Source organism: Aphidius gifuensis, unplaced genomic scaffold (assembly GCF_014905175.1).
Source record: "Aphidius gifuensis isolate YNYX2018 unplaced genomic scaffold, ASM1490517v1 Contig1, whole genome shotgun sequence".
NCBI classification, from domain to species: domain Eukaryota; kingdom Metazoa; phylum Arthropoda; class Insecta; order Hymenoptera; family Braconidae; genus Aphidius; species Aphidius gifuensis.
This window is the reverse complement of record NW_025220573.1, coordinates 5,138-77,226: the sequence shown is the minus strand read 5'-3', so window position 1 is coordinate 77,226 and position 72,089 is coordinate 5,138. Positions and strand designations below refer to the sequence as shown.

The following is a 72,089-nucleotide window of genomic DNA, read 5'->3' as shown; positions in this document are numbered from 1 at the left end:
CTTTTATACAAAAAAAAATTTAACTTACCAAATTTGCACATGTAAATTTAAAGTCATGAATTTCTTGATGTTTGTAATTAATATGACAATCACCTAAATATGTCAATTCAATTTTGTTTGTAGTGTTTTTTGGAATAATATCTTTCAAGTGTTTCAATGTATTCTTAGTATTTACAGCAATCAAAATTTTAACATTAAAATTCCCATTTTGTATTATTTTTTTATGTTGTTTTAATAATTTTTTCGAGTGGTCTTCGAATGCCTCTCGAGGTAAAATTACATTATAAACTGGTAAGTTCTTTTTTCTTTGGCATAAATTTTTATATTTCAAAAAATTAACATTTTTCAAAATATGACAAAAAAATAAAAAATTTATTGTTTTTTGATGGTTAAATAATGTATTATTTACATAAAACTCAGATTGAGATAAGTGATATTTGAAAAATTTTAAATCATTCCAAACATTATTTTCGATTATAAATTTCCATTGTTTACAAACACATGGAATGGCTGGTAATCGATTTTCAACACCCAAATAACCAAATATTTTTAACCAAATTTCATCCGGTAATATTTGTGTTTGATAAGTTTCAAGTTCACACACAGACTTCTTATGTGATCTAATATTTACTATTTTTTGAGTTTTTTTCCGACTTAAAAGTGCAGACTTACGTTTTTTTAAAATTTTTCGTTTTTGAATAAATTTTCCTTTTTTTTTAAAAAAAGAATTTATTTTTGATTTAGTAGCAAGAGCTGTTTTTCGTTTGATGATAATTTTCATGTTTTTTTTTATTTTTTAATAGTAATACTTTAGATGTATCGTAGTGGATTGATATTTTTCAACTGATCTGTGAATAGATACACCCTTTCTTATATACTATGTCAAACAAGCAAATATGTTTATTTTATTTTTATTTAATTGAGTGTCATGATTCTATGAATTAGTTTATCTTTATTTGTGTCAAACAAGGAAATATGTTTATCTTATCATTATTATATCGAGTGTTATGATTCTATAAACTAGTTTATCTTTCAAGTGTCAGACAATGAGAATAATGTTATCAATACTGTTATCGTATTTATCTTATCATTTTTTATTTATAATGCAATGATTCTACGAATTAATTTATCTTTCAAGTGTCAATTAACAAGAATAATGTTATCAATATTGTTATGGTATTTATCTTATCATTTTTTATCTATAATGCAATGATTCTACGATTTAGTTTATCTTTCAAGTCTCAAACAACGAAAAAAATGTTATCAGTATTGTTATTGTATTTATATTATCATTTTTTATCTATAATGCAATAATTCTACGAATTAGTTTATCTGTAAAGTGTCAAATAACGAAGAACAATGTTATCAGTATTGTTATTTTTTTTGTTTTTTTTTATCATTTACAAAAAATACACAACAAACAAATGTTATATTGAGTAGGGATGAACATTTTTATTTTTTATAGATTTTTGGATGTAACAATTCTGAAACTCAATTAATGATAAATATTAAATTTTTAACTGTATATAAAAAATGCAATGCTTGTTTAAACAGAGATTTAATAAATTATAATATAAAATTAAATAATTATATTTGTAAAAATCTTGTTATGAAAAATTTAAAAATAATATATATATATATATATATATATATATATATATATATATATATATATATATATATATATATATATATATATAAAATTTATAGATATTTTTATGATTAAATTTTTTCTTTTTCAACAAATACTTATTATTAAGCGTGATAAATCTATTCAAGTGTTCCAATAATGTCTTCTGATTTATGTGCTGTTCATAATAATACATTTGAAATGATTTCCCTTTTCAAAAAATTACCCATTAACATTAAAAAACAACTTTATAATTATACAAAAAGGGTAATACCCAACAATCACCTTTTTTTACTTTTGATGAAAGAAAATTTAATTGTCAAAATAAAAAATGTAAATACAAGAGATACCTTTAAATTACTTGAATCAAAATCAGTAAAAAGTATTCAAAATATATATTCAAATTATTGTAAAATTATAGCCGATGGGGATTTTGAACATCAATGTGTTTTATTAAATAATAGTCATATTATTTCGTCTATATGTACTGCAAATATATACCCAAACAAAAAAATTGCAGAAATCTCTAACAATTTATTTAATTATCAAAAAACTACAAATTTTTTGATTTTCAAATTTACGACAAATATGGAACAGCAAGAATATCCATTCGCAGTTGAAAAAAATGTATCTGTAAATTTTATTAATAATTTTAATATTCCTGACTTTTCATTAGATGATTTTAATGAAAAAATTGATAAAAAATTCAAATTACCTTTTCAAGAAATAAAGGATTATATTCAATATTTGGGTAAATACAGATTTATAAAGTTACTCGATTACACCTTTTCAGACATAACAATTGTCTGGGATTTTATAAATATGATATCCGAAAAATCTTTCCAAATTTATGAAAAAAATGGAAATTTTCCGATTTCCAAATCACTTTATGATATTTTCTTTTTAGAATTTGAGGACAATACTTTTGTTTTTTCACCTTTTGGTTTTCTTTTCTGTGGTAATTTTATAACATTTACAAATGATTTTATAAAACTATTGTCTATGATATTTTTAACCTGTTGTTATAAAATGTCTAATAATATAAAGGGTGTCACGTCAAAGTTAAGAGCCCATGTTGAAAAACATGATTGTAAATTTCCACGTTTAAGTGCCAGTGTTTATTATCTTTTGTTTTTGAGTAGTCGGCGTGGTCATTCTTTAATTTGTTGTGGTGAAATTTCTACTTTTAAAAATGCTTTAAAATGGTGGAAAAATTTTACACTCTTGCGTGATCATGTTTGTTCTAATATACATGTTTCATATACCTCAAAAATCAACCAAATATTAAACGACTTGATAGAGGATAATAGTAGCAATTTAATTAGGAATGATGACAGTGATACAGATTTTTCTAATAATTCAAATGAAAATTCGGATTGTGATGAAACTATTGATGATAACGATTGTGATGCTAAAAATATAGATTTTAAAAATGGCGAAGAGGATGATGACAATGATAATGATAATTTGATGGTTATTTAATTAATGAATTTCTGTTTCTATATTTTTATAGAAAAAAAATATTTTTTTTTATTTCTTGATATTTATTTCTTGTTTATTAACATTATTACTAAAAGAATGAGTATTTTATTTGGAATTTTTATTTTTTTACCATTTTTTTCATTTTTTTCTTTGCTTTTATTTTTTTCATTTTTTTTATTTTTATCAAAAGCCATGAATAAAAAATGTTTATCGTGCATAGGTTTTTCATACAATTCTTCTTCTTTGCTATATATTTTTTTTGTCATATTTTCATTATTATTTAAAGAGAAATCTTTATTATCATAATTAATCAAAAGAAAGTCTTTTTTTAATAAATATATACCTGCTATATCTTCAATATTATTATTATTATTATTATTATTATTATTATTATTATTATTATTATTATTATTATTATTATTATTATTATTATTATTATTATTATTATTATTATTATTATTATTATTATTATTTCTATTATTATTACTATTATTATTATTATTATTATCTTCTTTTTTTATATCTAAACAGTTTATATTTAAATCACTCATTTTTGGAAAATTTATACAATAAAATTTATCAATATTAAACAAAATCATAAGAAACAAAAGTTTCATCTTAATATAGTTTTTTGCTCTTTTTTATTCATTATTATAAGATGAGTTCATCGATTTTTTCATACTCACATATTTACTATGACATACTTACGCGCTCTAACTTTAATCTAGTAGATGGAAAGGTTTATTATGAAGGAATATCAAATGTGTTATATCTCATTGGAATAAATGTTGATTCACCAACTGGCCAGGACCCAGACAATTCAAACAGTGATAATACTTGTTTGTTTTTATACAATAAAAATATATACCATCCATTTAAATTTAGATTTTTAACTTTCCCAACTAAAACTATTTCTTTATCAAAAGATGCAACTATTGGCCCAAATCCATACTATATAGCCAAGATGGATTCATATTATCCGATTCTCGAAGAATCTACTCCACAACCAATTCCAAAAATCAGCGCATTACCCGATAATTTCTCTTTTAATGAAGAAAATAATTTAACAAATAATGTTAGTATATCGGCTGATTATAAAAATATTTCAATACCAAATAAAGAAATTGAGACTGAAATATGTAAAGGAAGAAAAATTATTCCTGTTTATTATATGCCTGAAGATGGAGATGATATACCGGACCAATCATCTACACAAAGTCGTCTCCAATTACTTGACAAAAATAGAAAGTTAAGAAAAATTAAACAACCCGTTACTAATCTCAAAGAAACGGCATATTTAACTGACATTATGGATTATACAAATGAATCTTTTGATACTTTTGCGAATAATATTGTAAATACAGCACTACGAAAAAGAAAAATGTTATCTGAAAATAAATCAAATGACAATCCTAAAAAAATAAAAACGACAGATATACAACAAAATCAAGAAAATCAACAAAATCAACAAAATCAACAAAATCAACAAAATCAACAAAATCAACAAAATCAACGACAACAACAACCCTTGATTTCTAATATAGATTCAGGTTTTCCACAATCAAGATCTACACCTATGATGGTAGACGACACAACTGCCGACAGTTTTTTAACACCCCCACCATCTGAAAATTCTACTAGTTTTATAGAAACCAATCCAATTGGTGAACCCTCACTCAGTATTTTTCAAAGATTATTTAATAGTTCTTAGAAGCTAAGTTAATTATTTTTTACGTAATTTAAATAATCAAAAAAAAAATTTTTTTTATATAAACTTCTTTTTTGATTATACATATTTTAAGTCAAGACATAAATTTATAATTTCGTATATAGAAAGTTTTTTATTTTTGAATTTTTCAGTCAAATCAATATTAATTTTATTGATTGCATTACTAAACGATGATATTAAATTATCAAAAGTGTAGGGTAAACATTTAAATTTTAATTTTTTTTGTGTATTCAAATCATTTATTTCAGAGTTTTCATTTCGTTCTAATTCCAATTTAATTGAGTTTGTTGTGTTATCTTCACAACCACCACCTTTATTTGAAATAAAATAAAATTGGATACCATTTGTTGTATATATCATCCAATTTATCGGTTGTACAACAATAAGTCTTTCACCATAATTTGGATTTACAATGGAATCTTTATGATATATTGTTGCTGTGCAAGCTGATAAATTTTCATATACCAAATCTTTAATTTTTTTATTAAATTTATTGATTTCATATGAATATATACATGTTTTATAAATAAATATAAAAATAAAGACAATAAATAAGATTATAAATAAAGTTTTTATTATTTCTTTCCAAAAAAAATACATATTATGTAAAGCTTATATATTTTTTTTTTATTTTTTTGATTTCTCTAATTTTTTTGTTTATTTTTTCTTTTTTAGTTTTTTGATTTCTCTTATTTTTCTTATTTTCAATTTTTAAAAAAAAAATAAAATATATAATTTATGGTTAGGATTATTCAAACGAAAAAACATTTATAACATTTTTTTTTTATTATATTTTATTATATTTATTACATTTATATATTTATTTTATATATTTATTATATTTATTATATTTATTATATTTATTACATTTAAAATATTTACTATTTTGCTATATCTATGATATCATGTTCATTAATCCAAAACATGAATCTTTAGAAATAATAAGTGCGGTATATGCAGCAGATATTAATAATGTAATACCCAATAAAATTGTTATACTTTTATGCCATCCCAAAAATACAGCAGCAAATAACAACACTGACACAATTAATATTATATATGTTGTTACTCTTGAATTTTTAATTACTAATCTACAATCACTCCAAGAATCATCCACTTTATCACTAATTTTAGCAACATTTTGACGTATTCGTTGTGTAAAATTTTCGAATCTCGATGGGGTAACATTATTCATATCTGCCATCTTCTTAATATACTTTTTTTTGGCTTAAGCAAATGATAATAGTATATCTTTAGAGTTTAATACAATTTATATTATACAACAATGATAATATATATAAAGTATATAATATATTTATAATATTATTATTATACGTATTGATACATTACTCTATTATTGACGTTCAAAATTGATAATGGTATCGTCATGTATTTAAATAAAAATTTAAATTTTCGATCAATTAACAAAATTGTTGGTATAGTTGTGTTAATTTTTTGAACAAAATTTTCAACTCTCAAATTTTCTGTTATCCACATGTAATTTACAATAATAAAAATTATTAAGTGTGTAGTATATATTCTTCTGAAAAATTCAGATTTTATACCATGATTAAATTTAAATTTACAATTTTTTGTAAATGAAAAATCAACTCCTTTAATTGGTCCACATTTTAAATCAAATTCATTAAATAAATCACCATCATCGTCTGAATTTGTTGTTTCTAATTCATGAAATAAAATTCTACCCACATCAATTGTGCAATGATTCAGTGATTTCATAAAATCATCAACAATAGTTTTTTTTGATTTCCAGTCACAAATTATCACAAAATTAGGTACAAAAAAATTGTTTGTCGTTATAATGCTGTCGTCACATTTAGATTGAATAAATTTAAATATTTGTTTGGCATGTGAAAAAGAAACTATTTCTTTATTTTTCAATTTTTTTGATAAAAACGCTTCAATTTTTTTAAAATCCATATAACAATTTTGTTTTGTATAGTTATTTAATGTGTCATGATAGTATGAAAACCTTCCATTTTTTGAATTTTGATTATTCGTATTTGTTTCAAAGAAATCAAAGAGTTTTATAAAATTATTTTGTTCATTATCTTGTCCAAACGATGGAAATTGTATTTTTCTATCGTCAATTGTTTGAAAAACATTCATATATGAATGCAAAGATATGCAAAGTATTTTTTTTTGAATAATTTCTATTTTTTTTATTTTTTTTGTTTTTTCATTTTTTTTATTTTCCAATTTTCTTTTATTAGCGAGCTGTTTTAATTTTGAAGCAATATTTACTTTTCCAACCATTTTGTGTTTTTGATATTAATACTATATTTTTCTTTATGAAAATTTCACTATTAAATAATATGAATAAATAAATGTAACATTCACAAGAAAATTTTCTATAATGGATAAGATTTTGAATTGTTTTCTATATTTATGCTATTGTGAATTTATTTTTATTCAATTGTTATGGCTATCAATTTTTTAACGACATCAATATTAACGATTAATTTTATCTTTTTTATCGTATCAAATAATAAGATTAAAATTTAAACAATATGAAGAAATAAGCCGTTTGATAAGATATTAAATGAAATAAATAAAATAAATAATGTCTTATCAAAATAACAATATAATAGAGATGATAATTATCTTATCATGCGCTTCATGTCGGAAGCCTGATAAGATATGCATCTGAAAAAAATAAATTATATTTATAGATGGATAACACTGACCTATATTTGTTTTATTTTTATTTTTTTTTGTTTATTTTAAATAAATATACAACATTTTTAAATGAAACAATATAAAAAAAATATAACAAGTAAGTAAACACTATTATGGTTTCATCAGATATATTGTTGAAATCGATTCTTCGAGTAAACAAAACTCTCGATCAAAGTAAAAAAATTAGTTATCCACAAAATGTAAATAATGACAATATTGATGATGTCAATATGGAAAAAAACAGTAATAAAACAAAGGAATTGGATATTTTTAAAAAAAAGGAAAACAATAAAACACAACCTTCATTTTTTATCATTATTTTATTAATATTAAATATTTTTATTACAATTGTGACATTTTTTATGAGAATTATTGATGGTTGTTTATTTAAGTTTCTTCAAGGTTTCTCATTTATATCAAATATTATTATATTATTATCATTTTTAAATTTTACAATTTTACAACCACAGAATAAATAAAAAAATTATTATTATTATTATTATTATTATTATTATTATTATTATTATTATTATTATTATTATTATTATTATTATTATTATTATTATTATTATTATTATTATTATTATTATTATTATTATTATTATTACCCCAACATTTTTTTGTATTTTTTCAACGAAACATCTATACCCCAAGACTGCAAAGTATAATAATTTTTTATTTGCGTTCTTTCACGTTTATTTTTTAAATTTTCAAATTCAATCTCTCTATTAAAATAATTATAAACAGATAAAATTTTTTGAATATTAAAAGGAACACCATTTAGTGGGTTATTTTGATAATTTTCATGATCAGATACTCTCAAAAAAATTGATGACGATAAACCTGAAGCAACACATGCCTGATACGTCAAAGTACAAACTCTTACTGGATTATTACCAAAATTTTTTGATGCAATTAAAAAACTTTCATGAGGTGAATCACAACTAAAAAAATATTCTCCGTATCCACCATAACCAACAATTTTTTTTGTATTTTTATCATAAACTTTTATAAAATTATTAAACTTTTCCGAATATGGTAAATTTTGTTGTTCTAAAAATTGCGATATTGGAACTCTACTATGAATTCCATAAATAGACGAAATGACATGAACATCCGTACCATGCTCAGTAATCAGATTATCTAAATTTCTTGCTGTTGGTATTCCTTTTTGACCATTATTCGTTTGAAATTTATGAATTTGTTTTACTTTTTTCATTGTTATTGTAAATTTAATATGTCTCAAGGTTACCGAAACTTCTTTATTTAATAGACCTGATTCAGAATCTGTATTAGCTTTATATAATAAAGAAATATCAGAATTATCATTTTTATTTGTTAATGCGTCATTTAAAATTGCTCTAAATTCTGGAATTAAATTATATTTTTCCAAGTTTAATTCTTCAAATTTATTACATGTAATTTTTTTTTTTGTAAATTTTATATTTTGAAATGTTTCATTTTTTGTATTAATAAAAGATGAATAATTAGTATAATAAAACTCATAAGTATATTTATTATTTTTTATATATTCTGTTATATGAACAATTGAACTAACAAAACTCAATTTGATATTAGAAACAATTTTTCCCAAATAAAAACAACAACCACCATATGGATATATTATAATTTTTGTTTCATCATAAAATGTGTAATTACCCAATTTTAAATTTGTATTATTTCCTTTATTCAAATTTATTTTCAATTGACATACTAAATCTGAAAATGGTATATATCTTTCATTTACAACATATGCATCTTCACAATTTAATCCCAAAAAATCACCAAACATAAAAAAACCAATAAAAGTATTTCGATCAGTAATTGAAATCGGAACTTTTGGGTTTTGTTGTAATTTTTTTATAGTTGGTATATTTAACCACGGTTCTAAATCATCTCGAATTATACTTCGTGTATTTTGATCCATTAAAATTTCTATACTAGCATATTTATCAATTTTTTGTAAAGATGTAAAATTACGTATTTTTCTCTTGTGTGCATTTATAGCAACAAGACTTTTACTAATTTCTACATTGTTTATAAATTTACCAATCGTAAAAACGCCAAAACAACCAATTTCATACCAAAAATAATTTGGTAATTTTTTTATTAATAAATATTTTTGAATGTATTGTAATTCATTTGATGATACCCAAATATGATTATAACAATTATTTATACCACCGTCATTGATAATAGCTGAAGTGCTTTGATATCCACATTTTACATCTTCTCCTGTATTTTGCATTGTTATTTTATGATAATTCATTAAAAAATTGTCATTTATATCGTATAAATTTGATGAATAATTATTTGATATTGATGAAAAAATTTGACATTGAGAACACCAAAAAAAAAGATTTTTATTTTTTTTTTCATTATACGTCGAATTTTGCTTTTTATGGTTTTCAATTATACTTGAATTTTTTAAAGTCAAAGGAATCATAATTATACCACTTGCAATTGTTATTGATATTATATTTGACGATTTCCGAAAAAATTGTACTGCGGGAAAGTATATTTTTGATAAAAAAAATATATCTTTTTCGTAAAAAATATCTATACAAAAAACAGATGTTGAAATTGGTATTTCATTTATAATTATACAACAAAAACATTTAGCACAGTTTTCTTTATGATGCTCAATGCAAATATTTTTTTTTGTACAATCATCATAATTGTTTTTGACAACAGTGTTATATAATTTTTGAATTTGTTTTAAATATGTAATACCAATTATCGTATACTCATTAAAGAATAACGTTAGTTTTGATCTTTGTACCATATTCATTGATCTTCCCGCTGCAGATATATTACCAATGTTATAAAAACTCAAAAATCGCTCAAAATTTCTGGGTATTAATAGGCATTTAATAGCATTTAAATTTTCAACTTTAAGTCTTTTTAACTGTTCAAAAGTGTATTCTAATTCTGTATATTTTACAGATGGTATATTCATTAGTAAATGTGATTTCATTCCATATGTTAGTGCCTGTGTTACATTTATATTTTTTTTAGAGTAGGCAATAGATAATTTATTGTCAAAAATTCCAATTTCTAAATCAGTATTTATTTTTTTTGATTTTAATACAAAATCGTAATTATTATTTGAAAAATTTTCACCCATATCATTGATTGTTATTTCTTTATTTAATGATTCTAAAAATGTTTTTTTATTTTTATTTTTTTTTAACTCTATATTTGTATATTTTTTTGATTCACATGAATTATCGTGTTTGGCACTATTAATAGTATTATCAATATTATTATTATTATTATTATTATTATTATTATTATTATTATTATTATTATTATTATTATTATTATTATTATTATTATTATTATTATTATTATTATTATTATTATTATTATTATTATTATTATTATTATTATTATTATTATTATTATTATTATTATTATTATTATTATTATTATTATCAACATTCATTTGATAATTATTTGTATCATTATAATTATCTTGTGATTGATCAAAGTCATTAGTGTTATTAGATTGTGGATTTAATTCATCTATATAATTTGTTGTTAAATTATATCCAGTTTTTTGATTTATATAAACATCAAAATTATTTTTTATTCCAAATTTTTTTTCATGTTTAATATTTGTTTTTAATGTTCTCTTCATATTGTTTGTAATGTCGACTCGAATATTTGTTTTTTTTGACACCAACATTGATAAATTTGCCGTATGTGATATCGATCTAAATTTTTGTACCAAATGAAAAGTATTAATGTTGGTCATTATATTTTCATTTTCATTCATATCTTTTATTTTTTTAACAAATTGTTGAAACAATAAACTATATAAATGTGGTCCATCAAATACACATTTATTTCCGAGATTATCAATATCATCATCACGAAATAAAATTTCACGCATGTAAATAAACATTTCAAATAAACAATTTTTAAAATCATGATTTTCAACAATAACCCATGGAAAACATGATTGGACAAGATTTTCAAAGTTATCAATATCATTAATAATTATATTTTCTTTTTTTTCAATATATTCTTGAAAAATTTCAGAATTTGTACAAAAACATTGAGTTAATTTTTTTTGTGTATTTATATTTAATAATTTTTGATTGTTTTTACATTTATTACAAATTCTTGTCATTAAGATAAATTCTTGAGCACTACAATTTCTTAATATTATTTTTTCATAAATGTCATTATTATCATCCTTTGTTTGTTTAAAATAAACCATATTCCCACGAAATAATGAGTCGTAATAATATGTTCTAGATTGAATGTTCTTTGTTTTTGTATTTGCACGATATACATGACATACTTTAGAATTTGTATTTAAAAATGCAGTAAAATGGTAATAATTTTTATTTAAAATAAACAAGCCAGTTTTTACAATTTCATCTTTAGTTGTGTCGTCATTATTTAACCAAACTTTCCAACGCAATTTTTTATCCAAGTCACTGCCAATTATTATTGGTATAATGTCACAAAAATGAATTTTTTTAATTTTATCATTGACTGTGTAATCAATGTTTATACATGCTGTGTATCTTTCGATTAAACACAATGAATTTGAGTCGAGTTTTTCTAATTCTCCAATTTTTTTTATAAATTTATTTTTTCTGTAATCACAAATTTCAGCATCTAAATTATTATATAAATGTTGCCATCGCCATAATAAATTTTTTTTATGATTCGTATTTTTTATAAAAAAATCTAAAACTTGTTCATTTGAATAATATTCACAATTATTAAAAAACATTTTTTTTAAAAAAATGAATACAATATTTATTTTTTAGATTACGTTATTTTTATTTTTATTTTTATTTTTTTTTCAATTCGTTTTTAATTTGTTTTTAATTTGTTCTTTTCACATAGACAATTACGTTTATACTAATTATGATATTATATAGTATATATGTTTTCTTCAAAATTTACATAAATTATTGTCAAGCTTTATCTTTATTTTTATCTTTGCGGTTTCCATAGTAATCCAAAGTCTAAAAAAAATTTAAATATTGAACCACGCATCCTAATTTCTATACAAAATGAGACAAAGTTATAATATTTTAGTTATATGAAATCGTATTTTTTAAATAGAATATAATCCCATTTGTCTGGTGTAATGTGTATCCCAAAGTTCATCTAAATCTAAATAATCATTTTTAACAAAAATATCAAAAATTTGAAGCAATTCATTTTTTTTTTCTTTTATCTTAAATATGTTTCTGTTTTTTGAAAATAACGACACCGTGAACTCTACATCTGTAAACGTTTCTTTATTAGCGGTGATAAAAATTTCGAAATTATCGCGATTAAAAATTTTTTTTTCAAAAAAAATTTGAAAAAAGTAATAACTTGTATATGCCCCGATATCCATTGATTCTAATGGAAAAATGTCATTATTTATTATGTGATTTAATAGGTTTGCAGACTTTTGAGTCAAAGTATAAACAAACATGTATTTTAAAAATTCAAATGTAGAACAAAACGGTTTTTTAAGTATTAGTAATTCTAAAAAAAGATTAAAAATTTTTTTTTGTTGTTCAATGGTAGTTATGTTGTCAAAAATCTTTTCCAAATTTTTCAAACAATACATTGTTTCGTGTTCGAGTAAATAATGTATACATTTGAAATCATTGTTTTCAAATGGTAAGTGGATTTGAGATTTTATCGAATTATTCATTACATAAAGACAACATTCCTTGAGATCAAATATTTTTAAAAAATAATTACGATCTTCTTTTGTTATTTTCTCCCAATTCATATTTTTTAAAGCACACATGAATAACGATTTGCGTTCAAAAAATTTTTCAGAATCTAAAAAAAATAAAAATTTTATATTTTTTATTTAAAAAAATAAAGATATTAATTTATAAATTAAAATATATAAAATTTATAAATATAATTTCAATTACCTTTTATTTTTTTTTCAAGTGTCAATATAGTATTTTCATTTAAAGACATTTTTTATATTTATGTTTTATTTATAATCAATAAAATTTTAGCTTCAACACCCGTAGTTAATGACTGGTAGTTTTACCCTTGCTTAAATACAGAAATATAATCTTATCTATTAAAAAAATAAAAAAGAAACGTTGCGCAAAAAAAAAATAAAAGTAATTTATAAATAATTAAAGATAAGATTAAATTTTTTATATACATTTTAACAAAGATAAGATAATAAATTAATTATAAAAACTACGCTGTAACAAAAAATATTACGATTTATAAACCAGTCATTAACTGGTTAACATAAGTCACTTGAAAAATTATTAAATCATAAAAATGTCTTTAAAAAAAAATACATTATTAAAAGGTAAAGTATTAAATAAAATTATACATTTATGCTTTACATTTACTTTTTTGATAATAAAAAAAAATAAAATTGATATAATTTTTTATATTTATAGATGTTGATAAATTTTTCAAAGAAAAAACATTATTCATGTCTGCTTTGAAAAATATGAATTGGGAAAACATACCAAAAGAAAATCTTGATCATTTTTTAAAAATATTCAATCTTAATGAATGTTGTTTATATATAATTAATAATTCGATAAAATCTGACAACAATATACATTTACCGTTTGAAAATATAGATACTAAATGTATAAATTTTGTAATTGAACATGAAACTATAACTTTTTTCACAAACTTGAGAAAAATTTTCAACTCAATATCTACTATTGAAAAACAAAAGAAAAGTTTTGATATTACTGCACAATCAATAATTATAAATGAAAATAGTTTTTTAAAATTATATTTTTTTAAACACATGTTTATATATGTTCTAAATCAAGAGTCTGAAGAATTATTAACTCACGTTTTAACGAGTGACATTTGTCCGTTTGGTTTTGCAGAGATTAAATCGTATACATGTACCTATTTATCACAACTTTTTTTTTCAAAAAAAAACTTTAAACGGAATAATTTTGAAATTTTAGTTAAATTTAAAAAGATGTATTTCAGAATACCGCAATATGTAGAATCAATATTTCATCAAACTATCACTATATTTAACATAAAGAAGAAAACAGATGTATTGTTTCAAATTTTTGATATTTTTATTGAAAATAATTGCTTGGATTTATGTATACTTTTTGAAAATACTTGTAGACGTTCAAGTACGGTGTATATAATACCATATCTTAGATTTCAATTGGAATATATAAAACAAAAATATTTAGATACTGATATTTTTGCCCTTTTATCTGAAAAATTTCGTTATCGAAGTTTTAAAAAATACAATTTCATCGAACCAAAATATTTTAAATTAGTATCATTTTGTTTAGATACCCGTATAGATTGTGAAATATTTAAAATTTTTGTGGATTTTGGGTTACCATGGAAACCGGAATATTTTATACTTGATAAATTATTTCAATGATGAAAAATAAAGATAAAACTTGAGGACAACAACGATATATGTTTGTAACAAAAAATAATACGAAAATAATACGATATAAATATAATATATATGTAAATCTAATAAATTTTAAAAATAAAAAAAATATGAAATAAAATATAAATAAAATTCAATTTGAAATTGCGACACATGATGACCTCACCTTTTTATGTTGATACAGTGACCCACCGCTATCATTTTACTGAATTTGCACACGAGAGTAGTAGAACAATTATTACTCAATGTATTTATAATTATATATGAAGTAATAGATAAAATTATCTTTTTTTTATTTTTTTATTGTTTTCCCACTCAAATGACACAGATAAAAAGTATAAATAGCGAGGTAGAATCAACAACATAGAACACTGTTTGAATACGAGCAATAAAGTGTAGACTTCCTGGTGATCACTAAAAATATGTAAGTGAATAATAATAATAATAATAATAATAATAATAATAATAATAATAATAATAATAATAATAATAATAATAATAATAATAATAATAATAATAATAATAATTTATTTTTTTTCATCAACTAGAAATTAATAATGAATCTTAACAACGTACGTCCATTTGTTCATATTGGTATTATATCTCCAAATGCAACTTTTCCGTCACGTGCAACTTTTGGAGCAGCAGGTTTCGATCTATCCTCTAGTGAAAATTATACTATTCCAAGTAAATGTCGTGAATTAATATCGACTGGAATAAAAATGTCTATTCCAGAAGGTTGGTATGGACGCATTGCTGGTCGTTCTGGACTGGCAATAAAATATGGTATTGATGTAATGGGTGGTGTAGTCGATGCTGATTACAAGTAAGTTTTTTCCTATAAATATTTTTTTAAAATTACCATTTTTTAAAACTTATTATTTTTTATAAAATAGCGGTGAGATTTTTGTTATTTTGATAAATCATGGAAATGATGTATTCCAAGTGAAGAAAGGTGCAAGAGTTGCACAAATTATTTTTACTAAATGTATGACTGATATTGGTGTTTTGTGTGGACCAGAATTCATTTATTCTGGTTATATTCAAAAAGTTGAACCATCAAGAATTAATAGTTGTGAGCCTCAAGATTATTCCACTCGTGTCCGTACAAATAATTTAATGATGATTCAAGAAAATTCTGCTAATAGCACAAGCGATAATAATGGCGTTATGTTTGGTGCGTCATCTTCTGACGTAACTAACAATAATATTAATAACGACAATATTAATAATCAGAATATTAATAATCAGAATATTAATAATAACAATAATAATAATTACGATAATAACAATAATAATAATTACGATAATAATAATAATTACGATAATAATAATAATAATAATAATAATAATAATAATAATAATAATAATAATAATAATAATAATAATAATAATAATAATAATAATAATAATGATTGCGATAATAATAATGATTGCGATAATAATAATGATTGCGTTAATAATAATGATTGCGTTAATAATGTTGACAACAATCATGACAATAACAGTAATGATTTAATGAATCATAATCATATAAATTATACTCCAACAAATTTCTCGTCAATGGGAGAGCATCTTGTTAATTTTGTGAGTGGTTTTGATGAAGTAGATAATAATAAAATTGATATTCTAAATCCTTGCAGATATCATTGTCGAAACAATAATGGTTTTGGTAGTAGTGGTATTTATGAAAATGTGTATAGTATTAAATATGACCGGAAAATTATTGATAATGTTTCTGATAGCTGTACTGAGAGTTGCGACGAACATTGTTTTGATCATCTCGATTATGATGATCACGACTTTGAAAAATCAAACGAACTCCAAACTGAAAAAAAAGAGAAAATTTATGTATAAATGTAAAATTGCTAAAAAATAACATTTGTTTTTAAAAAATAACATTTGTTTTTAAAAAATAATATGTGGTAAAAATATATGTAGTAAAAATATATGTAGTAAAAATATATGTAGTAAAAATATATGTAGTAAAAATATATGTAGTAAAAATATGTGTAGTAAAATATATGTAGTAAAAATATATGTAGTAAAAATATATGTAGTAAAAAATATTTGTAATTTTTTATTTAATTATGTAATAGATTATTACTAATAAAATCAGAATTTAATAAAATATTTTTATGATTTTTACTTAAAAATAATAAATTTTCTTTATTGTTTTCTATTTTCATTTTAAACAAAAACTTAAACAATTCAACACCACCAATACAAATATCTCTTTTTTTTTCTATATCCAAAATTTCATATTTTGGGGTATTTTGAATTTCTACAATACAAATTTTTACAAAAGCAATATAATCTTGTACTAGACCTAATTTTGCAGCACTAGTTAATTCTAATTGTTTATTATTTGAAGCATTGATAGAATCATGTGTTTCAATCATTTCATAATCAGGATTAAACATTTTAACATCTTGCGCGTGTTCATTAAAATATGTAGTAATTAAAGTTTCAATTGGCATATTTACATCATATGGATTTTGAACAATAATATTTGAATCATCAACCACAAAAAATTCCTTATACATTTTCCATTTTTTATATGATTTTTTTAACCAATGATTTTGACACATACCACATTGTATAAAATACTGAATATTATCTATAAAATATAGTAAATAATTTAATTTTTGATTATCAAAAATTTTTGTAATGGCACAAATAGTGTGTATAAAAATCCATAAAACCGCGGATTGTTGCCCTTGCCAAGGATAGGTTAAATCTTCATCTGTAAAAAATAATATTGGTTTTATTTTTATTTTATTGTTATTATAAATTTTTTGCAAATTTTTTTCTATTTTTTGACGTAAAATTTCCACACTTTTAATGTGTGACGGTGCTTCGCCAATTCTTTTTATATTTTTTAATTTGTTTATATCTGTAATTATATCTGAATCTTGCTTAATTAATATTTTGTAATTTTTTAAGTGGTTTAAAAAATCATTATATTTTGTAGAATTTTTAAAATCATCATCTATTTTTATGTTTTTATCTTCATTAAAAATTTTTTTTTGCAATTCGTGATTTTCAATTAAATCATTTTCTGTACAGATAGGAATTTTTCTTGTTTTTACATCTAAAATTGTTGATAACAATTCATGTAAAATTAATGTTGGTGACCATAATATATAAAATATATCTTTAAAAAATTCTTTTTTTGTATTATCAAGTTGTGTTGGATCTTTTATGGGTGGTAAAAATTTATTTTCATTTTCAAATTTATTAAAGTAACGCATAGAAATTGAAAATGCAATTGAATAAATTGCAGATATTGGTTCCTCTTCTAACCAATTAAAAATATTTGATAAATAATTTTTTCCAGCAGTTGCAATAATTTTATCATCTATAAAATTATGATACTCTCTTGATTGACGAAATAAATTCATATTCTAAGTAATACACTTAATATGAAGAATCATTTTGTAATTTCCTCATGTTTCGTTATGTTTGTTTTATTAGCTGTCGACATAGCCGATATTGTTGATTCAAAAAAAACAATTAAAAAAGAAATTTTAAAAAAAAATGACACATCAAAAAAGTCGTCTCAATATGATTATGTTGATGTGCTTGCAGAATTAAAATTATCAAAAAATAATTCTGCACAATTAGTGCCAATGTCAGTGTTTGCTGAGTATGTGAAGGTTAATTCGAAAAGTGCAAATAATATGTTTGATGAATTGAAACAACTGTTTGAATTATCATTAAATTTAACAAGAATGAAATATGCTATTTCTACTAGAACAAAGTAAAAAAATTTAATATTCTTAATTTTGTTTTACACTTGTTGTTATTTTTTTTAATTTTTATTTTAATTTTTAAAAATTTTTCGATATATAAGATTAAAATTTTAAAATCTTTTAGATGTCTTTGATTTACGAAAAATTTATTTTTAATGAAAACATTTCATTTGATTGTTATATTTTTATTATAATGGAAAAAGGTGGTTATCAATCTGTCTTTTTATTATCTGGTTTAAATAATAATAATAATAATAAAAATAAAAATAAAAATAAAAATAAAAATAAAAATAATAATAAAAATAAAAATAATAATAATATAGTAATGATAATATTTACAATTCCATTGGTAAATATAATAGACCTTCGTGATTATACTCGGTTAAAATAAAATCATCATTTTTAAAATCATCAATATTCAAATAGTCTCTTTCACGTAAAAATAATTTTGGTAAATTATGTGTTTTTCGTAATTTTTGTTGCATCAATTTTTCATTATGACTAACATATATATGACAGTCACCAATTGAAATTTTTACCTGTTTTGGTTTTAAATTGGCTAAACGAGCCAGCATAATAGTCAATAATGAATAGGATGCAACGTTATATGGTAAACCAAGACCGACATCTGCACTTCGTTGATAAACATTGCAATACAAAAAATCATTAGCATCAACGTGAAATTGTACAAAGCAATGACATGGTGGTAAATTTTGCAATGCAATATCATTTGGATTCCAAGCAGATATAATAATACGTCTATTATAACGATCATGCTTTAATTGTTCAACAACTGATGCTAACTGATCGAAACCAAGCCCAGTATAGTCTGTGTTGCAATCAATATACTTTGCACCAAAATGACGCCATTGAAATCCATAAATTGGTCCAAGATCCTTATTGGTTGTACCATCAAAATTTTCTTTTTTTGAATTTAAAATTTCTGAATTTGTACCGACAGTTGAGGCATTTGCACTCCATATATTTATACCTTGATTTTCCAAAATTCTAACATCTGTAGATCCACTAATAAACCACAATAATTCACCAAGTATATTTTTAAACGACATTTTTTTCGATGTTAATAGTGGAAAGGAATTTTCAGTTAAATCAGCAGTGATTGAACCATCGAATATTGCAAGTGTCAAAATATTTGATCTACCAATTCTCAATGCACCATTCGATAAAATTTTTTCAATAATTTCAAAATATTGAGTTTCATATTGAGATTTTTTCTTGCCATTTTTTTCCATTGGATTGTATGTTGATGTTGTAGCAACTGTTGATAGAGAATTTATTGAATTTGTTGTTATAGTAGTTATTACTGGTGGTAATATTGTTTTATTAGGTTTTGATATTTCAAATGAGTCCATTTTTATTTTTTTTTTAAAAATAATTTAAAAAATAATTTAGTTTTTTTTTAGAAAAAAATAGTCTTTACTTTATTAGAGTGTTTGGATAACTGATAGTAAGTAATACGATACGGGCTCTATATATATTTGATATTTTAAAAAAAAAATATAATGAGACGTCATTATAAATAAATAAAGATTGCAAAATTTTAAAAAATAAACATAAATAAAACTTTTTATCACAAGTGTCAAGTGGGTCACTTGAGATAACATTTCTTGGTATATTATTTTTATTTATTTGTACGGCAAAGTTATGTTATCATTAGTGTAGATATCGAGTAATATTATTATTATTATTATTATTATTATTATTATTATTATTATTATTATTATTATTATTATTATTATTATTATTATTATTATTATTATTATTATTATTATTATTATTATTATTATTATTATTATTATTATTATTATTATTATTATTATTATTATTATTATTATTATTATTATTATTATTATTATTATTATTATTATTATTATTATTATTATTATTATTATTATTATTATTATTATTATTATTATTATTAGGTTAACAAAAAAGATAAGCGCGCTTCTTTCATGAAGCGCTAATAATCATACTACTACTCGTAATTAGAATTTTTTATTTATCCTGTGTCAAATTCATTCTATATTAAATTTTTTAAAGTTTAAAATAATCCATGTGTGAGTGGATTTTTTTATTTTATTTTCTTCAAAAAATAAAAAAAATCATTCAATACATTATAAAAAAATTTATTATTTTTTCTAAAAACTAATAAAAATTTTCATAGTCTGAATCGAAAAAATCTTGATTTACAACATTTGGCTCTTTATCAATTTTCGGTCGTTTTTTCGGTGTAAAATTTTTATTTTTTTTCTCGTAATTATTTTCATCAATATCGAGTTCTGAACTGTCATCACGTGTTATTTCATCGTTTGTAGTTTCATCACGTGTTATTACATCATCTGTATTTTCATCATCCATATTTTCATCATCTGTATTTTCATCATCCGTATTTTCATCATCTGTATTTTCATCATCTTTATTTTCATCATCAGTATTTTCATCATTATCTATTTTTTTAGAATTATAATCTTTACCATTATTGATTTTTACACAATCATCATTATTATAATCATTATAATCATTATAATCATTATTATCACTAATGTCATCGTTAAAATCATTTGTAATTTCTGGATTTTGGAATTTTTTTCTTAAAATTGTTAATTCTGTATGTAGATTTTGAATGTGTTTTAATTCTGTAAATTGATCCAACCAAAATGACATTTTATGTACATATTTTTCTAATAATTCATTTTGTTTTTTGAACGTAATACAATCACGTGAAAGAAATGAAATTTTATCTTGCAAAAAATTATAATGTTCTGGTGTTGATATTTGAAGTATTTTCTCATCAACAGGTAAATTATAATTTTTAATTTGGTTTATTATATAAAAAAACCATAATTCAAAATCTGGTTTCCTATCAAAATACATTTTTGATAATATATTTACAATTTGTGTTGTTTCTATAAATAATTCTGTGTTTTTCAATGGTTTATAAATAAGATTATGTTCATTTTTTTCTATAAAATGTAAATCTTCATATTTAAAACATGATTTTTTTTTAAATAGTGATTTTCTTATTTCTTTAGTTAAAATCAAATCATTTACATTCACCCATATTAATTCTAATTCATCTATTAAAAATCTTATCGGAATTTCATAAAAGTAATGAATAAAAATCAATGATGTTGAATTTTCAATTTTATCAAAATTAAAATTATTCATATTCATAGATGATAATCTTATTATAAAAAATAATGAAATATTTTCTTCTCTTTTAATTTATTGGTACATTTGAATTAGTAAATTTAAATTAGTAGATTTAAATTAGTAGATTTTGATTAATATATTTAAATTAGTATATTAAACAAATAAATAAAAAATCATAAAGAAAAAAATATATTAGCACAAAAAGATAAAGTAAAAGGTCAATTGAAAGGATAACATTATACATGATTCAATGATTCATTTACAATAAATATGAGAGAGATAACAAAAGATAACGTTACGAGTAAATTGCATACACATTAACAATTTATACTTATAAATTCTCGTTTTGCTTTTATTTATATCAGTTTAAAGATGTTTGTCAAGTAATCAAAATCTCAAAATTGATACATTTTTTATTTTCTAATTTTTTTTTTATTTTTTTTTATTTTTTGTTATTTTTTTGTGATTTTTCCAATATTTTTTGTGATTTTTTCAATATTTTTTGTGATTTTTTCAATATTTTTTGTGATTTTTTCAATATTTTTTGTGATTTTTTTTGATTTTTTATAATTTTTTGATTTCTTTATAATTTTTTTATATTTGTTTATTATGACAAATCACATTGTGTATCCGTTTTCAACTGAATTTACACCACAAAATCATCTTAAAATTGATGGTTATACTATGCGTTCAATTGCACTCGGTGATTTAATAATATCAAATAACAATTTCAAAAAAAGATTACAACAACAACAAGAAAAAGAGAAAGAAAATCACGAAGAAGAAGAAAAAGAAAAAAAAGAAAACCAGAAACACCAACAAATAATTTTATCAAAAGAAACTTTTATCATTGAAAAATGGCCACAACATCTTTACATTCTTATTAACCAAACAACACAATACCACATTGAGTTTATTAAAAATTTTTTACTCATAACTTTAATGAAAAACTTTCCTAATGAAATTTATAAATTTAAAAATTTTCACTACGAAGAAGTTTTTCAAAATATCAAATCACATAATATTACCGTTGCTGATTTTTTTAAAGTTCCATCAAATTATTATAAATTTGAAAAAAATGTGATTTATAAAAATGAAAATAATTTTACATTTACTGGGAATTTATTTCGTTTTGTATTTACTGAAAAAAAATTTGTAAAATTTTGTTATGATTTTTTACGTGAAAATTCTACTCATTATAATCACATTTATAGTATACCCGGACACATTGATGATTTATTAACATTATATTTGGATATTTTTATTGCTAATGTTTCATTGGAATCAAAACTACGTCTTCGTGAAAATACCGCAAATTTAACTAGTTATATGAGAAATCAAATGTTTAAACAATCTGTTAGTTGTGAAAAATTAAATGAAAAAATTGATTTGGCTAAATATTTTCAATTGTGTTCATGGTGTAGAATAAATACACAAACAAAATCAATTAAAAAAATTGAAGATCAAGAATTTGCAATTAATTTTCGTCATTTATTTGATTCTGAGCAAGATTTTTTACGCATGTACACTGATCCTTTAAAGTATTTACCATTAATTACTTGGGATATTGAAACTATTGCCATTAATAAAAATTCAATTCCACGTGGTTGTCAAAAAGATGAAAAAATTTCTTCTATTTGTATCATTATATCACAAGAAGATTATGTAAAAAAAACATTTTTGTATGTTCTAGTGCCTAATTTGATTGATTTAAAAAAATTCATAAATGAATACGAGAAAAAAATTATTGATTTAGAATATTGTGACTCACCAGTTATATTTTATTTTCATGACGATGAAACTTTATTATGTACATTTCTAGACCATATGTTTACAAATTTTTTACTGTTAACTTATTTTTATGGTATTCAACCCGAAAAAAATAAAATTTATAAAAATTCTGGTTCAATTCTTGTGGGTTATAATTCAAATTCTTATGATTATCAATTTTTATTTGATCGATTAATTTTTTTTGGAAAAGATGAATATTGTGAACAACTTATTACATTGACAAATAATAAATGTGAATTATTATCACATTCATTTAGTACTTATCAAATTAATGTTGATTTATTAATATTTATGAAACAAAAATATCCATTTCTGGCATCTCATAATTTAAAATTTATTACAAAATATTTCAAATGTGATATTGAAAAAATTGATTTTAATGCAGTTGAAATTAGAGAAATATATTATCCAAAGGAATATGGTTTCAAAAATTTTACACCGACTTTGACTACTGATGTACCACCAAGTGATGGTTGTCGTAGTAAATCCAAAGATAAACTATATGTTGATGTTTATTTAAAATTGGTTGAAATTTTACGCTATAATATTTATGATTGCTTGAGTCTTGATTCTTTATTTAAAAAAATTAATTTTATTAATTTTGCAACAACAATGACAAAATTTTTTTCCGGAGATTTAAATCGATCAATATACCGAAAAAATACAATAAATTTATCTTCAATTGTTATGGTAAAAATTTTTTTACTTCAACGTGCCATGTATCCATATTTAAAATGTGATGAAAAGGTTAATGTTGTTTCATTATATCGAGCCTCTGCACTTTTTTTTGATAAAAATCAAAAATGGATGGATGATAGAAAAATTGATTTAGTATTAAAAATTGCGGATGGTGATGTACAACAATCAATAAACACAATGTCATTTTTAAATGAAATTTACGAATATACACGTGAATTAAAATTGGAAACAAAAAATAAAAAAAAATCTTACGTAGAAACTGTCATTAATGATGAAATTGATGATTTGATTATGCAGATTGATGAAGATGCAATCATAGGTGAATTGCCACAAAGTGAAACAATAACAACAACAACCACAACTACACCAAAAGAAACTAAAAATGCTGTGTCGTTAATTTTACCACCAATAGCCATTTATCCTTGCTCAAAAGAATTGGAGATCGTACGTGTTGCAGAAAGATATTTCATTGGTGGTTTTAATTATGCAGAGTCTGGTCATTATAAATTTCCAATTTGTATGGATTTTAAATCTTTTTATCCATCTATTATATGTGCATTTAATTTGTCACGAGAAAATACACGTGTTATCCGTTTGATTGACATTTTTACGTGTTGTGAATTGGAAAAATTTTCTCAGGCTTTAGAATTTGGGGTATTTAGAATATTTGAATATGAACCAACAGAAGATGTTGATGATTACGTTTACAAAGATTACTTTAAAACTAAATACAAGAATGGTTGGTATCCTGGAATGGAAATTTTTTCCGTTGAAGACGCAATTAAATCATCAAAAACTCTTGAAAGACGTTTTTTATTTTTATTATCAAATCATACGGATGGCCCAACAAAAACAATTGTTCGTTTTTTTATGAATAAACGTGATGAAGTTAAAGCTGAATTAAAAAAGGATCCAGATAATAAAACTCTTGATTCAATTCAACTCTCATGTAAAATTGGTGCAAATTCAACATATGGTAATTTAGCAAATGAAAGATCATTAATTTATACAAAATCTGTAGCTGCAGCTGTAACTCTATTGTGTCGTAAAGTTTTTTACGAGACTATAAATTTTGTCGAAAATGATTTAATTAAATACACATGTTTAGATGAAAAAAAAATGAAATTTAAAATTTGCTATGGTGACACAGATGGTTGTATATTTTATTTGTGTGAAAAAAACAAACCAAATCAATCAACAACACATGAAGAATTTAATATTAATAAAAAAAAAGGAAGAACAAAGAATTATGATATTATCATCAATCATAAATATCAAATTTTTTCGGACATTTCAAAGGATAATTTTAAAGCTGCATACGCAAGAATTCGTGATATTATTAATAAATTTTTAGATAATCCAGATATAACAATTGAGGATGAACATCAAACAGCATCATCAATATCTGTCTTTGGACCAAAAAAATATATTTTAATTGAAAATTATCCAAAAAAAAAATTGTATGAGTGTACTTTGTCAAAGGGATTTGAATCAGCAGCACCAAAACCTATAAAAACATTATTTTCAATTTTAATTTGTAATATAAATCGTTTAATGCATTTATATAATTTTATTGATTATAGTTCATTTCGACTTAAAATAATTAATCATAGATTATTTTTATTTGCAATTTTTGACAAATTGGACGAATATTTTGTAAAGGATTACCAGGATTTCTTTTTTCAAGTACTCTTAAATCCCCGTGATTCAGATGGCGTAAGATCACGATTTATTGATAATATTTTGACTACTGCTGGTTATAATCAAGGTGAACGTGTTAAAGCTACATTTACTGTTGCTAAAATAAAATTTAAAGATGATAATAATAACCAAAATAATAATGACCAAAATAATAATGACCAAAATAATAATGACCAAAATAATAACCAAAATAATAACCAAAATAATAACCAAAATAATAACCAAAATAATAACCAAAATAATAACCAAAATAATAACCAAAATAATAATAACCAAAATAATTGTGATGATAACAACGGTGATGATAACAACGGTGATGATAACAACGGTGATGATAGAGATGGTAGCGATAATGTTAATGACGGTGAAACAAAAGTATTTAGTTCTTTTACCGAAGAATATACGCTAGACGTAGATTTATTTACATCGAATGACAAGTATATAAATTATCAACGTTTTGCAAAAACATATTTGCGCTATATGTATCAGACTGTTGAAGCACAAAAAACTCTGCGGACAAATAATGAACAAATTCCAATTGATAATCTTGTTTTAAAAAATTTTGATAACATATGTAGTTATAGTTTTGCTAGTTGGTTTTTATTACGAAAAGAGAATGTTAAATCAATTTTTTGGAAAAAAGATAATCTATTGAAACGGGATAATTTAAAAAACTTAGAAGATAATGATTTTTATATGATTAAAAATGCAAATCCATTTTATTCATTGTTTTCAGAAGGTGAAGTTTTTTCATTTTCAGATTGGAAAAGTAAAAAAAAATTAATTTCACCTACTAAAAATAATAAAACATTTATTCAAATTATCTACAATGATTAAAAATTTAAAAGTTATTGGTAATGGTTATAAATAATATATATACTTTTTTTTTTATTTTTTTTTCAATTTATTTCAGTAGTTTTATTTGAGTAGTTTTATTTGAGTAGTTTTATTTGAGTAGTTTTATTTGAGTAGTTTTATTTGAGTAGTTTTATTTCTGATTTTTTATATATTCATAAAATTTCTTTCTTATATTTCTTTTCGGGTAATTATGAAAATATTATAATATAATTTATTTATCTATTTTTTAGATTCTTTTTCATGGTCACGTTGACTAGAATCTTTGACATGATAAATTAAATTATAATTTTTTCATAATTAAATTAATTGTTTGCTAATTTGTTATTTCAATATAGGTGTGGACTACCAGAATTAAATTAACAAAATATCAACCCATTAATATGATAAATTAATTATTAGTTTTTTTAGTGTTTATATTTTGCAAAATATTACACAAAATCAAATATCGTATTTAATTTTTTAATTAAAAGAAAAACATCTACAAATCAATACAAAATATTTACAGAAAGAATATTATAATAATAAAAAAATATTATACCATATGTTATAAAGTTAAAATGTATCTTAATAAAATGATGAAAAATATTAAATTTTATGTTTTTATTATTTCCATTATATTCCAAAATATTATATTAATTTTTTATTTGTTTTTGTGAAAAGTAATCAGCTACAATTAAATTTTCTTTTGTTGGTTTTTGTAAAAAATTAAAAATTTCTTCTCTAGTTAATCCTTCAACAATCAATATCCATTATTTATAATTATTTATGATAAATATTATCCAATATTTCAATTAAAAATTTACAATTATTATTTATTATATGTTAATATTTTTCACGTTAAAAAATAACTACATTTCACAGTAAATGTGGTCACCTTGTCGAAACTCAATTGGCACATCTGCCATAGTTATTTCATTTTTAAATTCATAGATTGAATCTTCCAAGATTTGAATAAATTTTTCATTCTCCGTACCAAATGAAAATAGACATTTTTCAACTGCATCATTTTCATCATTAAAATTTAATTTTTCAAAAATTTTATTTTTTTGTAAAATTTTTTTTGGTGTCTCAAAATCATCACATTCATTTTTTATTTCTTTATATTTATTAAACACTAATAAATCTAGTTGATATTTTTCTCGAATTTCTTCTTCATTTAAAAATTCAATTTCAGTATTAGAGTTATTGACAAATTTCAAACCATACAATTTACATGGATATGAAAATTTAATTTTATTCCATAATAAAGTTGGATTGGCGCATTTTATTTGAAAAAATTTATTTGCAAATCGTAACCAATTAAATGTGCATTTTTCACCAAATTTTATCTTTCTTTTTTTTGTATATAAATTTTGTCGATAACGATCAATCATTTTATCACGCAATTCAATTTCTTTATTTTGACAACGTGTTATTCGAATTCTTTTTTTATTATTATAAATATATTCATAGCAAGTAATGTAGTGTTCTTTATCGGGTTGATTTTCCATACTAGGTGTGACACGATCCGAAACATTTTCCAGAGTTTTACGAAATTGTAAATTTTGTTCTATAGTTTTTTTGGCCAACAATCCCGTTATTGTATTTTCAATAAATGACTTTTCAGCCGCATATGTTAAATCCTTAATTTTTGACTTGTACATATTATCACTTTCCATTTTAATAATTTTTTCATTCGACAATTGTAATTGATATTTTTTTTCAATTTCCGATATTTGTAATTGTGTTTGTAAATTTTTCATTTTTTCTTCTTGAAATGCGATTATTGTGTCTTTATACGTCATCTCATTAACTTCCGATGATGATGATGATGTTGATGATTCACCGATAGAGTATTTACCAGTTTTTCGTAAAGATGGTAAAACTTCTTCATACACCCATTTGGAGAATTTTTTAGCTTCTGGTTTTTTACTTTTCATTACTAAAGAATATAAACCAGGTTCAGAAATAAAAATTGCATGTGGTTGCCAATTTTTTGGTGTTTCAAAAATTTTTTGTTCACTTTGTTGAGTTGATGATTCTTCACAATTGTTAGAAACAGACATTTCTTGTGATTTCATTTTTTCTTGTATTTCCATAGGTATAATTTTTTTAGGGTACCCCTCATTCAACAAATTTTCCCATTTTTTTTTAAATTCATCGTCGACATGATCAACAATTGCATTACTTGGTTTTTTGTATTGTAAAAATTTAGCAATATCGTTACCTTTAAACCAAAATTCTTCAGAACCATCAGCTCTTTGTGAAATAAAAATATAACATTGAAAAGAAATATTCTCACTAACAATAAAATCTTTTTGTATTAAAGACATTTTTTTTTTTCAAAAATACTAAATATTTATTAAAAAAATAAAAAAAATCGTTAATTTAAAAAAAAATTATTTTGACTTTAATAATTTTAAAAAAAAATATTTTAAACTTTTTTTTTATTTTTTTTTTATTTTCATGTATATGACATCAATAAATCAACTAAGGCGATAGCCATAGCTTCATTGTCAAAAAGGAAAAAATCCTTTTGGTCGTGATATTTAAAAAATTTTTTTCGTATAATATTTTCAACTAAACCACAATCTTCAGTTGGCCATAAACGCAAATAAGAAAAACCATCTGTGTATAATCGTCCATTATTTAAATTTATCAATCGTTCATCGGGATTTGATGTAACACCAATAGCATAGAGATTTTGTTTTTTATAATTTTTCGTTGTTGCTAAATAAACATAACCACATAAATTTGTCAAAGCAATACTATTCAATTCACAAATATCTCTCATTTTTCCAGATATATAATACGATGTATGATCGTACATTTTTTGTAAAGATGGTAAAACTTTACCATATATCCACAATAAAAATTGATCGGCATTTTGTTTTTTACTTTTTGAAATTAATTCATGTAGACCAAGTATTGATATAAAAATTTGATCAGATTCCCAACTATATGGTTCAATATCAAGTCTCAATTCCCGCCATTCTTTTTTCCAGGCTTTATCAAGAAATTCATGCAGTGCCCATGAGGGTGATTTATACTTTAAATATTTCGCAATTTCAAATCCTTTAAACCAAAATTCTTGTTGATTGTGGGAATTTAATGCAATGTATATCCAACATTTTAAAGAATCCTTTTTATTTGGATTAAAAATTTTACAAATTAAAGGCATCTTATGTTACATATAATTTATTTTTTTTTATATTCAGTAAACAGCTTGTTTATAAATAGTTATCAAATAATATCTTAGCGATAGATTAAAATTTTTATCTCGCTTCATACATGAAGCGATTGATAACAGATTATTTGATAATAATATTTGCATTGATAACATTTTTTTATTATCTAAATTATTTATAAAAATTTTTATCTTTTTAGCGATAAGTAATTACTGATGATCATATTTTTATTGTTAAAAATTTTTATCTTTTTATCTCGCTTCATACATGAAGCGACTGATAACAGATTATTTGCGTTAATATCATCAAATAATCATTAATTCATTATTAAATAATCAAATTTTATTTGTTTGGTGGTACACATTTTTGTAGTTGGTTGTCAAAAATATTATCATCAAAACAATTGGCAAGTGAAAATTCATCAAATTTACATACCCAGTACATTTCTTGTACTATGGAATCTACATCGTTTATTGATAATTTTTGACGATCATTTAGATAGTATTTGTAATAGTCGGTTTTCCAAACTGGAAATAAACCAGTCTCTTCACTACATGGTGTTGTGTATTTTTCTGGATTATCACCAATCATTTTTCGCCTTGTTATTATTGTATTTTTTTTTATTTTTGTAAAATCTAAATCATAAAAATCTAAATCTTCGTTATCTACATCAATGTAACGGAAATTATCAAAAATGTATTCTTTAGAGTATGTTTTTTTTAGATTGAAGAATGTGATTTTTAAAATACAATCTTTGATTGATATTTTGAAATTTAAATCAGTTAAAATGTAATTTATTTTTTTATCCCTGAAAAAATTAGTATTTACATATTCCTGCAACGTTTCTTTATTTCTATCTTCTTCATTTATACAAACACTTATCTTTTCATTTAAAACTAAATCTTTATATTTGTAAATATTTGTCAATGGTTCTTCATTTATGATTTTTCCATCTTTCGAAAATTCTAATATACTTGGGTATTTATGTAATAACACATGTACATATGAATCACATTCCAAAGAATATTTTTCCTTTGCAAATGCAAATTTTTTATCAATGTTGCTTTGTACATGTTTTTGTCTTAATTTTTTATCCAATAATGACATAGTTATTATAATGATGGAGAAAAAAAATATAAATAATAATAACATCTTACTGAGTAAATAATGGCGAGTCATAAAAGGTGATTCATAAAAATGATTAATAATGTCTACGCAAGCAAATATGTAAAAATGATAAATTAATTTTTTTATCTAAATAATATGTAAATAGAGTAATAATAATTTTTTATGATTTTTTTATGAGTATACACAAATAAACATTATATAATACAATTATGTCATGTAATTAATATTTATCATTCATCTATTTCTGAGAACGCCGTATTTTTATTTATGCGGGTTTGGCCTTTGACTCAATTAGCACCCATTGTTTTTCCATTGAGGAAGTTCACGTCGTTAATTATTTTATCAAGTGTAGTCAATTTACATGTTTGCGCAATAAAAATACCACAATCATTAATGATTCGATGTTTACGTATTAAATAGATTATTTTTGAAAAATAAATTGAATATGAATTTTTTAATAAATTATTCCTTTGTAGTCTTTGTTTATCTACAATTTTAAAATAATTTTTTGAAACATCATAAATATTTTTTTTTATATCACTGTCATGATAATCAATAAAACCACCATTATTTTTGTTAATTTTATCAAAATATCCATCATTACCACCACAATCTGCATCATCATTACCACCACAATCTGCATCGTCATCATCATCACCATCATCATCATCATCATCATCATCATCATCATCATCAAAATTGTCATCATAATTGTCATTGTTATTATCATTGTCGTCATCTCTATTACAAAAATCATTGTAACAATCATTATCATCCGTATGATTTTTAAAAGTAATACCCAGTATTAATTCTTCATTCTTGTCATCATTAGTAATATTATTACTATTATTATTATTTTGACTAATATCATTCATATGCAAATTTTTAATCATTAATGTTTTAATAGTCAATAAATCTTCATGATTTTTATTGGACTTGTCATCATTAGTATTATTAACAACCGATAAATTATTATTATTAAATGAGGTCGATTGAAGGTCAGATAATGCAACATTGTAAAAAAAGGCATTTTCTTCAATCCCACTGCTATTAAATACATTTATTATATTTTTTTTTGATTTTTTTAAAGATAAAATCATACAAAAAATTCCATTTACATTTGCATATTCCTGAATTATATCGTAATTTAAAGTTTTTGTAGTTATTAAAATTGCCGAAATATCATCAAATTTTTTATTTTTATCAAGATTAAAATATAAAGAAAAAATTTTTTGAACGTTATTGCTGTATGCATAATTAATATCTCTTTCTGTTAAATTGTATGTTTTAATTACTTGTAAAAATAACTCACTAAATTTCATAATTAATATATTTTTTAAAAAAAGATTTATTTTAAATTGGAATAATCTTTGATTCCAAGTAATAAATTTTAGAATAATTTATTAACAATTTATTTATAAACAAAGATAAATTATTAATATTATAATTATCACTCAAATCGTTATCGTCATTTGACAGCTCTGGTTGACAACTACCGACATTTAACTGTATGACTTCATTATTTATAGAGATAGAATTCTTATCAAACTCGGATGTGTGTTTATTTTGATTAAAAATGAACTTTGAGTCAAGCGTATTTATTTTTTTATTTGTAAAAGATAAGGCATTAAAAATGCGATTTACCGTTTCACAATTTATTTTATCTTGAAATTTTTCCTGTAATAAAACAGAACGTTCAGGCAAAAAAATATCATTATGTTGTGAATTATTCAACGCATCATCATCATCATCGAAAATAGTGCTCGTATCGTCGCTATCTTGAAGACATTCAAAAGAATTATTTAAATTATCACTTACGTAATTACCGTCTCTTGCACGTTTCAATTTTTTTTTATAACTTCTATTTGGTATTTTTTGGTAAGTTTTTTTTTCATTTTCATATTTTTGATAATTAAATGTTGAATTTTTTTTTATTCTTACGTCAGCAACTAAGACTTTAAATTCTTTTTCATGTGGTTGGTAAAATTCAAAAGTAGTACACATTAATATTTTTGATCTCAATAAAGAAGATAATTCTTGTCGATTTAATTGATATAAAAAGCGTAAATATGCACTAATAAATATATTCAAATCAACATTAAAAAAATCACAAACAATATCACTAGTTAAATCTTCTAATAAATTGTTATTATTAATATCAGTAACGGCTTTGTATAAATAATAACCTAAACTCTTCTTGGTGATTGGGAAATCCTTCATACTATGATATAAATTTCTCAAAATTATAATGTTTTTTTTTGACATTTTTATTTCTTATAGATTTATTAATCTTAAAAAAAAAATTTTTATTCTGTTTTTTATTCTGTTTTTTATTCTGTTTTTTATTCTGTTTTTTATTCTGTTTTTTATTCTGTTTTTTATTCTGTTTTTACCCTTTTTATTTTTTTTTTGAATATTTGTTTATTTATGCTTTAACATAAATCAAAATATCAGTACTTGATTTTGATATTGTAGCAATGTTTGTTGAATCTTGATATATTGTAACATCATCAAATACTTTCAATACCTTAGTTTGATCATTATTTTCATATTTGAGATCATTTATAAAACCAAGTGAATTTTCCATAGCATATTCATTTATTGAATTATCGTAAACCAATGTTTCTGGTCCAATTGTAACGACAATTTTTTGACCGACTGTGTTTTGTGTTGGTGTTACTGTGTTCGATGTTAATAATATTATACTTCGATCTTTATATGACAATGGGTATATATTAGTTCTCTTGGCAATATTTGGATTATTTGTTTTGAATTTGTTTATTGATGTCGTCAAACTAGTATCACTGTGTTTTGGTAATATCCATGTAAATGCAACCGTATTTGGGAAGTAATAATTTTTAGCGTCATTATAATTTGATTTTAATGCATTTGTTAATTCTTCAAAACTAATTTCTTCACCATCTTTTATGTTCATTGCATTTATTACTTCCAGGCAAGCTGGTGCATCGTATTTTTTATTATTGTCTCTGTCCATTTTTATTAGTTGCTCTTTGGAAGATAGTGTTGTATTTAATGTATCTTTATCACTTTGCAATTGAGATGATTTTGCTTTTTCAGTAGTTAAATCTGTATTTGCCATATCTATTTTTTGTTGAAGATCAGTTGATTTTGCCTTTTCAGTCGTTAAATCTGTATTTGCTGTATCTAATTTTTGTTGAAGATCAGTTGATTTTGCCTTTTCAGTCGTTAAATCTGTATTTGCTGTATCTAATTTTTGTTGAAGATCAGTTGATTTTGCCTTTTCCGTAGTTAAATCTGTATTTGCCGTATCTAATTTTTGTTGAAGGTCTGCTGATTTTGCTTTTTCAGTAGTTAAATCTGTATTTGCAGTACCCGCAGTACCCAATGCCGTGTCTAATTTTTGTTGAAGATCTGCTGATTTTGCTTTTTCAGTAGTTAAATCTGTATTTGCAGTATTTAATTTTTGTTGAAGATCTGCTGATTTTGCTTTTTCAGTAGTTAAATCTGTATTTGCAGTACTCAATGCCGTGTCTAATTTTTGTTGAAGATCTGCTGATTTTGCTTTTTCAGTAGTTAAATCTGTATTTGCCGTATCTAATTTTCGTTGAAAATCGTTTGATTTTGATTTTTCCGTTTCAAGATCTGTTTTTATTGTTGTGAGTTGTTGTTGTAAATCTGCAGATTTTATTTTTTCGTTTTCGAAATTTGCAGAAATTGTTGTTATTTGTTGTTGTAAATTTGCAGATTTTGTTTTTTCAGCCGATAAATCATCATTTTTTACCGTTGATTTTTCCCTTTCATCAGCGATTGTTTTATTAGCTAATGCTAATTGTTCTTCCAAAGTTTTATTAGCACTTTTTAATATATCTTTGCTTGTAATTAAACCATTGTTTTCATTTCGTAAATTTTCCATTTCTTGTGTTAAGGTTAAATCTTGATTGGCTAATATATCACGAATATTTGCCTTTCTTGTGTCTTCGGTAATATCTGTATTGTTCATCTGATTTAAAACTTCTGCTAATTTTGTTTTATATAATATTTGTACGTCTGTATCTTTTTTTCGAAGTGAATTTGCTGTTTCTAAAGTTTTTGATAATTCATTTTTTTCTTTTTCTAAATCTGAATTTACTTTTTTGTAATTTTCATTTATATTTTTTAATTCAGAATTTTCATTTAATAATTTTACAAATTCACTTTGTGTTAAAATGGTTGTTTCACCCGAAGGTAGAGAACGTGTAAATGTTGTGTTTGATGTTGTGCGCTTATTTTTTAGAACTGAAATTTCCTCTTCAAGATCAGTAATTTTTCGTGTTTGTGCTACAGATTTATCATGTACAATTTTTGTCGTAGCAGCAAAAACAATACCTACACCTAAAATTGCAACTATCATCAATAGACTAACCATCTTCTTATATAAATGACGAATGATTTAACATTATTGGATAGATTGTATTTTTTATATAATTAGTATGTATATTTAATTCTTTTTTATTTTTTTCTTAGAAATGGAAACAACAGACATACTGGATGATCTTTTAAAAATGACGGAAGAAGTTGATCGTCGTAAAATTCAAAAGATAATTATTTACCTTGAAGATGGTGTGGAAAATTTGTATTTTTTATTTTTAAAAAATCAAACTTTTTATTATGAACTTCAAACAATTTATCGTGAAGCCATCACGGTTAAATGTGAGAATAAAGGACTTTTGAATATTTGGGTTTTAGTTATGTTAACTCTAAAAAAAACTATAAGAAAATTAATGCAAGAAACGTTGATATATCAACAAAAATTTTTGGAAATTTTTTCTCTTATTCGAAAGGCTTATTGCATATTTTATCATAAAAATTACGAAGAATTATTTAAATTACAAAATGTTAATTATCAAATTAGTTTCATCAACAATAACAACAATAATCAGAATAATCATGATGATAATAAAACTAATGAAGAAAAAAAAAATATGAATAATGATGAAATAAAAGTTGAAGATTTTTTTAATTCGAATTCTTTGATGCTAAAGACACAAGATGAAGAATTGTTGAGATTATCACAACAGGCTTATGGTGGAAAAATGTTTACTGAAGAAACGATTTATCTAAAATTAAATTTATTATCATCTATAAATTTAACACAATTTAATAATTTATATGAAAATATGAGAGTTTGTATAAATAGTATCAGTGTTTATTTGACAAGTACAAGCTTGGAATTTCCTGCTATTTCAAAAAAAAAATATTCATCTACATTACGCAAATGTTTGAGATTAAAAAAAAATCTCAACTCAATGAAAAAACTAAATATTGAGAGGTCAAAATTTTCGATTAATAATTTTAAAATTTGCGATCAAGATTTTAAAAAAATTATATTATACAATTGGTGTGAAGATTACGATTTTACATACGACAATTTACATTTAAAATATCATCGTTTTTTAAATTCCTATAAATTAAAATTGATGGATTCATTTACAACCAATTTGTTGTTGTTGGAAAATGGATTTGAAAAAAAATAATTATTATCATTTTTTCAACTAATTACATTGTATTTTTTAACTGTATTCTTTATTTTTATTCTTTATTTTTATTCTTTAATTTTATTCTTTAATTGTATTCTTTAATTGTACCTGTAATTGTATCTTCAATTATATTTTTCAATTATATTTTTCAATTGTATTTTTCAATTGTATTTTTCAATTGTATTTTTCAATTGTATCTTTAATTTTAATTTTAAATTATCTATTTGACTGTTGATTTATCAATGTATAAAATATCATTAATTATTTTCATTTTTTTTGGTGTGTTGCTAAAATTTATTTTTGCAAATAATATTTGGTAAAAATAATCTGGATATATTTGTATTAAAAATGTATAATTTTTGTTATTTATATTTACTTTGAAAATTCCCTCTTTTAGTTGATTTATAATAAAAATACCAATGTTTGAATTTACATCATAATCTTTTTTTAAAATATTTGACAATTCAAAAAAATTCAACTCATTGTTTTCTATATTTTCAAGGTTGTCGTTTAAGTAATTGTATAAAACATCATCCCATAATATATATGGTTTTACATTTTTCGTATTTTTTATTATTGCGGCTAGATTACTGTTTATATTAAAATTTTGATAAGATTTAAATATATATATAATGAAAAAAAAAGATAATGTCAATAAAAATATTTGTGTTGTAAAATTCATATTCTTATTTAACAAATAATTATAAATACATAAAAATAAATACATGTACTAAATGTGAATTTTTTTTCACCAATAGATTTTGGTCTTGCAGTACGATAAATTATTTAAATTATTTGATAACATATACAAATACTTATTGTATGACGCGCGCTTCATATAGGAAGCGACAATAAAGTTATTTACATGGCTATTATCATTTATTATCTTTCTTTTGTATTCTTGAATAGATAAACAGTTTTAATCTTTTTTTTTTAGAATTGAATGGAATTAAATTTTTGTTTTTGAATTACTACCGCGATTTTTTGTTTTTTTATATTCAAGTTGTTGTACTGGTGAGAGTTTTTCAAAATCTTTTCTCGTTTTATTTAATAATATCATTGCCTTTATAATTTCTTTATTTAAATCTGTTTTTCTTTTATTTGCCGTTACAATTTTCTTTAATTTATCTTCATAATCCTTTGCACGATCTAAAAAAACAGATATTTTTCTCAATGATTGCTGTGATAAATAATCTAAACTTAGTTGAATTTTATTCATAGGATCATTTCTAGAATATTCCAAGTAATTTTCAAGTGGTAATTCAATGTCAAAGTCATATTTTCCTTTTATATTGTTATTATGTAAATCCCACCAGTATGAATATTTTGATTCCTCTGATTCAATGTTATTATATACACTAGAAAATATGAATTCCTTGTTTTTTAATTTTTCAAAAGTTGTATTACTTAATAATCTGTTCTGTAGCGAATAGTGCAAATAAAGACAAAATCCAAAAAAAGCATCCGAGCTACCAAGTGATAATTTTGTAAAATCTAAATTTAATCTATTTTCATAAATTCCAATTATTAAATCTTTAAATTTTTGTTCAGTATCAATATGCGATTCTAATGTTATTGCTGGTGACTTTTCTGTTACGCTACTTTTAGACATCTTATTTATGAAAATAACTATTTATAGATAATTTATAAATATCAATTTTTTTAATACACTTTGGTTGTTTCCCTAATATTTTAAAAAAATATTTATGTATAGTAATTTTTTTTTGTATACATTCATTTAAATAAAATAAAAATAATAGAAATTCATCGTTTGATCTTGGTACCTGTAATCTTTCACACCGTTTATCATACAAATAATAAATAAATTTTTTCAAATATAAAATAATTTTTCCTTCGTGTAATGTAATTTCACAATTATTAAAAGTGACATCATAATTTTTTAATATACAACTACTGCCTTGACATAAAACGTTTACGTATAAAAACAAATTATCATTTTTCAAATGATTTATTAAATATTCAAATTCTTCGCCAAATAAATCTCTAGAAAAATCAAAAAAATGATGCAAATAAATAGATCGATTTCGATTATGCAACATACAAACATATGTATAGGCAAGGTTATAAAAAGTGGACATAGATAACATCATTTGGAGTTTATTTTTAAAATGATTATTTATTATACTATTACAAAATATTTTTTTTTTACCTACAATTTTTCTTTCCATTTAAATCTTAAATTAATAAGTATATGATATGTATAATAACCAAAACCATATTTAAAAGAAAAAATACATGTGTATTTAAAATATGTAATAAATGTATTTAAAATAAAATAAAAGAAAATTAAAAAAAATAGTAACATTAAAATTAGCAAAAAAATAAAAAAATTAAAATTTATTAAAAATCTTCATCCAGTGAAAAAGTATCAGAACTATTGGCAATTACATTCCATTTTTGATATTCACCAACACGTTTTTCAAAAAAATTTGTCTTTCCTTCAAGTGATATAAATTCCATAAAATCAAATGGATTTATAGTATTGTATTTTTTATAACCAATTAAAGTATATAATAAACGATCAGCAACATAATGAATATAATCTGACATAGTTTCAGCATTGATACCAATTAATTTTGTTGGTAGAGCATCAGTCAAAAATTCAATTTCAATTTCGACAGCTTCGGAAATAATTTCTTCAACTCTTGAATTTTCCAATTTATGTTGTATATAATTGTTATATAATAAACATGCAAAATCACAATGCATACCCTAAAAAATAGAATAAAAATAAAGGTAAAATAATAAAAAAAAGTAAATTAAAAAAAACACAAAAAAAACAAATAAAAATTAAATAAAGAAAACAAATAAAAAAAAAACAAATAAATAAAAAAATAAATAAAAAAATAAATAAAAAAATAAATAAAAAAATAAATAAAAAAATAAATAAAAAAATAAATAAAAAAATAAATAAAAAAATAAATAAAAAAATAAAAATGAAAATAAAAATAAAAATTAAAATAAATTACCTCGTCTCGAGAAATTAATTCATTGCTAAAAGTTAAACCTGGTAAAATTCCACGTTTCCTTAACCAAAAGATCGAAGCAAAACTACCACTAAAAAATATTCCCTCTACAACGGCAAAAGCAATTAATCTTTCAGCAAAAATACTGTCTTTTGAATTGATCCATTTAATTGCCCAGTCAGCTTTTTTTTTAATACTTGGTATAGTTTCAATAGCATTGAATAAGTTATTTCTTTCTTCATTATTATCAATATAATAGTCAATTAATTTAGAATACATTTCAGAATGAATATTTTCCATCGTTATTTGAAAACCATAAAAACATTTGGCTTCCAATAGTTCAACTTCACTAGAAAATCTATCTACTAAATTTTCATTTACAATACCATCAGAAGCAGCAAAAAAAGCCAAAACATGAGAAATAAAATGTTTTTCAGATGTAGACAATTTTTCCCAGTCTTTTTTATCTTTGGTTAAATCAACTTCTTCTGTTGTCCAAAAACTACTTAAAGCTTTTTTATACATTGTCCAAATATCGAGATATTTAATTGGAAAAAGAACATATCTCTTTTCTTGTGGAGATAATAGTAATTCAGTTTCTTGATTCATTGCAGTAGATGATTCTAATAAAAAGTTTCGTGATGGTGATGACGATGATGATAACGATGATATAGATGACGGCAATGATACTGATGAGGACGATGTTGATGATGACGATGAAGATGATAATCGTCTTGGTACTGTTAATGCTGATGAAGTTTGTCCACGTTTTAAAAAATTATCCATAACTTCAAAAAATGACATGTTCTTTATTTTTTCTTGATACGGTTTTTATATTTAAATTTATGTTATAATAACTCTTCCAAGTTAAAAGAAACACTGAGGTCGACTGAGAAAGAAATGTTTTTATATACGCAGAGAGGTTGATAATAAAAATAAAAAAAAACAAAAGTTAGCAACAACGAAATTGATAACAAAATTGATAAAACGTCATGGAAAAAATAATTTAAAATAATAAAATTGATAAATAAATTAATAAAAAAATTGAAAAGAAAATTGATAAGAAAATTGATAAAAAATTGATAAAAAAATTAATAAGAAAATTGATAAAAAAATTTATAAAAAAAATGATAAGAAAATTAATAAGAAAATTGATAAGAAAATTGATAAGAAAATTGATAAATAAATTAATAGGAAAATGATAAAAAAATTGATAAAAAATGATAATAAATTGATTGGAAAATTGATAAAAAATTAAAAATTATTAACAAAATTAATAAATAAATTGATATTTTACTTGATTACAAAAATGATAAAGAAAATAATAAAATTAGTAAAATTTAGATAAAAAATAAAAATTAGTAACAAATTAAAAAAACTAAAAAAATGACATTAATGTACAAATTTAATAATTATCTCAAAGAAAAAACATTACAAATCTAAACATCTAATTATTACCTCATTGGAAGTTATTACTTTGCTATTTCGGGAAAAATCGGGTTCTTCACTATGATGTTTTACATCAAAGTTACCTACATTATCATAATAATTATTTTCAGCTTTTGATGTTTTAATATTTTTAATATAATTATTTAATTGCCATTTATCACTTAGAAAAACACCCTTTGGTTTTTTTGTTTCAGATTTTATATACATATCAACCACAATTACAAAATTTCTATATGATTCTACATTACTAAATTCTGTACGATACTCAATTCTTTCATATAATTTAGGTGACACTATGACACCATCTGGTGAGGCAATACCATTATCATCGATACATGTGGGTATTTTTGAAAAATCACAAATTAAATAATTTGGCAATAAATGTTTAAAAATCTTTTCATGGCCCTGAACATTAAAATTACCAGAAATAATGTAATCTTGATTTTTATATTTGATTTTTAGGAAGGAAATGGCTGCAAATAAAGCTTTATATGATTTATGATAAAAATAACCACCAAAGGATTGTGTATACATAACTTGTAAAAATTTTTTACCATCAGACAGACGCTCCAATGGTATAACAAATAATTCATCGCCATGTTTAAAAGAATACCAATCAATACCATCAGTAGGTTTAAATTTTATTTTTGATGCTGCAATGTAATTTAAACCATTACCATTACACCACGCTTCTGACATTTTTGCATTCAAATGAGGACGAAAATTTGTTTGGTAATTTTTTTCACTAAATGATTCGTATTGTATGGGTAAATTTTTTGCACCAATAGTTTCAGAAAACCGTTGATGGTATAATAATCTATTACCCGTTATGAAATCCGGATAATACTTATTCATTTCGCGAAGAAAAAAGGGAATTGGTAAAGAATCTGAAGAGTGATGGACAAATACATCACGATTGTTATTTATAAAATCACATTGGTGGTCACAAATTATATTTTTATTATTATTATTATTATTATTATTATTATTATTATTATTATTATTATTATTATTATTATTACTATTATTATTACTATTATTATTACTGTTATTATTATTGTTTTCAAAAATTAAATCTGGTGGTTTATATTCTACATCTGTTAAATTTTGACTTTTTTGTTGAGGTGATTTATTTAAAAAATATATTAAGAAAAAGAGAATCCCACAAAAAATAATCAACGTATAATCTTGTTTGGGTTCTTCGTACATATTCTTATATTTAAATAATTAAAAATTTGAAAGTTGACAAAAAAGTTTATATTTGAAATTTAAAAAAACGGAACATTCGTGTACAAAAAAATAATTAAAACACAGTAAATTTATGTTTAAAAAAAAAATTTTTAATATTTATTTAAATTAATATAATATATAATTATTTATTACATATAATTGTTTAATTTTTGACTAAAAAAACCAAGACCGTCAACAATATCCTTTCTTAGTTGTTCTGAAGATGAGGCAGCTTTGGTATTTTCTTTGTCATATTTTTGACAAGTGGCTTGTAATTTTTCATCAATCGATGTTGTATATTCCTTCAAAACTTTTTCTTCAATATGGTAAATGTATTTTTCAAGATTTTTTTTAATATTGATATTTTGTAAAGTCGTATTGTAACGCATTTCAATATTTCTATTTTTTTTTGTAAAAAAATGAAAATCAAAACTGCGAATAGAAATATCACCATTTTCCAATTTTTTATAATATAATCCGTATTTTAAACAAATTTTAAAAATTTTTTTTCGTGTATAAAATAAACTTGAAGCAATTTTTTTATCAATTATAAATAATTGATGTCCATTATCACTAACTAATTGTGTTAACATACACTCAATTTCCGTTTCAGTTAATGGTTCGATTTCGTCGTCCATATCGAGGTGGTGATGATTAGCCATTGAACACATTGACTAAACTGATGAAAAATTAAAAACAATTCATATATAAACTAAAAATAATCACGTGATATTTTGATTATAATTGATGACGTAAAAAGATTCTCCAATTTTATTTTAAACAATTTTATTTTAAACAATTTTATTTTAAACAATTTTATTTTAAACAATTTTATTTTAAACAATTTTATTTTAAACAATTTTATTTTAAACAATTTTATTTTAAACAATTTTATTTTAAACAATTTTATTTTAAACAATTTTATTTTAAACAATTTTATTTTAAACAATTTTATTTTAAACAATTTTATTTTAAACAATTTTATTTTAAACAATTTTATTTTAAACAATTTTATTTTAAACAATTTTATTTTAAACAATTTTATTTTAAACAATTTTATTTTAAACAATTTTATTTTAAACAATTTTATTTTAAACAATTTTATTTTAAACAATTTTATTTTAAACAATTTTATTTGAAACAATTTTTTTTAAATTAAAATTATCCACCACCAAAAAAAATGGACGAAAAAAATATATAAACAAAAAAAATATTCAAAAAACATTTTTTTCTTGATGTTCAATTTTTTTAAGATTATCCAAAAAAGTAGTTATTTCCCCAATTACAATATCATTTGATTTATAATTTTTGTGATATTTAACAATTTCATTTGAAATAAAATCAATGACATTAGTATCATTAACCGACGGATGAATAGCAATAATTTCAGATTTTTGATTTGTATAAAAAATATTATTTTTTGACAATGAACGAATTAATGTCGAAAAGGCATAATCTAATTGCCAAGTATAAATCAAAGAAAACCCAGCATTTTCCTTTAATTCAATGGCCTTTTGAACCGTAGCTAATTTACGATTAATTAAAATCCAAGTTTTCCCTTGAGCATTACGTCGTGATAAATGTGTTGGTGCTCTCATCAAAGCAATCATATGCAAATCTTTGTTATGTTCACGAACTGTTTCCAAATATTCCAAATTCTTTTGTAATAAATTTTTCATAATATTTATTCTTTCATTTCTATTATCAACTACTTTTTTCAAATAATCAACCTGACCTTCAAATTCATTATTTTTCAATATAGTCGTTTCACAATCCAATTCATGCACGATTTCAAGTGGTGGTTGAATTGAAAAATCAATAGAAGATGAATCTATTGTGTCAATTCGAGTGTCAATTGGCAATGTGTTAATTGGTAATATGTCAATTGGTGTATCAATTGGCACTTCACGAGTCAATTGTGGTGGTAAATCACTGTCGTAAACATCCTCATTATTGTTGATATTATTTTTGTCATTCTTGTTCTTTGAAGCAGCCTCAAAAGTCGCTTCAAGCGTAGCCTCAATTGTTGCCTCAAGATTATTTTTTTGCATTTTTAAACCACAAATTTCCTCCAAAAGTGCATCAATACGTACCTTATATTCACCGATATTAGCACTAGACATTTGTTTATTTAATTGTAATTCTTTTTGTTGATCAATTATTTTTTGTTCTTTAACTTTTTGAAGTGCAGTCAATTCATAAATCATTTTTTCCTGATCATTGACCTTGACCTTCAAGCTATCATTATCCATATGCAAATTTAAAATATATTTTTGATGTTCTAAAAAATTATTTTGACAATCAGTTTGAAATTTGAGAAAATTAGTTCTTTCATCAGTAGTTTTTTTAACTAAATTCTGATATTCATCTAAAGATTTCAACAATTGTGTATTTAAAACACTATTATCAACTGTTTTATTATTTTTTAATCTCGAAATTTCATTCATCAGTTGTTGGTTTTTTGTTTCTTCAGTCACATATTTTTTAAATTCAAATAAATTCTCATAATCGCGATATAATTGGAAAATAGACTTTAAGAGAAAAATAAAAATACGTATTTCTCTCGCATTATTGGTTCTCATTTGTATAACCAACATTTCAAAATCAAGCATATCAAGAACAAAATATTTTTTTTGTTGATTTTGAGTATCTGTAATTTCAGTATATTTAACGAATGAGTTTTTTTGCAACAATTTATTAAATGATGATTTTTGTTGATGATATTTCGCAGCACTGGTGCCAGTATATCCCAACCATTCGTATACCTTATCGATAATAACAATTTTCTCCGACAATTGAGATTGCCAAAAAAAACGATCACGTTCAGATCTCAAAACATCAAATTTAAAAAAACCACAAAGTTCATTTAATGATAATTTTTTTTCAGTAGTAATTTGAATATTTGCAAGATTTTTATGAATTTCACGAACTCTTTTTATCAAATTATAAATTAAATGATATTTTTGAGAGGAATAAAAGTCTTCATTTGTGTTTCCAGTAACACTCAAGTTCAATGTGGCAGCCTCTGATGATGTTGACGGTAGATAAACCATAGGTGAAAAATTTCCATTAGAAAACACAGTAGTTTCCATGTCATTTACAATTTTTTTCGGATAATTTGGATTATTAACAATGACCTTTGAGTGGTGGGTTTGTGTATTTATAAAATTAACAGTTCCACCAGACAATGTATTTTTTAAAATATTATTCTCAAAATTGTTACCCAAATTCTTCTGATGACTATTATTGCTCATTTTTTCCATTTCATAGTGACGTTGTTGTTGATGATATTGAGGATCGTCCTGTTTAAACAGGTTTCCAGCTGCTGACGAATGGTGGTCTTCCTTCCCAACAGAAATATACTGTTGATGCATTTGATGATGTTGATGTTCTTTATTGAGCCTATTTAAAATCTCAATAGCACGTCTTGGTGATTGATTGTTTGGGTTGTTTGAAGTATACATTTTGGTTAATGTAAAAGTGAATCAATTAGCTTGATAATGACTTTCGAACTGATTAAGCCGCTACAGCCTTCGTTTATATATACATCTAGATCTGAAAAAATTACATCTAGGAGAATGAGAGTGGTAGAAAATTATCGCTGATAACAACAACTCTTGACCTAATCTCTTTGTTAGCTGCATTTTTATGTTTTATTAACCTCGAAAGATAAGAAGTTTGCAGTTGTCGATACGACCTCACCTTTGTCTCTTATCTACAGACTTTAGCTTGTGTTGCAATTGATCTAATATTGACATTGCAATATTGAAGTATTTACAAAACACTTGAAAGTTATCTTAGGACGATTCTTTTGTTAGTATGTATACATTGCAATATTAATATTTACACAGTACCCGTAAAAAAATTAAATTAATAATCTACTTGCACATTTCGATCTTTACATACAACTTGAATGTTATCATGTTGCAATATCAATTCAAGTGGTGAGAACCACTTGAATTGATAGTCATCACGTGTAATTTTAGATTATAATAAAAAAAATATTAATAAAAATAATAAAAAAAATAAAAATAATAAAACTTTGAACAAAAGCATTTTCCTGTTTATGTTTACATATTTGTGGTTGCGTACTGATGATTTCCGAGAAAAGCGATAAAAATATTATTGATTTTGGGTTAAAGGTTAAATTATAAATAATTTTCTCAGAATGATAATTATTTTTTTATTTGAATTTTTATATAGAAAAATTTTATAAAAATTTTTTATATTATCATCATAATTATTTATTTTAAATTATGATTATACTTGTTTTTTAAGATAAAAAGCTTATTAATATTTGACCTTTGACCTCATTTAAATTATTATTTTCTTTCATAAGTCTAATTTCATCTATAAATTAGACAAAATATATTCCCTTTAGACTTATTATTTTAAAAATTTTACTAAAAAATTGAATCTACTTCTAAGCAAGATATTGATATTTTCAATTTGAAATTCTTCTGGAATTGATTCATGGAAAAGTATTTTTTTCAAATGAAAATATTTTCTTTTTAGACTTATTATTTTAAAAATTTTACTAAAAAATTGAATCTACTTCTAAGCAAGATATTGATATTCTTAAATTTTCACTTTGGAATTCTTCAGGGATTGATTCATAGAAAAGTATTTTTTCAGATGATGGTATTGCGTTTATTTTTTTAGAATAAACATTATTTGTAATAACGTAATTATTTGGATATGAAATGTTTATATATAAATTTATCATTTTTTCATTATTTTGTTCATCGAAATGATCATTTACCAAAGTTTGACGATCGAGAGAAATAAAGAATTCATTCAAATTAGAGTTTGAATTCAAATTATACATTATTATTTGAATTTAAATTTGAATTTATTTGAATTACTATTAAAAAAATTATTATCAAAATCATAATTTTCTATATTATTTATGGGTGTTATTTTCTCATTTAAAATGACAGATTTTTTAGAGTTATTTATATCGTGATCTTGTGTGGTAATTTTTTTGATCGTAAATTTACCAGATATTTTTCCATAGGAAATATTATATGACATGTCTACATTAGTTAAAATTATTTTAATATCTTTATTTTGAAATAGAATATGACCCATATCTTTTATTTTTAATTTATCAATTAAAAAAAACTGATTTTTAATAATTAATATAACAATAAAAATAAAAATAATTATTAAAATATTCATGAAAAATAATTTTTTTTGAAAAATATACATAATCTTAAAGAGAAATAGTAATATAAATGCGCAATTAATTTGGTAATTTTCCATCATTACTTTTTTATATGAAATGTTGATAACGCAGTGCAAGAAAAAATTAAGATAAAATTATGAGCAGGAAAAGATAGTATTTGCTGATAAGCCTCAAGTAGTGCTCCGTAATGATGTGAAATTGATGATAACAGTTTTATATAAATACAAGCATGTTTTAGAAGAGAAATCATTCACAACTAATTACGTCCATTAAAATCATTATATTTAATAATATATTTAATAAAATATTTTTTTTTACAAAATGGCTTGTAAGTACTATTATTATTATTATTATTATTATTATTATTATTATTATTATTATTATTATTATTATTATTATTATTATTATTATTATTATTATTATTATTATTATTATTATTATTATTATTATTTCTGATATTATTATTATTATTATTTCTGATATTATTATTATTATTATTTCTGATATTATTATTATTATTATTATTATTATTATTATTATTATTATTATTATTATTATTCTATTTATAGTACCAATCATCAGTGCAATATCTCAAAGTTCAAACCAAGAAAATAAAAAAGTTACAAAATATAAAAAATCTTCAAAGGTAGAAGATTTGGCGGTTTCTGTTTTATCGACATTCATGGGTTCACCATCAACTTTTAATTCTGCTGATAAAAAAAATCAACACGCAACAAAAAAAAATAAAAAAAATAGCATTAATTCGACTGATTTATTATTTGTTACTTTTTCAGGTTTATTGTTAGCACCCCCCAAAAAACGATAAATAAAAGAAATGTATTTTTTTGATTAATAAATAATTAATTATAAAAAAAAAATTTAAAAAATGTTTTTATTTTTATGGTTTTAATATTTTCATAGTATTATGTGACGGGGATGTTTTTGGAAAAGCTGAAACTTGCAGATCAACACATCTTGGTCTTGTGAATTCTTCTGAATCTAATTCATCTGAACCACATGGTAATAAGAGTCGGTTACTACCTTTTAAGGATTCTAATCTTTGTTTTGTAATATCCACAGTGTCATCCTCACTATAGCAATACTGTGGATAAATACTTAATAAAAATGAATTTTCATTTAGACCAAGTTTACAAGCTGTACATTTTGTGTTGTTGTGTCTGTCTGAAAATTATCACAAAAGCAATTTTGTGTTTGAAAATTCCATTTTATTTCACCCTTTGGTGCTGAATATGGGATATCTGAAGCACACCAGTTTTCATATATTTGAAGTCTATCAAAATCAGTATATAAATATGAATTTCCAAAAGAATTTTTTTTCTCTACACATGTAAATCGATATGAATCATCTGCTAATTTGTCTTCATATAAATCATTAAATTTTAAATTTGAAGGAATATACGTATCGTATATTATATTTAAACCATTGTCTTGTAAACGACCATCGCATATGAGAATTTTATTACCACCAATACCACCAAAAGCTGAAATTCTTGGTAAACAATTCCAACCTGTTAAACCATAAACTAAAGTTGACGTTGAGTCATTACAATTAGCTGCATCAGTCGGTACACAATAAGAACCATATTCAATTTTTTTATTTCCAATTATAGCATTAGATGATTTGGGAAAATATTTAAATGTTACTTCTTTTACATTACAAATTGTTTCACAATCAGCATAAACATTTTCCTTAGATAATAAATAACCAGTTGTTAAACATTGTTGTTTTTTATTTTTTGTTGTTCTTGTATACTTTCATCATCGACACCAACAACACTTGTTTCTGGTTTATATGAGCCAAAATCTACGACAATTTCGGGTAAATCATCAATTGTTGGAGAAAATTTCATTCCATTTAATTCGGGTGTTAAATTTTTATCACCGAAATCTATTCTTTTGAAAGAAAAAATTACAAGCGATGGTATAAAAAATAATATTAGAATTGTGATAAATTGAAAACCGTCGATAGGCATTTTGTTGTTCTTAACATCTTTAAAAATACAAAATGACTCATTAAAATTTCCAGTAACACAAAATAATAAAAAGTTGTAAAAGAATATGAAAAAAAAACTAAAAAAAAAACAAATGAATGATAAATGGGCTTCATAAAAGAATAAAGAAAAAAGAATAAATAAAATATAATAAAAAGATAATGAGCTAATCATATATTTATTTATTTATTATTAGTGGAAAAACGATAAAAGAGATAAAAAAAGGTGTGGTGTGTATAAGATATTATTACATGCTTGAGTGTACAAGTCAAGTGGGGTATAACAAAAAAAAGTGAGTATATAAATCACACAAGTAACAACAATATAGTCAGTATTGAAATCGAAATTATCATTAAAACAGTATAATAAAACATCAAGCAACATAAAAAAATAAAAAATAAAATAATCTTAAAATGGTTATCATTAAAAAGGAATTTTGTTTTAATGGTGAGGTTTTATTGAATAATGTACTTGTAATTCCATTACAAAAAAGGAATGGTGCTTTTGAATTTTGGTTTGATGCTAATCAAATTGCTTCAATTTTATACGAAATTCGTCCAAGGAATGCTGTTTTTAATTTTGTAAATTCAAAAGATAAATTATTATTTGGACAATTAAAAAAAATTTCTAATTTTTAAAACCAGAATTTGATGGACTTGATAAAAGAACAATATTCATTAATGAAGACGGTGTATTGTCATTAATTTTTGCTGGTGAAAAGTTTACAATCTGTAAAGAATTTAAATATTGGTTCTTCAAAGAAATTATTCCTGATTTAAGAAGAGGTGATTTTTTAATATTACCATCAACGTCTACAGGAGGAACAAAACGAAATTTGCGGACCACTCGATCAAATTTTAATTATAAAATATTTGACAAATTTAAAAAATGTAGTAGCAACGTTAACAAAACTGATGAATCTAATTTAGAATGTATTTCTGACAAGGATATTTTAATTTCCGAATCTTCTGATTCTGATTCAACTTTTGAGATACCTTCGACATTTGAAACTTCATCGGACGATTCTACATATTTTGACGGTGATGAAAATGTTGATGAATTGTTTGAAAATTTAAATCTAAAAACAAATGCTAACATAAATGAAAATTTTGATAGTGATGGAATCAATTCTGAAGAAATTGATACTGTGAATGAAGAAATTGATACTGTGAACGGAAAAAATGGTGTTCTGAACGAAGAAATTGATACTGTGAACGGAAAAAATGGTGTTCTGAACGAAGAAATTGATGTTGCAAATAAAGAAATTGATGTTGCAAATAAAGAAATTGATGTTGCAAATAAAGAAATTGATGTTGCAAATAAAGAAATTGATGTTGCAAATAAAGAAATTGATGTTGCAAATAAAGAAATTGATGTTGCAAATGAAGAAATTGATGTTGCAAATGAAGAAATTAATATTACAGATATTAACGACGACTTAACTACTGAAATTAATAATAATACTGAAATGAATAAAATGAACGTAAATGTCAAATATAAAAATAAAATTTTAGAAACTGAAAATCACGCAAAGGAAATGGAAATAAAATTATTAAAAAATGAACAAAAATATTTAAAACGAAAACATGAAATGGAAATGGAAATTTATGATTTGAAAAATAAAGTAAATATGACTTTTCGCGATTATGCTTTACATTCATTATTGGCTCGTGAAAATATTGAAGAAAATAAAAAATTGAGAATGACTATAAATGAAATTGCTCCGAAAATTGTTCCCACTTTGAAAAATTATGATAAACAACCACAACTTGCTTGTTATTTTTTTACGTTTAATGAAAAGATAAGAATTAAAATTACACGTTGTCAAAATCGTGAAATTGAACATAGAGATGAAATTGCGTATAAATTTCGTAATGAGCCAATTTCTAAATTAAGTGAGACTACTGAAAAAAGATACAAGTGGTTAAAGGACAGTGAAAAATTTTTACAAATTGAACACCCAAATCCAACAATTTTATGGAATAAAATTAAAGAATTGTACCCAATTATATTTTACGGTTGTAAATTTATGAATCATTCGAAAACTGATGTTGGTATTTTAAATAAAGAAGAATTACTTGAAAAATTTAAAAAAGATTATCGTTGTGAACACAATGAAAAAAGTGAAAATTTAACTACCTTTTTTGATGCTTTTAATAGTTCTACTGAAAGATTTAGATACCTTTATAAATGTTGTCAAAAAATTCAAAAACAATTGCAAATATTAAAATTTGAAAATGAGACCGATGTTTTAAAAAAATGTTTAATTTTACCAGATGTTGCAAAAGATAAATTTAAAGAACTTATTTTGGATACGGTAAAAAAAACAAATGAAGAATTTTTACCAAAAAATAACCCATGTTATTTTGTTGATGATATTGAATTGGGTAAAGTTCATAATTTTATTTCTTCAATTGATGCATCTACTTCAAAATAAAATATATATTATTTATTGTTAATTTATTCTTACGATATAAATACAATTAAATATTATACACTGCTATGAGCATTCTAATATTAGCTAATATATTCAAAATAAATCTTTAAAAAAAATCCAAATATTTTTTATTTTATATGTTTTTATTTGTTTTTTTTTTTGTTTTTTTTTATTTTTGTTTTTTTTTATTTTTGTTTTTTTATTATTGTTTTTTAGTTTTTTATTTTTCGTTTAGGTCGTTTGTTATTATTATATTTTGCTTGTTGATGGTATTTTGTTAGGTTTAGTATTTTATAATAAATTTGTTTGTTTTTAAGTTTTGGTCGTATTATGGTTGTTTATAAAAAAATAGTTGAAAATATATTTCAAAATTTCTTTAAAAAACAAATTAAAAAACAAAAAAATGTAAATAGTGAAGAATACGGTGAAGAATATGAATTATTATTACCAAATATAGAGTTGGAGGAATTTAATGAAGAGTATATGTGTAATAATTGTAAAGAAAAATTAAAAAAAATATAAATGGTGAGGGAATATATATACACTTTTAATTTAATTCTTTCTAAAATCATCAAAAGAATTTAGTATCTCTTTGGTCTTTAATTAAAGAGCATCTAAAGTTTTGCTATATTACAATACATATTTTTATTTATTTCTTGGAAAAAATATAAATTAAATTTGAAAAATATTTTTTATTTTTTGTGTTTTAAGTTGTAGAAATAAAAAATATGTCGTTGGAAAAAAGAAATTATTCATTATCTGAAAAAGATTTTGATATTTATATTTTTATTGATGAAGAAGGAAATCCATGGTTTAAAGCTAAGGAAATTGCAACAATTCTTGAATATAAAAATACTCGTCAAGCAATTATTATAAATGTTGAAAATGAAGATAAAAAAGATTGGGTTAGTTTAAAGGGTCTATCAAAATACGCTTCAAAAACAACAGAAAATTGGCATCCAAATACAGTTTTCATTACAGAAAGTGGAGTTTACGATCTAATTTTTAAATCTCAAAAGAAAGAAGCAATAATTTTTCGAAAATGGGTAACATCAGAAGTTTTACCATCAATAAGAAAAACTGGAAAATACGAAATCAAAGAAAAAACACAAAATCTTGAATTGGAATATAAAAAGTTGGTAGATGCTTTAATTGTATCAAATAAAGAGTTAATACTTGCTCGTCATGACGCAGAAAATGCTCGTCAAGATACTGTTGCTTTGTCAAATAGAATTATAGATTTGGCAAAAGACGTAGTTGCAAAACCAAAAGAATCAAAATTATTACACACATTAACCATACATAAATGTGATGATGATGAATATATTTTTACAAGATGTCAACAGAGATCCCTAAAAAAAGCAGTTAAACGTCTACAAGAAAAAAAAAATTCAGCAAAGGAAATTTTTTCTCGTAAATATGTTCCAAATAGTGTGAATATTTTAAATTGTTTAAAGGATTATTATAAAAATTTGGATATTTCATATGAAGCTAAAAATAATCGTATAAAAATGTTGGATAAAAAAACAACAGATGAGCTGATTATGGAATTGAAAAAAATATTGAAATTTAATGAATAATTAATAAATAAAAAAAAATAAAAATGTAATCAACTGATAACGATAACGTATAATAAAATTTAAATAAAAATTGATAAAAATAGATAAAATTAAATGAGATAAATTGATTTGTTGTTTTTGTTTTTTTTTTAATGTTACAAAATGTATAGTGGGGATCCTGCTATATATTCAATGTAATGCTGCTAGTTTTTATCAGTACAATTTCAAATTTTTGTTCGTATACAAAAGAGAACAAGTTAAACTATTATTTTTTATAAAAACTAAAATTATGTCGTTGGAAAAAAGAAAATATTCATTGTCTGATAAAAGTTTTGATATTTACATTTTTATTGATGAAAAGGGAAATCCTTGGTTTAAAGCCAAAGAAATTGCAACAATTCTCGAATATAAAAATTCTTGTCAAGCAATTATTAATAATGTTGAAAATAGTGATAAAAAAGAATGGATTTATCTTGATATTTCTGCAATCATTGCAAAACCACCAAATTTTCAAACAAATACTATTTTCATATCTGAAAGTGGCGTTTATGATTTAATTTTAAAATCACAAAAACGAGAAGCAATTTTATTTAGGAAATGGGTAACCAAAGATCTACTACCATCACTTAGATCTCAGGGTCTTTTTCAACGCTATCATAAATGGTTAATGGAACATCCAGAACTTGGTGATATTCAAATTGAGGATGACAATTTTTGCAATGTATTTATGTCGCTACAACGGATATTTATGAAGAATTAAACATTTATAAAATTGGGAGAACTGGAAGTCTTGATTTGAGAATGCTACAATTAAATACTGCAAGTCCAGAGAATTTTAGATATATTTATACTTTTCCTACGAAATGTAATCATCAATTGGAAAAACATTTACATGAATATTTTAAAGAAAAATGCGTCAATAGAGAATTTTTTACTTTGGATAAAAATGATATCGAAGAAATTGATAAACTTTGTCATGATTTTGTAGATACACATGTAAAATCGTTTGCTTAAATTTATAAATAAAAATTAAAAAAAGTAATATTAATATTTTGTTGTTTTATTTACACTTAAGTATGTCATAAGTAGTGGGGGTAATTTTTTATTTTATTTTATCTTTGTATCGATTTTTGTTTGGATCATCCAGTATCTTTTTGGCCATTGTTACTGAGATAACACATTTTTCGCTTTACTCTATATCCAAATAATTGTCTAAAAAATAAAAATTTGAATAAAAATTTTAATTTGTTTTTTTTTGTGTCAATAAGTTGTATAAAATAAAAAAAATGTCGTTGGAAAAGAAAAATTATTCAATTTCTGGAAAAGATTTTGATATTTATATTTTTATTGATGAAGAAGGAAATCCATGGTTTAAAGCTAAGGAAATTGCAACAATTCTTGAATATAAAAATACTCGTCAAGCAATTATTATACATGTAGACAATGATGATAAAAAAGAATATGAGAGTCTGAAAAATATACTAAAGATAGACGCTTTTAAAATTGCGCAAAATTGGCACCCAAACACAGTATTTATCTCGGAGAGTGGAGTTTACCAATTAATTTTAAAATCTAAAAAAAAAGAAGCTATAAATTTTCAAAAATGGGTAACATCAGAAGTTTTACCATCAATAAGAAAAACTGGAAAATATGAAATCAAAGAAGAAAAACAAAATTTCGAATTGGAATACAAAAAAACGGTCGATGCTTTAATTGTATCAAATAAAGAATTAATACTTGCTCGCCATGATGCTGTCGCCTTGTCAAATAGAATTATTGATTTAGTAAAAGATTTGGTGTAAAACCAAAAGAAATAAAATTATTACATACACTAACCGTACATAAATGTGATGATGATGAATATATTTTTACAAGATGCCAAAAGAGATCATTAAAAAAAGCAGTAAAACGTCTCAAAAAAAAGAAACAATCAGCAAAGGAAATTTTTTCGTGGAAATATGTGCCAAATGGAATTAACGCTGTAAATTATTATAAAGAATCTTTGAAAAATTCAGATTTTCCATTTGAAGCTAAAAATAATTCAATAAAAATGCTAGGTAAGAAAACATCAGAGGAATTCATTTCGGAAATGAAAAAATTTTAAATTTAACGAATAAAAAATTTATTTTGTAATTATCATATTTCATTTATATTTTATTTGTGTTTTATTTATGTTTAATTGTACATTTATATTCAAAGAATAAAAAATAAAAATTAATAAACCATAACAACATCTTCTTTTTTATTTAAACTCAATGTGCTTGATGACGTACTTGGTGATAGAAATGACATTTCTTTATCAAAGTCACAAACATCTTGTTCATTATTATTTTCAGGAATTGAAGAAGAAGAAGAATCTTTATTTGATAATGACGTATATTGAATAATTCTATAAAAAAAAACAAAACAAAAATTAATAAAATTTAATGATAAAGATATATATTAAAATTTTTTACATATTTTTAAATAAAGAAAAAACTTACAATGCAATAATTAAAATTGCAACTTGAGTTACAAAAGTAAGCCAGAAAAAGGCACTCGGTAGATAATCAATAGTTTTTATATATATTTGGCTGTAGAGTGGACTACAAATCAATGGAATAGCATTATCACAAACAGCTAAAATTGCAAATGCCTTTCCTAAAAGAAAATAATTAAAACATTTATAAAAAAATTTTTTTAGTCTATTAATTTTTTTTTTTTTTTTTTTAATTTTTAATTTTTTACCTCTTTCACCAGCAGAAACAACCTTCGAGGTCATTGACCTCAAAGTTGGAGCAACAATAGGACCAAAAGAAGCAAATGTAGCGCCAAGATAAAAAATCGTAGAATTTTTTCCGGCGGCAAAAAAAATTCTCCCAATAGCATGAGAACAAGCTCCAATAGCCACAACATAACTGTCTTTAATATAACCGTCAAGAGTGCGAGCCACAATTGACATTGCTAAAATGAAGAAAAAATTGATTTATTTTTAATATATAGGTATAACCGAAAGGCTTTATAAATAAAAAACTACTTACCAATAATTAATAATGATGATTTATAGACACGAAAATAACTGTTATCAACTACATCCCAATTAAAAGTTTTTTGAGTGTATAAAAATATCATTTGTGTTTCAGAACGTTGAAACATGTACAGACACATTGATAAAAACAAAAACCACAAATGTAATCTCCCAAAAGCAATTCTTTTGATAGTAACTGTTTTATATATACTGATTACATGTTTTTTATTGAAAAAATCGGAAAAAAATCTCTGTGTATCAACGGGTATTTGGAATTCATTTGTTCTCCATTTAAGAAAAATCAATGAATAATTCAATGATAATAGCAGAAAAAAAGTATTGATTAAAAACATTATGATATAAGACTTTTCAAAAATCTCATTATATAAATATGATCCCAAATAAATTCCTAAGAAAAAAAATAAAAAAAAAAACAAATAAAAAAGATTAAACAAAAAATAAAAAAAAAAGATATATTTAATAAAAAAAAATTGACTTACCAATGGGCATGGTGCTCAAATAGACAACATCCAAAATTGTAACTCTCAAAGTTCTTTGTTTTAGGGTAGTGACATCAGTGATGTATGCAAAACAACTTGCGAATATAGCAACATCACCACCAAAAATAGCCGATGGTATTGTTGCTGTCCAAAAAATCATATTTAAATTCCAAGTTGGATTCAATAAATTCACAACAATCATCATTGAGTATAAAAATTTCCCGAATAATCCAAATAACAAAGGTATTTTTCGACCATGTTTATCACTCCAATTTCCAATAAATAATGCCAAAATTATAGGAAAAATATGACCAGATATATCGTTCCATTGATGAAAATTAGAAACAGTTATCTATAAGTGGAAAAAAAATTTATTAGATTTGTATAATTTTTTATTTTACACTAAAAATTTTTATTTAAATATACCTGAATTTTATTGTTTAAATTTGAATCGTTGATTTTATTACGACAAATTTCTTCAGATAAACCGTGGTCAACACGACAAGCTTTATATATAAAAAGTGATTGTTCAATTACAGTTGTACTCATAAATGCCATCATGTACAACCACATGGTTGGTTCAACGGTAATATATTTAAAATAATAAAATAAATTTAAAAACCAATTTTTTTTATTATTTTTATCATTACTAATAGTATCTTCCATTTTTAAAAGAAAATTATTTAAATTTCTTGTATTTGAAAAAATTGATATATGTATATATATGTTAGTACTAATAATACTACTAATTTTATATTAACTATTATTACTATTTTATATACACCTTGTTGAGAGAAACTACTTTAGGACCGAAGCTACCTCGGTTTATATTATATTTTTTATCATAAATTTTTCATCATAAAAATGGTAAATAAAATAAATAATCTAATCAACCTTACTCTTGAAAACAATAAAATCATTGAAAATTTTTTTATCTAATCTCATATTTATCCAGTTAACAAATAAACGATATCAGTTTAAAAAATTAAGTAAATAATATTAATTATATACTTAATTATTATATCTAATCGTATTTTATCGCGCGTCTTTTGGAAAGCGCACTCGACAGATAAACAAATAACATTAACAAATAAATGATATCAATTAAAAAAATTGAGTCAATTTATCTAATCTATCGCGCTTCTTTCAGAAAGCGCACTTGATAAATGATATCAGTTTAATGACATCAGCTTTCAAAATTGAGTAATTGATTTAATATTATTTAGTTTATCTAATCTTGTTTTATCATTTATTTTATCTTGTTTTATCGCGCTTCTTTCAGAAAGCGCAACACTTTAATGATAAATAAAATCCTTGAAAGATAAAAAAATGTTATGACCGTGAATTATGATATCTAATCTTGTTTTATCTTGGTTCTTTTAAAAGGCGATCACGACTTAAAAAAAATGAAAAAGGTGGATGATAAACAAAATAAACTATACTTGTAAATATTCGTTTTTAATGTTTATATTTTTCCAATATTATCTTATCATTCTATCCATCAAGTGACAAATTTTATTACAAAATTTTTTATTTTTACATGCAAAACAATCGTAAATTAAATCACATGAGGAATTACATAACTCACAACTATAGCCAGAACGCATCAACATTTTTTCATGAATTTTATTGAATTGACAACAAGAGTCAGCAGAACTAGAAGTATTAAAAAATAATCTTTCACATTTTGGACCATGAGTTTTTTTCATATAATCGTATAAAACATTGAAAGACTCTGATGTATTTTGGATTTCTTTTAATTCGTTAAAAGTAATTGATGAATTACAGTTGAAACATAAAATTTTATTTTTTTCATCATCGTAGTAATAACCACAAATGGTTAAAATCATAATTTGTTCAAAATTATTAAAACACCAAAGTGTTTCATAAAAGAAATTATTCTTGAATCTTCAAAAGACATATCCTTTAAATCAACGTCATATTTGATAAAATCAAGAGTGTCAAAATTTATTGTATTATTGTTCATTTTTTTTTTCAACTACTTAATTAAAGATGGGGTTAAAAAAAAATTGAAATAAATGTATAATTTTATGTGAATATAATATTTATAGATATTTATGTGTGAATATAATAACTACCACCACGTCTTGGATCAGCGGCAGCTTCATATTTTGAGCGAAATTTTGAAGCAGCTGTTACAGCTGAATAACCAGCTTCTTGAATAAATAACAATTGATTTTTTGTTGTATCAATAATTTTTTCAAAATCAGTAAATTTTTTATGGTTAGAATTATCCATTACTCGTTCGTACCAAATCTCAACAGAATCAGTTTTATAATCAAGTTTTGTGATTAAACGTGGTCTTTTTATTGCTTCATTCAGAGAATTTCCTAAATAAAAGTAATTCCAAATTACATTCAACATTGCACCAGTTATTTTGAAACCACCCGCTGCACCAATCATAAACACTGGTTTGCCTTTTCTTGAAATAACAGTACAACCCATTGATGATTGTGGTTGTTTTTTTGGTCCTTGATAATTTTTTGTTCTATGTAATTTTTTTGATTTACCATATTTTAAATTCCAATTTTTGGGAGAGAAATCGCGCAATTGGTTATTATAAAAAATACCAAGTCTTCTTGACAAAATACCCGAACCATATGAATGATTTATTGATGCAGTTGATACAATTGTTTTTTTATTTTTTCTTATTACAATATTCGAAGTACCAAATGGATTTTCAGAAAAACCTAATATATCAGATTCGAAGATAATAATTTTTATGACAATCAAACATGCAAGGTATTGTGAAAATATAAATCATAAAAAAATGAAAAAAAAATTATGTAATCTATGTTTATGTTATATTTTTTCTACTCAACTGGCAAAATAAAAAATAGAGATATACTAAGAGAAGAATGATTATTTCAAAAATATTTGCATTGACAATTATTAGTTGTTTAATAATTGATGGTGATAATTTTCAACCGAGATTTTCATCATTACAACCACGCAGGAAAAACAATAATAGTAAAAATACAAAAAATAACCACATAAATGACTCCATAATTTTAGATATAATTTTAGATGAACCATATATATGTCCAGAAGATGAATTTGGTGATGGTGAAGAAATTTATTATGAAATACCAAATAATTTAGGTTTAAATGAGGATGAAATGGGTATTAGATATGAAATTTGTATATTTGATAATAATTTTGAACGAGGTATTTATTATAAAAATATTACAAGACATCAACCAAATAAATGGAAATTTCAAAAAAAAATTGAAATTGGGTTTGTTTGTTCAACATTACCAAGTTATTTAAAATGTAATGATGTCTTACTTGAAATTAGACATGCAGCACAACAATGGTGGAGGGGTAGAAAACCAATTGAAGTTTTTAATACAAATGTTCGAACATCACAGAAAGATTCAGAAATTATTATTTACTTTGCTGATTTATTTCATCCATCATTAAAATATAAACAAGTTGAAAAATTTGAATCAAAATCAACATTAGCTCATGCTAACGATCAAGAAATTCATTTGTCAAATAGAATAAAATATAGAATGAGACAAACGGATTTCCGTGAGAGGTGTGTTTATAGTTTAGCAACGATACTTGTTCATGAATTTGGTCATGTATTTGGTATTGGTCATGCATCGCAAGTTGGTTCTGTAATGTTCCCAACAATAAATGAAGATAATCGTGATATGGGTGTTTTATCTGATAGTGATAAAAAAATATTTAATGTTGTACAAGGATTTGCGGAAAAAAATCCAGAAATGCCTACTGATTTTTATAATCCAAACTTTGATTACTATGAATGGGATCAAAAGGCTGCTGTTGAAAGATTTTTAAAAAAATATTTACATTATAAATTAACTGATGTAATACGAAGTATTCCTGATTAAAAAAAATAATAAAAGAATCAATAAAAGAATCAATAAAAGAATCAATAAAAAATCAATAATAATAAAAATAATCAATAATAATAAAAAAAAATAATTAATAATAATTAATAATAATAATAATAATAATAATAATAATAATAATAATAATAATAATAGTGATAATAATAATAATAATAATAATAATAATAATTAATAATAATAATAATAAATAAACAAGAAAATAAATGGAAATAAATTTTTTTATAAATTTTAATCATTTTTTTTTCGACTCAAAACAAATTTAAATGCCAAAATGGCAACAAAAATAACAACAAAGAATATTAAAATTGGTTTTAATAATTTAAATATAAAACCCAAAGGATCTGATAGCCCATCAAGTAAACCATCAACTGTTTCATTAATTACATCACCAATAATATCTATTAAATCGGGTTCCTCGCAAACCAATACAACATCTTCCGGTAATTTCTCATGAAATACATAATTTATTGAATTTACATCTTCTTCCTCCATATTACAATGAACACAAGGTAATTTTGAGTTACCATTTATAGCACAATATGTATCAAGTAAAAATTCGTTAGGTAGAGATTTTTGACTACAAAATGTTTCATCAACGGGATTTTCAACATATGTTGAACATGAATAATTATTTATCTTACATTTTTTAATTGAATTACCACCACCTATGTATGCAAAACATCCAGTTGATTCCTTTTGTATTTCTATTGCTTTTTTAATAATTGAAGTTGATGTTATTATACCACCAACAACAATAACAACACCAGTTAATTTCAAAACTTTAGTTTTATTTACCTTTTTTGCTGTTGTTTCTAATAAGCTTGACAATTTTGGATTAGCTTTTAGTACTGCTTCCACTTCTTCAAATGTGTTTATTTTTTTTCCCGTTAAATTATACTTTTTTCTTAGAGATGTAATATTTGTACTTTTTTTATTAACTTTAAAATCTGGAAGTGTTCTTTTTGCAGAATCAAGAAAATTTACAAGTGTATTTTTGACTTGTTTATTTGTTATTAGACTTGGAACACTTTTACCAAATGAATTTGTTAAATCACCAATTCTTGAAAATTTTTCAAAATCTTTTATTGTTGTTTGCCCAAATGAAATTACATTGTTTGGTGATTTTGAAAAATTTTTTGCATTAAATAATTGAGTTATATCAACTTTTGGTGAAGATACTCGAGCAAGGTCTTGTAAACCAGAACTAATTTTATTTATATCTTTGTTACCAGTTCGAATAACTTTTCTAATGCTACCAATAAAACCCATTACTTTATAACTTAATAAGTTAAGATGAACTTTGTAGAAAAAAATATAGAAACGACCGAAAAAATTATTCATAGATATAAAAATTTTAAAAATTTTTAAAATCATTAGGGTTAAATAAAAATGATCAAGAATATTTTCAATTTGTTAATTCATGGATATTCACAAACGTTGATATGTTTGAATTGTCAAATACTGATGTCTCAAAAATTTATATCAAAAATTTGATTTTTAATGAATCGGAAGATTTTAAAAAAAAGAAAAATATAAATTTCTTGAGCAAGCAAAAAATTAAAATAAATAGTAATGTATTAACAATTTTTCATGAAATTGGTTTGTTGTATGCAACACCCATTAACCAATTGTTATATCAAAATCGTAAATTTGAAAATTTTCAAAAAACAAAATTGGCAACTTCATATATAGATAAAGAAAGTATACAAAAAAATAAAGAGGATACTGATAATAATAATGATGAAGAAGAAAATATAAAAGATATAAATTTAAATTACAATGATGATGTCATTGATAAACATCTTTTTATATCAAATGCATTTGTATCAAGTTATTTTCTGGATTTTAAAAGTCAAAAATTCATTAGTTTTAATAAAAGTCTTGGTGGATTTTTCATAATTGAAAAAAAGGATGGTAATTTTTTATCATTTATATTGACAGCTCCCTATTTAGACCCAACTATTTTATATGCATACAATCAAAATAATGACTACACACCAAAATTATATAGAATTTCTGTTTTAGTAGATAATGAAAATGAAAAAGTAACAAAAATTGATTTTGAATATATAAAATCTTGGTTAAATATTGAAGAATTTTTTATATCAAATTATTATTCTGAAGGAAAAAACCAACAAATATATATAGACCATAATTTAAATTTAACACAAAGAGAATATACTAACATAATGAAAGGTTCAGACATGTCAAAATATTTATTATTGGGTAAATCGAAAGGTTATTTGTTGGAGAAAAGATACATTTTCAATTATACTCCATTAAAAATAAAAGATTATGGAATTTTACCACTTGAAATGTGTTCGAATACTGATATATACAGAATTTATTATAATCAAGAAAACATTGAAATGAATTCAATGTTTAATGTTAATGACGTTGAGTATTTAATATCATTACGTAAGGACTTGAAATTATTAATAAGTGAAAAAAATTTTCGAAACAATACTTCAAAATCAATGAAAATTTATACGATAAAAATACAAATATATTTGATCCATCGGTAACGAAAATTGGTTTATTAAATTGGTATGGTTCAATTTTAAAAATAAAGACAAACAAATTTAAAACTTAAAAATTAATTTCCAAATATATATATACAATTAATGACTATGTATTTTTGTGTAAAGATAGAGTAAAATTTTTTTCAGGAGACGAAACAAGAAAAATTGAAAAGACAAAAACAACAGAATCCAAGTTAATCAAAAATAAACAAGAATTTATAATGAATGTAATAAAACCATTAATAACAAAATTTAAAAAAAATATTTTATTTGATACTTTAAATTCTTTTTATAAAATAAATATTTTTAATATGGAAATATATTTCCCAATTAAAAAACAAGAAAAAATCTGTTTTGAAAGTTTTCCAGAACATTTAATAAATATTGCGACATATGTAATAGAAAATATTGATTGATAAAAAAAATTATCATATATAAAAAAAAATTATTATTAAGTTGTTTCTAAAAATGAAAAAAAAATGCGCTTGTGGTTTAAGATCAATTAAACCATTATTTTTAAGTGAACTTCAAAACATAAAATCATCAAATAAATAAAACAAAACATAAAAAATTTAGTATAATTCTTCTACATATTTATATTTATTTATTTATTTTAGTTAATATTTGATTCTAAATATTAACTATACAATGTAAATATGAATACAAAAATATAATTATAATTATTATATATAATAAAAAATGTTAATAAATTGGTTTCTTGGCAATTTTTTTGATGGTTCGATCATAAATTTCATCTTTTAAAAAAAAATAATATGTAATTGTACTTGCGTCAATAAAAACAAACACTTTTGGTTTTAAATCATCACAAAAAGAAGTTTCAATAATTCCTTTGAAAACCATTGATGCAAAATTTAATCTAGTTGTTGCTATATTTTTATCCTCTGCTTGAAATAATTCTTGAAATGGTGCAATATATTTTGTTACATTAAAGAAAAAATTGAAATCATCCATATTTATTAATGGTTTGGTTTCGTTTTGTTTTTTTGTACACTTGATAAACATTTTATGCATTTTTGGTTTTAATATGTATTCATCATCATAGATGTAGTTTGTTTTATCAAAAATCAATGGTGTAGAAAAATTTAGATATATCATATTATGAAAACGAATAACAATGTCAATATTATTTACAAACTTTGGTTTACTAGTGAATAAAACCGGTGCTGCCATAAGTAAAGGATGAAGAATTGAAAAATGCATTTTCTATATTAAATAAAAAGATAAAAAAAAAGGTTAAAAAAAAACATATTAAATAAAAAAAATATAGAATAAAAAACATATTAAATAAAAAAAATATAAAATAAAAAACATATTAAATAAAAAATATATTGGATAAAAATGTAAAATTTAACTTACCAACGATAAAGATCTATGAAACAATATTAAAAAATTGTATAGACCAAACTACTTGTTAAAGATTCAAAGTTTCAATGAGAACATAGAAGCTACACCCCTTTATATACCAGAAACTATGCGAATATTACAGTTGTGTAATAAGTATATGACGCAACTATTATTTTTTTGTATTCTTTTAATAGTTCATAAACAACCTAATAAAAAAATAAAATCTATATAGATATAGAAATAGTAAATGTCAGCTCATTATCACGTGTTTTAGATAGTTTCGAAACCATCATTGGTGTAAAGATAATAAAAATTTTATATTTTTTTAATTTTTTAACAACTTGATGGCTGTATCGTCTTTTCTTATTAACAAATAAAATTTTATTGTCCCGCTAATTATGATTCAACAAAAAGAAGGAGTAATATAAAATAAAAAAATAAAAAAAATAAAAAAAATAAAAAAAAATAATTCAAAAAAAATAATAAAAAGGTGAGTCAAATTTAAATAATTTTTTTTTAAAATTTTTTTTAAATATCTTTTTTCATTTCAGACATCATTTCTGCTAATTTAAATGTCGAAAGTAATTTCATAATTAAATAACTAAAATTAGAATTATCAATAATTCCTTGAAATTTTTGTGTTAATTCTTGACATGTTTCAAAAACTTGTTCAATTTGTTTTCTATTCATTTTTCTAGCGTACAAACGTGAATACATAACAATTTGAAAACCCATTTTTAAATCATCAGGTGAATACTCATCAACAGTGATATTTTGTAGAAAATATGGAAATAATTTTGTAAAAATTTCAAAAGATGTATTTTCCAAAGAAAATTGATTATTTTCATTTAACATAACAGTGCATGATTGACAATTTGAAACTTCAATGTGAGATAATCTATGATCAAAAACTAATTCATGTTTTTTACCATCACAATTCAAACAATAAATTTTTTGCAAGTAATCCGTTGTCTTTGAAATCCAAAAATTGCGCAAATCGTAATCAGCAATTAAACCGTTAGCCCAAAACTTTGAATAGACATCTAAAAATTTTTGAAATTTATTTGAAAAATCAAATAATTTTGGATCTGATACTGAAACTTTGTTTCCACCGTTTGAATTAATAATTGATAATGGTGCATCCAATGAATTTGCCATTTGTTGATAATATTCAAGTATATATTCTAATTTTAAATATACTTTTATTGTACCACTTTTATTTTTCATAAATTTAATCCAATCTCTATCCAAACGATCATTTTTGAGGAAAAAACTTTTTAAACTTTTTAAACGAAAAACATTATCTATATAACTTGAAATATCATTACGTAAAGGCCACTCATAATTACGTAAAAGACTTCTACGTATAATCGAAATTAACATTGTACAACAAAAAGAATTTACATCAATAAAAACATCAGTTTGCGGATTAAATAAATCAGATGGTAATTTTTCAATTTTTTTATAATATTCTTCATTTGTATCAACAAGTAATGATTTAGCGGAAAAATTTTGTTCAGTTAATGTAATTTTTCCAAAACAATTGTTACTTTTTAAACAATTTGATATCAATGGGTAAAAGGAAGTAAAAATCACCAGTATAAAATGTAAAAAATCATTTGAAAAATCAACAGATTGTAAACTAAAGAATAAAATGTAATTATAAACATTGTTGAAACTATTGAAAATTTTAAGATCAAGGGAAAAATCTTGATTTTGTGATGTCATATAATCAACATAATATGCTTTATATAAAATATCGGGTGTTAAAATTTTTGGTAGGTGATCATAAAATGATTGAACTTGATGCATAACATTTATAAAATCCTCACCGAATTCTTGTTTTAATGATTCAACGTTTGATGTAAAAACATCTCCAGAAATAGAATTTTTAAAATCAAAAATAATTTGTAATGCTTCATCAAGAGAGTTAATTGAGTAGAATAATTTATAGTTTCTTTCATATTCTTCGGATTTTATTTCTGGTGGATCACTCTCTTTGACTTTGAATTTTAAACGTAAAAAATAACTTGAAATTGCAAATGATTTTTCGGTTAGTGGAATATCGTAATCTTGAAGATATAAAGTGGAATCAAAAAAATCTATGTAATTTTCAATTTCATTTTCGTGAGCTGGTTTTTCTAATCTTTGAAGGTTTATCAATTTTGTTAAAGTTAACATACCACCACTTAATAATAATATATAGGTATTTTTTTATAACTGATAATTTGTACATACAATTTTATTATAATGATTGTTAATTTTATAAAACATTTAGTTATTTTTCTTTTTAAAGAAAATTATTGAAATGTGTTTAAAATTTATTTTTAAAAAGGTACTATAAAATTAAGAAATAAAAAAACGATAAAAATAGAAAAACGAATTATCTATATCGCTTTCAAAAAGAAACAAGATAAAGAAAATAAAAATTACCTATCTCGCCTCCAACAAGAAGCGCGATAATAAAATAAAAAAATAAATAATAAATTTATCTTATCAATATGACATTGAAGTAATCATAACAAAACTCTTGACATTGAACTGTATTGTAAAAATATGATAACATTAATAAACTGTAATCTATAATGTTTGTTTGTTTAATTGCGCAATTTTCTAAGTAATAACAAAAATAATAATAATAATAATAATAATAATAATAATAATAATAATAATAATAATAATAATAAAAATAATAATAATAATAATAATAATATGATATTATTAATCCAAAGCATTTCTATAAACTGTGGAAAATTTTGAAAGATAACAACATAAAAAAATAATCAATACAAAGCAAATAGAGCTTGCGCACACTAAAAATATAACAGTGGGGAAATTTTGAAATACTATTTAAACTAGCATGTATTCAATAAACATCAACATTACTACTGCTCAAGTAAATAGTAGCAACAAAAATTATCGTCTCATTACTTCAACAAATTTAGAAAAATATTTCTTTTTTTCTGCATATTTTTTAAAGTTTAAAAATGTTTCAAATTGTAAGTAATTTAATATTAAAATTAATTATTTGATTAAACGATTATTTAACTAAATATTATTTTTAATTTTTCAGAAAAATTCAAAAAATTCAAAAATCTCTACCAAAGAAGATGAAACTTGTTGGTTACAACAAAATGAAAAAAAGGAAAATGATAAAAAAAATAATAATAAGAATATAAAAAGAGATGGTGAAGATGATGACGGATATTTAATAATGAAACCACTAATGATGAACAAAAAACCACAAACTATTTCTTTTGATGGTGTATCTGCTGTTGGTAAAACAACTTTTCTCAGTCATATAAAACACTTGTCTAATGTCTCTATAATTAAAAATGATTATACTGATATTTGTCGTCAAAAACCAATTTACAAAGGAAAAGAAGAGAATCCTAGAATCGGTCTTTGTTATGCATTTATTTTATTGAATAATATTATTGATGCTGAATTCAAAAAAACAACAGAATATTTAATTTGTGACAGATCATATTTCACCAATACTCTTTATTGCATTTTATTTAAATATAATGGGCAAAATTTTTTTAATGAAATGTACGAACAATTAATGTCACATGCAAAAGAAGAATTTGAAGAAGTAAAAAGAGTATGGGGTATGATTGATAATATTGAATATTTAAACAATAGAAAAAATTATATTGTTGTTGATAATTTAAAGCCTGAAAAATTGACAAATCGTTTTGTGCGCAGAGAATTTATGTATAATCAACAAGCACAAAATTGGTGTAAGTCATTAGAATATATTAAATCACAAAATTATCTTTTTACCGAAATGTCAAAATGTATGCCGAATAGTACTATTCTTATTGATTTAAATGGTTGTACTTTATTTGATTACATCCACGATAAGAAAATAATGTCAGTTAATAGTTTAAAAAAACATTTAGTGATTAAAAATTTTCATTAGTTCAATAACCCTCAGTGTTAAACATACTTATTATGGAAACTATATTTAAAATTGAAAATAAAAAATTGAAAAATAAGAAAAATAATTTTTTTGTTGAAAAAAAAAATGTAGAAAATAAATTGAAAAAAATTAATTCATATTTTAATAAAATTAGTAATCAAAGATTGAAATTTAATTGTAAAATAATGTTTCAATTATATGGTTTATATCATTGCGATAATTATATTTCAAATATAAATAAGATTATATATCGAAAAAAAATTTATTCCATAACTAAAATAAAAAAACAAATTTTAGAACGAAATAAAGAAAAACGTTCAAAAAACACTAATTTTTTGTTGAAAAATGTTGCTACATATGCTTGTAATAATAATAACATTTTAAAAACTTTTTCTTCATTTTTTATGAATGAATTGTATAATTTTGAAAAAAACATACCGCTAGCTGTTATAGATGAAAAAAAATTTAATTATTTAATTACTTTATGTAAAAAATCTAAAAAATTTCCTTTTTTTTTATTTCCAAAAATTTTATTGGAAAATAATTTTGAAAAATATTGTAAAGGATTATAAAATATGTAAAATATGAAAAATAAAGTAAGATGTCACAAAATATAAAAAGATTAATTTTATGCATTATTTTTTTTCTCTTATTTTTAATTATTGATTTTTTTGCATTTTCTTCAATTTGTATAGATATATATCAAAATAATAATGTCAACCTTGATAATATTTACTTAGATGAAAAATTTTTTAAAAGTGGAACTTCAATTTTTTCAAAAACAAATGATAATATTTTTAATGATTTTTTTAATATTTTATGTAAAAATGTAAAAATTTTTTTATAAATACAAAAAAAGAAATGTATAAAAATAAAAAAAATAAATAAAAAAAAAAGGAACTATAACCTTGATTCAAAAAATTAAGTGTGGGGTTGAATTTTATTTAAATTTTTAATGAGATTTATGTTGATAATATCATAGATTATAATCAAAATATAAACGCGACAATTTCTCGTCAAATGATACAGTTCAACAATGACAAGTGAAGAGCAAACAACAAAAGAAATAAGCAAAATGGAAACAGAATTGGAAAACAAAACGGAAATTAATCAAAAAATTATTAAAACAAAAGAAAAAAAAAATCAAATTTATGGATTAAAAACGTAAGTTTTAAAAATATCAAATTTTTCAATAATTTATTTTTGTAATTTTTGAAATTATCTTTATTTTTTTTTTTAATTTTTTCAAATTTTTTTGTAATTTTTATAAAATTTTATTAAATTATTTATTTTTAATTTTTAATTTCAGATGTGAAGAATACATTTTAAAACCTAAAGAAACAAACGAAATAAAAGTCTCTTTTGGGTATTATGTCGGTGCGAATTATTTTGGGATTTTACAACAATCACCAAATTTATCTGATAAAAATATTTTTTTAAAAAATATTCTAATACAAAATAATGAAGCAGAATTTTCAATTTTTGTTTATAATTTATCAGATGAAAATATAATATTAGAAAAAGATTCGGAAATTGCTTTATTAGTTATTTTAAAATTTCAACAATTCCGTTTAACGGCGGTTAAACCAGTAAAAAAACGTAAACTTTTAAAAGCAAGTAATAAAAATGAAGTTACTGATGTTGAAAAATCTGAAGATGAGAGTAATAGAAAAAATAGAAAACGTAAAACAAAAAATGAATCTGACAAAATTGAATCGAAGATAATGGATGAAAGTAATACTGTAACACCAAAAAAAATTAGAAAAACAAAAATAAAAAATGAAGATGATAAAATATGTAATTTACCAGTTAAAAAAAATAAAAAAAATTTGCAAGTTTTAAAAAAAAATAAAATAGAATTAACAGAGGAAAAAAAAATTGATGAGAAAATTAGTGAAAAAATTGATGAAAAAATTGATGAAAAAATTGATGAAAAAATTGATGAAAAAATTGATGAAAAAATTGATGAAAAAATTGATGAAAAAATTGATGAAAAAATTGATGAAAAAACTGAAGACAAAACTGAAGACAAAACTGAAGACAAAACTGAAGACAAAATTGAAAAATCTGTAAAAAAAAATGAAAAAAAAATTACAACACCACGAGTAAAAAAAGAAAAGGTTATAAAACCACAAATCGAAAAAAAGGTTAACAAATCAAAAAAAAAGGAAATTAAATCTAACCCGATGATAGTTAATGATTCTGAATGTGAAGAAGATACTGACAATTTACGAGAAATTATTGAAGATTTGAAGGATATAAACAATGAAGATGATTCTGATGATGAAATGGAATTGGAAATAAATTTTGATGAAGATGAAAGCATATGTTGTGATTATCAAGATTAATATAATAACAAAGTTATTTAAAAATAAAATAAAATAAAATAAAAAATTATAATTATTCTTTATTAAAGTGTTTTATTTCAAAAATTATTATTATTATTATTATTATTATTATTATTATTATTATTGATATTATTATTATTATTATTATTATTATCGATATTATTATTATTATTATTATTATAATTATGATTATTATAATTATGATTATTATTATTATTATTATTATTATTATTATTATCATAAATATTAAATATTTATTTTATCAGCATTGATAATTGAGCACAATTGTTTGATATTTTGTAATCTTGATAAAGAAACATAAATAGAACGACTGTCCATATATTTTAAATCAATATAAACTTGTTGAACTGTTTCTTCATAAAAAGTTTCACCCTGAATTTTATATTGAGTCATAGCAAAAGATGGTAATAATGGATATCCATAAAGTTGATATGAAGAAATATTACTATTCATTTTAGATATACGATATTTCATTGGCCATATTTTAAATAACGTTGAGCTCGTATATGTTTTCATTAATAATATAGGAGATTTTGGCATACTTTCATTAAATAAAAAATCAACCAAAATAACAAAAGTATCTGTTGGAAAATCAGTTCCAACATAACGATAAGTCATACCAATTCCCAAAAATAAAAGAGAACAAAATGGATCATCTTCAACTGATAATTCATTAGTTATTGGGAAAGACTTTACACAAGAACGACGAAAAATCATCATAAATTTAGAATAATTATTTGGAAATTTTTTCTTTAAACATTCATAACAACAAAGCATAATTAAAAAATTAATCCTGTCGACATCAAAATTTGACAATGATATAATTTTTGGAAATACAGCTGCTTTAAAAATATTAAAATATAAATGTAAAAATTTTTTTGATGGTAAAAATTTACCACGACAAAAAAAATTTTTCATAGGATTAAACT

The 72,089-nt window shown here is 22.5% G+C and overlaps 3 protein-coding genes across 3 annotated transcripts; 1 reads left to right on the top strand and 2 right to left on the bottom strand.

Moving 5' to 3' along the window:
* The first annotated feature begins 15,494 nt into the window (after window positions 1–15,494).
* Window positions 15,495–16,601, top strand: LOC122859988 (deoxyuridine 5'-triphosphate nucleotidohydrolase-like). Its single transcript, XM_044163627.1, has 3 exons — window positions 15,495–15,763; window positions 15,834–16,131; window positions 16,581–16,601. Exons 1-3 carry the CDS (start codon window positions 15,495–15,497, stop codon window positions 16,599–16,601), a joined length of 588 nt encoding a protein of 195 aa, XP_044019562.1.
* A 15,344-nt stretch (window positions 16,602–31,945) lies between these two features.
* On the bottom strand, window positions 31,946–35,597 carry LOC122859987 (protein CIP2A homolog). The gene is made up of 5 exons (XM_044163626.1): window positions 35,387–35,597; window positions 35,078–35,272; window positions 33,668–34,786; window positions 32,855–32,988; window positions 31,946–31,951 (listed from the first exon to the last, which is right to left on the bottom strand). Exons 1-5 carry the CDS (start codon window positions 35,595–35,597, stop codon window positions 31,946–31,948), a joined length of 1,665 nt encoding a protein of 554 aa, XP_044019561.1.
* Window positions 35,598–39,069: 3,472 nt separating this feature from the next.
* On the bottom strand, window positions 39,070–44,497 carry LOC122859986 (ribonucleoside-diphosphate reductase small chain-like). The gene is made up of 4 exons (XM_044163625.1): window positions 44,110–44,497; window positions 43,945–44,010; window positions 39,699–40,513; window positions 39,070–39,441 (listed from the first exon to the last, which is right to left on the bottom strand). Exons 1-4 carry the CDS (start codon window positions 44,495–44,497, stop codon window positions 39,070–39,072), a joined length of 1,641 nt encoding a protein of 546 aa, XP_044019560.1.
* Between the last annotated feature and the right edge of the window lie 27,592 nt (window positions 44,498–72,089).

Coding starts and splice junctions, on each gene's coding strand:
- LOC122859988 (XM_044163627.1), top strand. CDS start 15,495: ATGAATCTTAACAACGTACGTCCATTTGTTCATATTGGTATTATATCT. Junction 15,764..15,833: donor GTAGTCGATGCTGATTACAA/GTAAGTTTTTTC, acceptor TTTATAAAATAG/CGGTGAGATTTTTGTTATTT. Junction 16,132..16,580: donor TTGGTGCGTCATCTTCTGAC/GTAACTAACAAT, acceptor AAATCCTTGCAG/ATATCATTGTCGAAACAATA.
- LOC122859987 (XM_044163626.1), bottom strand. CDS start 35,597: ATGGTTAGTCTATTGATGATAGTTGCAATTTTAGGTGTAGGTATTGTT. Junction 35,273..35,386: donor AACAACCATTTTAACACAAA/GTGAATTTGTAA, acceptor CAAAAACTTTAG/AAACAGCAAATTCACTTCGA. Junction 32,989..33,667: donor TGCTACAATATCAAAATCAA/GTACTGATATTT, acceptor AATGTCTTCAAG/ATAGCGACGATACGAGCACT.
- LOC122859986 (XM_044163625.1), bottom strand. CDS start 44,497: ATGTCTAGTGCTAATATCGGTGAATATAAGGTACGTATTGATGCACTT. Junction 44,011..44,109: donor GAAAAATAATGAATTTGAAG/GTCAGGTTGATT, acceptor ATTTGGAAACAG/TTCGTGAACATAACAAAGAT. Junction 40,514..43,944: donor ACCAACACATTTATCACGAC/GTAATGCTCAAG, acceptor AACCGTATCAAG/AAAAAATAAAGAACATGTCA.